The sequence below is a fragment of the Pristiophorus japonicus genome, chromosome 6 (genome assembly GCF_044704955.1).
Source record: "Pristiophorus japonicus isolate sPriJap1 chromosome 6, sPriJap1.hap1, whole genome shotgun sequence".
Classification (NCBI taxonomy): domain Eukaryota; kingdom Metazoa; phylum Chordata; class Chondrichthyes; family Pristiophoridae; genus Pristiophorus; species Pristiophorus japonicus.
Window position 1 is genome coordinate 249,578,972 of NC_091982.1, and position 72,089 is coordinate 249,651,060.

Sequence of the window (72,089 nt, forward strand, 5' to 3'; positions counted from 1 at the left end):
AGAGGAGACTTACGAGGATGTTACCAGGACCAGAAAATTTTAGATTTGAGGAGGGATTAGATAGGCTAATGTTTTTTCTTTGAAACAGATTAGGCTGCGGTGAGATTTAATTGAGGTGTATAAAATTAGGAGGGGCCGAGGTAGAGTGGGTAGGATGGACCTATTTGCCTAAGCGGATTGGTCAATAACCAGGGGGCATAGATCTAAAGTATTCGATAGAAGGATTAAAGGGGAGATGAGGAAAAATGTTTTCATCCAGAGGGAGTTCGGAGTCTGGAACTCAATACTGGAAAGAGTGCTAGATGCAGAAGCTCTCATCACATTTGGAAAGTAATTGGAAGTACACTTAAAGAGCCGTGACTTGCAGTGCTACGGAACTAGTGCTGGAAAGTGGGATTATGCTGGGTAGCTCATTTCAATCGACGCTGACACGATGGGCCGAATGGCCTCCATCTGTGTCGTCATTTTCTATGATTCTATATATCTAGGAGCCATGTCACGAACATCAATTACATCCTGGAAAGACTACAGCAGGCTCTCGCGCTTTGAACGCCTGCTAGATTTAAAATCTGAGCCTCAAAGATCAGAATCTATTTCGCTGGCGATTGCTCGTAGCTGGTGGAAGTGCCTCCAATTGTAACATTGCAGTGCTTCGACTGCAAGGCAGATGTAACTACCAAGTTAGAAGTTTATCGAGGCAGATTCTACTACAAAGAATAATAATAGTGGACAAAATAACATGACCTGTATGCGGGAAAAATAATTCAAGTTATTATAGAAATTTGAGATTATAATACTCAATTTACCAACATGAACGCTCTCCGTCCATTGCTGTAATGGAAACGGAAACTGTATTTCTTTTGTCCTCCACAGGATGGCGCGGCAACCTCCCAAAAAGCTAGTATATCAAGGGTACCTGTTACAGGAGATTACTCCAAGAAATTGGCTGCTGCTGATTGGCTTGGAAAAAAATAATAATTTTGTCTAACATTTTACTGCTCCTGCGAAGGCCCGTGCACCGCCTCTCTCCTGAGAGCCCGAGCACACGACCCTTAACGATTCTTTCACCTGTGTTCCCTCTACCGAGCTTCACACAGTAGATTGCAGGGCCAAACAGTTGGCAGCAGGTCCAGTATTTAATAGCATCAAAGCATCGCTAATATTGCAGAGGCGATATTTCCTTTCTTTTCATCTAATTTGCATATGCTGACCCATATATGGCCGACGCATTTTAGGCTGAAAACCCAGCTCACTGTGAAACTGATGCAAACCGGTGTGCAGTGAAATGTGTAATCGGTTCCATCATACTTCTCCCATATACTTGGAAAACGTCGGCGGGTCCAGTTTGTCCAACAATTTTTATTGATTACCCAGGTGCAACTTCACATCAGGTGCTCCCGTCCATTAAAACCAGCTCTCTGCACAACAATTGTATGGTGTGTGAGTGTGGCCACTCCCCATACTCGGCAACTGGGTCCCACATATTTCCCTGGCTACCTGCAGGAAAGTACTTGGTCGAGCGTTTGATCCCATTGACAAAATATCTACTTGTGATGTTTGGTTGTTTCAATGCTTCGCAGGACCATCTGTGTGCATCATTAGTAACTAAAGTTTGTGTGTGTGTTTAAAGGTTCTTGGTTTGGTTCAATATTTTGATGAACAGAACATGAGTTTCTCGCATAGGAAAGTGATTGAACTCGGGGCAGGCACTGGAATATTGGGCATTCTAACAGTCCTTCCAGGTGAGTGATCTGGACTCTGTGTACTAAGTGGAAAAAGGAAAGCATGAAGTAAAATTATAAATGAAAGAAACACTCAGCAAGTCAAATAACATCTTTGGAGAGAGCGGCAGATGGCTGGAATTTGCAGTGGGTAATAATGGCGAACTAACAGCATATTGCAATAGTACCATGTTGAAACTGACCGCAACTTCAGGATGTAACGCATGCACATCTTAACCTGGGAATCCTGAAGCTGCGGTCAATCATCCACTGCTGTGGCCCCGCCCCAAAGCCGGCAGTCAGTGTAATCAGGAAAATCTATGAAACTGACGAAAACCGAGTTCCCGAGCGAGCATTGCTTTTAAATACCACATAAAATGTTAGGCCTTGTTGGGATAGGTGTAACTGCGGGTTTTAACACCTGATTATACTTGCATTGGAGACTGTTCAGTGAAGGTTCACTAGGGTGATTCCGGAGATGAGGCGGTTGATTATGAGGATAGGTTCAGTAGATTGGACCTATACACATTGGTGTTCAGAACAATGAAAGGTAATCTTATTGAAACTTATAAGATAATGAGGGGGCTCGACAAAGTGGATGCAGAACGGATATTTCCAGTCATAGGGGAAACTAAAACTAGGGGACATAGTCTTAAAATAAGGGGCCGCCCATTTAAAACTGAGATGAGGAGAAATTTCTTCTCTCAGAGGGTTGTAAATCTATGGAATTCTTTGACCCAGAGAGCTGTGGAGGCTGGGTCATTGAATATATTTAAGGTGGAGATAGACAGATTTTTGAGCGACAAGGGAATAAAGGTTATGGGGAGCGGGCAGGGAAATGGAGCTGAGTCCATGATCAGATCAGCTCGAGGGTCCTGCTCCTATTTATTATGTTTTTGTTCTTATTTATTGAGTGCTAAAAATAAGGTTATGGCCCAGAAAATGTAAGTTCAATTTTGAAGATTGCCTAATTTCTTCATTATGATTAACACAACAATTTCTAAGAAATTAAAAAAATATTTGTTATTTTAAAGTTTTTTCTTCATATTTCAGGGTCTACAATATTCGCATGTGAGTGCTCCAGGCTTTACTTTGCTCACAGTAAAATTTTAAAAATTCGGAACAAAAGCAGGTTCTCATTTCCTAGTTCCCTTTCTGTGGGAATTCTGCAATTATTTGGCTACTGAGATGGACTGTTAACATCACAGCAGAACTCACGAGAGAAATCCCACGCTGTTGCGCTGAAATCATTTACACGTCGAAAAAGTCAAACTTTTCACCACAGAGATTATGGGCAGATTTCTTTTAGTTCAGCGCTGGTCCCAACTCCTGGGCCAATGTTCCAGGTCGATGAACTTTCAGAACTGGATAAAGTTAGATATCCAGCAATCTTAAAGGAAGTGTAGAGCCAGGGTAAATGCCAAGCCTGGTGGGGGGTGGGGTGGGGGGGGGGAGGTTGCTGCGGGATTTGTGCTGGTTTAGAGCAAAGAACTAAGGGTGAAGGAGAAGAGGACAGGATTATGTGATAGAGAAGAAGGAGGATTGCTAAATGGCAAAAGGGATGATGGTGCACGACAAGAGGGGATGCTAATGCGACACGTAATGTCACAAAAAATGGGTCCAGAGGAGATATAAATGGCAAGAACAGATCCATTACTAACATCTGAGAACATAGGAGCAGTGGTTATCATCTAAAGATGTTGAACTCATCTTTAAGGCTAAAAGGCTGTAAAGTACCGAATCAAAAGACGAGAGCTGCACCTCGAACTTACGTTGAGCTTCATTGGAACAGCGTAGAATACCGAGGGCAGAGAAGTAAGAGTAGGAGTGGGCTGCAGCAAGGCCTAAATTTCAGAAGCAGCAAAGTAACTTGGAACTAATGAATCATTAATTTGCGCCCGTGTTGGGTGTATTAATGACCCGTATTTGATTATCAACCTCAAGAACGATGAAAAGTTCTAATAATGCAACTGACGAATTTTGCTAGTAGCCCTCCCGTTCCACAACATCTCGCCCCCCATCCCCACGCCCAACGCCACACACACACACATCAGCGTTCGGCAGGAACCTTTCACTGGAAATGCCTTTGCCCTTGCCCAACCGTAGGTTCAGCGAGTGCTCCCGGGCAGATAATGTACCAAAAACGAAGTGTTCTTCTGGAGGCAAGAGGGCATGACTCACAACTCACTCATCGTGAGTGACCATCTAACCGGCGTGTTATCGGCGCTACATCGCCCTTCACTTCCAGACAACACAAAACCTTGTGCTTCCTTGCACCAGAGTTTAGGGTGTGACCGCTTTCCCCGGATTCCGGTAGTAGAGACTGGTCGTTCTTTATCTTGTTTCAGGTAGATACGTCACCATTACAGACAAACCGCTGGTTCTGAAGCAAATAGAATGGAACATCTCTGTCAATGTCCCTTCTTCCTGCAGACCTCGCATCAAAGTCGGTGCCCTCTCCTGGGGTTATGACCACACTCTCTTTCCTTCAGACTACGACTTCATAGAAAGGTAAAAAGCAATAGTGGGAGGCCGAGTAAACAAAGGCAAGAAACAAAAAGGGCCAGACTACATCATAATTCTAAAAGGACAAAGGGTGTTAAAAAAACAAGCCTGAAGGCTTTGTGTCTTAATGCAAGGAGGATCAGTAATAAGGTGGATGAATTAACTGTGCAAATAGTTGTTAACAGATATGATGTGATTGGGATTACAGAGACGTGGCTCCAGGATGATCAGGGCTGGGAACTCAACATCCAAGAGTATTCAACATTCAGGAAGGATAGAATAAAAGGAAAAGGAGGTAGGGTAGCATTGCTGGTTAAAGAGGAGATTAATGCAATAGTTAGGAAGGACATTAGCTTGGATTATGTGGAATCTATATGGGTAGAGCTACAGAACACCAAAGGGCAAAAAACGTCAGTGGGAGTTGTGTACAAACCTCCAAACAGTAGTAGTGATGTTGTGGAGGGCATCAAACAGGAAATTAGGGGTGCATGCAATAAACGTGCAGTAGTTATCATGCATGACTTTAATATGCATATAGATTGGGCTAACCAAACTGGAAGCAATACGGTGGAGGAGGATTTCCTGCAGTGCATAAGGGATGGTTTTCTAGACCAATATGTCGAGGAACCAACGAGGGGAGAGGCCATCTTAGACTGGGTGTTGTGCAATGAGAGAGAATTAATTAGCAATCTCGTTGTGCGAGGCCCCTTGGGGAAGAGTGACCATAATATGGTAGAATTCTACATTAGGATGGAGAATGAAGCAGTTAATTCAGAGACCATGGTCCAGAACTTAAAGAAGGGTAACTTTGAAGGTATGAGGTGTGAATTGGCTGGGATAGATTGGCGAATGATATTTAAGGGGTTGACAGTGGATGGGCAATGGCAGACATTTAGAGACTGCATGGATGAACTACAACAAGTATACATCCCTGTCTGGCATAAAAATAAAAAAGGGAAGGTGGCTCAACCGTGGCTATCAAGGGAAATCAGGGATAGTATTAAAGCCAAGGACGTGGCATACAAATTGGCCAGAAATAGCAGCGATCCCGGGGACTGGGAGAAATTTAGAACTCAGCAGAGGAGGACAAAGTGTTTGATTAGGGCAGGGAAAATAGAGTACGAGAGGAAGCTTGCAGGGAACATTAAGACGAACTGCAAAAGCTTCTATAGATATATAAAGAGAAAAAGGTTAGTAAAGACAAACATAAGTCCCTTGCAGTCAGAATCAGGGGAAGTCATAACGGGGAACAAAGAAATGACAGACCAATTGAACAAGTACTTTGGTTCGGTATTCACTAAGGAGGACACAAACAACCTTCCAGATATAAAAGGGGTCAGAGGGTCTAGTAAGAAGGAGCAACTGAGGGAAATGCTTATTAGTCGGGAAATTGTGATGGGGAAATTGATGTGAATTGAAGGCCGATAAATTCCCACGGGCTGATGGACTGCATCCCAGAGTACTTAAAGATGGCCTTGGAAATAGCGGATGCAATGACAGTCGTTTTTCAACATTCCATAGATTCTGGATCAGTTCCTATGGTGGAGGGTAGCCAATGTAACCCCACTTTTTTAAAAAGGAGGGAGAGAGAAAACAGGGAATTATAGACCGGTCAGCCTGACATTGGTAGTGGGTAAAATGATGGAATCAATTATTAAGGATGTCATAGCAGCGCATTTGGAAAGAGGTGACATGATAGGTCCAAGTCAGCATGGATTTGTGAAAGGGAAATCATGCTTGACAAAACTTCTGGGATTTTTTGAGGATGTTTCCAGCAGAGTGGACAAGGGAGAACCAGTTGGTGTGGTGTATTTGGAATTTCAGAAGGCTTTCGACAAGGTCCCACACAAGAGATTAATGTGCAAAGTTAAAGCACATGGGATTGGGTAGTAGTGTACTGACGTGGATTGAGAACTGGTTGGCAGACAGGAAGCAAAGAGTAGGAGTAAATGGATACTTTTCAGAATGGCAGGCAGTGACTAGTGGGGTACCGCTAGGTTCTGTGCAGGGGCCCCAGCTGTTTACATTGTACATTAATGATTTAGACGAGGGGATTAATTGTAGTATCTCCAAATTTGCGGATGACACTAAGTTGGGTGGCAGTGTGAACTGCGTGGAGGATGCAATGAGGCTGCAGAGTAACTTGGATAGGTTAGGTGAGTGGGCAAATGCATGGCAGATGAAGTATCAAGTGAATAAATGTGAGGTTATCCACCTTGGTTGTAAAAACAGAGAGACAGACTATTATCTGAATGGTGACAGATTAGGAAAAGGGGAGGTGCAACGAGACCTGGGTGTCATGGTACATCAGTCATTGAAGGTTGGTATGCAGGTACAACAGACGGTTAAGAAATCAAATGGCATGTTGGCCTTCATAGCGAGGGGATTTGAGTACAGGGGCAGGGTGGTGTTACTACAGTTGTACAGGGCCTTGGTGAGGCCACACCTGGAGTATTGTGTACAGGTTTGGTCTCCTAACTTGAGGAAGGACATTCTTGATATTGAGGGAGTGCAGCGAAGGTTCACCAGACTGATTCCCGGGATGGCAGGACTGACATATCAAGAAAGACTGCATCAACTGGGCTTGAATTCACTGGAGTTCAGAAGAATGAGAGCGGATCACATAGAAACGTTTAAAATTCTGACGGGTTTCGAAATGTTAGATGCACGAAGAATGGTCTCAATGTTGGGGAAGTCCAGAACCAGGGGTCACAGTCTAAGGATAAGGGGTAAGCCATTTAGGACCGAGATGAGGAGAAACTGCTTCACCCAGAGAGTGGTGAGCCTATGGAATTCTCCACCACAGGACGTTGTTAAGGGCAATTCACTAAATATATTCAAAAAGGAGTTAGACAAGGGGGATCGAGGGGGATCAAGGGGTATGGCGAGAAAGCAGGAATGGGGTACTGAAGTTGCATATTCAGCCATGAACTCATTGAATGGCGGTGCAGGCTCGAAGGGCCAAATGGCATACTCCTGCACCTATTTTCTATGTTTCTATGTTTCATCCTGGGTGCAGATATCATGTATTCTCATGGTCGCGTTCCTTTAATTGTAATGACACTTCAACACCTCAGCAACGAAAAGACGATCATTTATTTCGCCTCCACAATGTCGCTGTATAACAGTTTGACCAGTTCCGGTTACCAGATTCTGTCTCAGTATTTTAACTCTCATCTTATTTACAGAAATGAAGAAAACAATGACTAAAATGACCGCAGGTGCTGTAGATCAGCTCTAGCCGTAGAGTGAGAAGTCGATCGGTCCTTCAGTGTATATATGGGGCTGGAAATAGGATTTTCGCCTACAGTTTGGTCTTAAAAATGTAACTTTCACAAACATCGGCTTCTCCCTTTTCTACCCTCTATCTACAAGCCCGAAAAGGAATATTCAATACGTCCGAATGAGGTTTCAAATCAGTACAAAACCGGATTGTATCAAACTGGATCAGGGATTGAAAGATAAATTTCAAACCAGAGAAAATTGTTAATTTCAGAGCGATAAAGCACAAACGGAAAAATGTCGTGTTTTATTCTGTTACCCACGACAGGATTTCTTTGCATTTCAGTTTACTGTCTCTTTAACTTGAAGCTTGCCGAAATCTGGGTGTATCTGCGCATGCTCAGCCTGCAGCGCGTTCCACTTTCTAGGCCTTAGATTAATTGGCATTTAGATTGTGACAAATATTTTTATATTTATTCTTACCAGATGTATATCTTTTAATCAGCTATATTCAGTGGATTTATAGTTTATCTGCACTTCCTAAGAAAGAAGATCATTTGTAATCTAGCATATAATCGTTATATATCAGTGTTATTTTGAGATATTGATTCACCTTCTCTTTGGGTTTGTACTGATTTAGAGTAATTGATGATAAATAAATATACCTTACAATCCGAGGTCTGATCAAATTTATTACATTATGAATACTGCCTCTCTGTGTTTCTCTACTGAACCCAATTAGTTCAGTAAACGTGGTTTGTCAAGTGAGTTTGTGTCAGAACAATATGTACCTCTGAGTTGATGATTCTGAAGAGACAATGAATAATTTCAGAGTAAATCAGTGCTGACTTTTGAGTGGAATTTTTATGTTAATTCTCGGACAGCATGAATATAGTTAATATCACACAAAAACTAGATTAAATACAGGGTTTTAATAAAATTATGCCTTTGGAGGATTAATTTCTGCATCGTAGGGTGCCCGCCAAATCTTGGGAGGTTTAAGGTCTGCCTTTGTCTCATAGCCTTGTGTGTGCATGAGACAGGGCTAGGAAACAGTGCTTTTCATTTTGAATGAGATGAACAAACTGAAATTCTATCTTCCCCAACGGGATTGAGTTAAGAATACAGAAATGTGAAGGATGACTGTAGTATTAATGTCAACTAACGGTTTCGGCTAATTTTGAAATATTTACCTTTCCTAAGGCACAGCCTCCATTATTTCCATTTTGGAACTGATCTATTCATTTAATATTACAATGTACCTGTGCCAATTATGATTGTAATTTTAGAAATTGGGGAAATGTCTATGCGTTCACCAACAGTGCTTGGAAATTTGACCAATCGAATTTTACCTATATCCAGAGTAACCTAGATTCATTTAGCCAAAAATCATTTTGGTAAAATTCATATGCACTTGATTGTACACATCATGCCTGTGAATTTAGGGCAGTAGTATCTTTATGTCAGTTAATCTCATATAAATATAGAAACATAGAAAATAGGTAGAGGAGTAGGCCATTCGACCCTTCGAGCCTGCACCACCATTCAATATAATCATGGCTGATCATTTAATTTCATTACCCCATTCCTGCTTTCCCTGCATACCCCTTGGTCGCTTTAGACATAAGGGCCACATCTAACTCCCTTTTGAATATACCTAACGAACTGGCCTCAAAAACTTTCTGTGGTAGAGAATTCCACAGGTTCACAATTATCTGAGTGAAGAAGTTTCTGCTCATCTCGGTCCTAAATGGCTTTCCCCTGATCCTTAGACTGTGACCCTTGGTTCTGGACTTCCCCCAACATCGGGAACATTCTTCCTGCATCGAACCTGTCCAATCCCGTCAGAATTTTATATGTTTCTATGAGATTCCCTCTCATTCTTCTAAATTCCAGTGAATATAAGCCTAGTCGATCCAGTCTTTACTCATGTGTCAGTCCACCATCCCGGCAATCAGTTTGGTGAACCTTCGCTGCACTCCCTCAAAAGCAAGAATGTCCTTCCTCAGATTAGGAGACCAAAACGGTACACAATATTCAAGGTGTGGCCTCACCAAGACCCTGTACAACTGTAGTAAAACCTCCCTGCTCCTTTACTCAAATCCTCTCGCTATGAAGGCCAACATGCCATTTGTCTTCTTCACCGCCTACTGTAATGCATGCCAACTTTCAACGACTGATGTACCATGACAACAAGGTCTCGTTGCACCTCCCCTTTTCCGAATCTGTCTCCATTCAGATAATATTCTGCCTTCCTGTTTTTGCTACCAAAGTGGATAACCTCACATTTATCTACATTATACTCCATCTGCCATACATTTTCCCACTCACCTAACCTGCAACCTCTTCGCATCCTCCTCACAGCTCACACTTTCATTCAGCTTAGTGTCATCAGCAAACTTGGAGATATTGCATTCAATTCCTTCGTCTCAATCATTAATGTATATGGTAAATAGCTGGGGTCCCAGCACTGAAACTTGCGGTACCCCTCAAGTCACTGCCTGCTCTTCTGAAAAGGACCCATTTATTCCTACTCTTTGCAACCTGTCTGCCAACCAGTTCTCTATCCATGTCAATACATTGCCTCCAATACCATGTGCTTTAATTTTCCACACTAATCTTTTGTGTGGGACCTTGCCATAAGCCTTTTGGAAGTCCAAATACATCACATCCACTGGTTCTCCCTTATCCATTCTACTAGTTACAAAGTGGAGGGCGGAGAAAAGAAAGGCAAAAATCAAAAGGGACCACATTACAACATATTCTGAAAGCAAAAAAGTTTAAAAAAACAAGCCTGAAGTCTCTGCATCTCAATGCGAGGAGCATTCGTAATAATGTGGATGAATTAACTGCACAGATAGCTGTTAACGGATATGAGGTAATAGGTCCGTGCAGCAGAGCTTGGTCTCCGGTCGTCCTGGTTAACCCTTGCCACTGGATCAAGATCTAGCTCTGTCAAGCCCGTGGGGTGGCTGGTGTGCAACGGCCATCCCACGTTAAAAGAATCCATGCACAGGCATCTTCCAGCCTTTATTATATAGTTCGGGACCTGGATTGTCAGGTCCCTTATTGAAACAACTGTGAACTCATTTATTTTTGGTGTGGAAGCAGGTCATCCTCGATATGAGGGACTGCCTAATACTATGGATACTTATTAGGATTACGGAGACATGGCTCCAAGGTGACCAAGGCTGGGAACTCAGCATCCTGGGGTATTTAATATTCAGCTAGGATGGACAGAAAGGAAAAGGAGGTGGGGTAGCGTTGCTGGTTAAAGAGGAGATTAACACAATATAAGGAAGGGCATTAACTTGGATGATGCGGAATCTGTATGGGTAGAGCTGCGGAACACCAAAGGGCAGAAAGCGCTCGTGGGAGTTGTGTACAGACCACCAACAGTAGTACTGAGGTTGGGGCTGGCATCAAACAGGATATTAGTGATGCGTGCAATAAAGGTACAGCAGTTATCATGGGTGATTTTAATCTACATATAGATTGGGCTAAGCAAAGTGGTATAAATACGGTGGAGGAGGATTTCCTGGAGTGTATAAAGGATGGTTTTCTAGACCAATATGTCGAGGAACCAACTAGAGAGCTGGCCATCTTAGACTGGGTGTTGTGTACTGAGAGAGGATTAATTAGCAATCTTGTTGTGAGAGGCACCTTGGGGAAGAGTGAGCATAATATGGTAGAATTCTTCAGTAACATGGAGAGTGACACAGTTATTTCAGAGACTAGGGTCCTGAGCATAAAGAAAGGTAACTTCGATGGTATGAGACGAATTGGCTAGGATAGACTGGCGAATGATACTTAAAGGGTTCATGGTGGATAGGCAATGGCAGACATTTAAAGATCACATGGATGCGCATTGACAATTTGACAATTGTGCATCCATGTCTGGTGTAAAAATAAAACCAGGAAGGTGGCTCAACCGTGGATAAGAAGGCAAATTAGGGATAATATTAAACCCAAGGATGTGGCATATAAATTGACCAGAAAAAGTAGCAAATCTGAGGACTGAGAGAACTTTAGAAATCAGCAGAGGAGGGCAAAGGTTTTAAGTAGGAGGGCGAAAACAGAGTATGAGAACAAGCTTGCAGGGGACATAAAAACTGACTGCAAAAGCTTCTATAGATATGTGAAGAGTAAAAGATTAATGACGACAAATGTAGGCCCCTTTCAGTCAGAATCAGGTGAATTTATAATGGGGAACAAAGAAATGGCAGACCAATTGAACAAATAGTTTGGTTCTATCTTCATTAACGAAGACACAAATAACTCTCGGAAATACTAGGGAACTGAGGGTCTAGCGAGAAGGAGGAACTGCAGGAAATCTTTATTACTCAGGCAATTGTATTAGGAGAATTGATGAGATTGAAGGCCAATAAATCCCCAGGGCCTGAGAGTCTGCATCCCAGAGTATTAAGAAAGTGGCCCTAGAAATAGTGGATGCATTGGTGGTCATTTTCCCTATATACTCTGGATCAGCTCCTATGGATTGGATGGTAGCTAATTTAACCCCACTTTTTAAAAAAGGAGGGAGAGAGAAAACAGGGAATTATAGACCAGTTAGCCTGACATCAGTAGTGGGGAAAATGTTGGAAACAATTATTAAAGATGTAATTGCAGCACATTTGGAAAGCAGCGTCAGGATCGGTCCAAGTCAGCAAGGATTTATGAAAGGGAAATCATGCTTGATCAATTTTCTAGAATTTATTGAGGATGTAACGAGTAGAGTGGACAAGGGAAAACCAGTGGGTGTGATGTATTTGGACTTTCAAAAGGGATTTGACAAGATCCCACACAAGTGATTAGTGTGCAAAGTTAAAGCACATGGTATTGGGGGTAATGTATTAACGTGGATAGAGATCTGGTTGGCAGACAGGAAGCAAAAAGTATGAATAAACAGGTCCTTTTCAGAGTGGCAACCAGTGACTAGTGAGGTACCGCAAGTTTAAGTGCTGGGACCACAGATATTTACAATGTACATTAATGATTTAGACAAAGGAATTGAATGTAGTATCGCCAAGTTTGCAGATGACACAAAGCTGGGTGGCATTGTGAGCTGTCAGGAGGATTCTAAGAGGCTGCAGGTTGATTTGGACATGTTAGGTTAAAGTTCAAATGCATGGCAGTTGCAGTATATTCAAAAGGAGTTAAAGGTGGCCCTTATGGCTAAAGGGATCAAGGGTTATGAAGCGAAAGCAGGAATGGAGTACTGAAGTTGCATGATCAGCCACGATCATATTGAATGGTGGTGCAGGCTCGAAGGACCAAATTGTCTACTCCTGCACCTATTTTCTATGTTTCTATGTTTCTATCCCCAAAATATTCTAGAAGATTTGTCAAGCATGATTTCCCTTTCATAAATCCATGCTGACTTGGACCGATCCTGTCATTCCATTCCAAATGTGCTGCTACTAAACCTTTAATAATTGATTCCAACATTTTCCCCACTACCGTTGTCAGGCTAACTGGTCTATTATTCCCTGTTTTCTCTATCCCTCTTTTTTTTTTAAAGTGGAATTACATTAGCTACCCTCCAATCCATAGGAACTGGTCCAGAATCTTTAGAATTTTGGAAAATGACCAATAATGCATCCACTATTTCTAGGGCCACTTTCTTAAGTACTCTGGCATACAGACTATCAGGCCCTGGGGTTTTATCGGTGTTGAATCCCAGAAATTTCCCGAACACAATTTCCAGGCCAATAAGGATTTCCTTCAGTTCCTCCTTCTTCCTCGACCCTCGGTCCGCTGGTATTTCCAGAAGGTTATTTGTAACTTCCTTAGTGAAGACAGAAACATAGCATTTGCTCAATTGGTCTGCCATTTCTTTGTTCCCCATTATAAAATCACCTGATTCTGACTGAAAGGGACCTACATTTGTCGTCACTAATCTTTTACTCTTCACATATCTATAGAAGCTTTTGCGGTCAGTTTTTATGTTCCCTGCAAGCTTACCCTCATACTCCATTTTCTCCCTTCTAATTAAACCCTTTGTCCTCCTCTGCTGAATTCTAAATATCTCCCAATCCTCAGGTTTGCATCTTTTTCTGGCCAATTTCTAAGCATCTTCCTTGGATTTAGCACTAACCCTAATTTCCCTTTTTAGCCACGGTTGAGCCACCTATCCCGTTTTATTTTTATGCCAGAGAGGGATGTACAATTGTTGAAGTTCATCCATGTGATCGTTAAATATCTGCAATTGCCTATCCACCGTCAACCCTTTAAGTATCATTCACCAGTCTATCCTAGCCAATTCACGTCTCAGACCATCAATGTTACCTTTCTTTAAGTTCAGGACCTTAGTCTCTGAATTAACTGTGTCACTCTCCATGTTAATGAAGAATTGTACCATATTATGGTCACTCTTCCCCAAGGGGCCTCGCACAACAAAATTGCTAATTAATTCTCTCTCTTTACACAACACCCAGTCTAGAATGGCCAGCTCTCTAGTAGATTCCTCGACATATTAGTTTAGAGAACCAAACTTTCTACACTACAGGAAATCATCCTCCACCCTATTTATACTAGTTTGGCTAGCCCAATCTATATATAGATTAAATTCATCCATGATAACTACTGCACCTTTATTGCACGTATCCCTAGTTTGCTGTTTGATGCCATCCCCAACATTACTGCTACTGTTTGATGGTCTGTACATAAATCCCACTAGCGTTTTCTGCTCTTTGGTGTTCCGCAGCTCTACCCATACAGATTCCACATCATCTAGACTAATGTCCTTCCGTACTATTGCGCTAATCTCCTCTTTAACCAGCAATGCTACCCCATCTCCTTTTCCTTTCTGTCTATCCTTCTTGAATATTGAATACCCCTGGATGTTGAGTTCCCAGTCCTGGTCACCCTGTCTCCTTAATCCCAATTACATCATATCCGTTAACAGCTGTCTGCAGAGTTAACAGCTGTCTGCACAGATAATTCATCCACCTTATTAGGAATGGCAAATTAGTTGCATTCCCAGATGATAATCCCGCTGACTATTCTGCTATAATCCCAGAAATTGGGCATAATGTTAATCAGAGAAATGCAGTTTGAAAATTAAATTAATTATGGCCTCCAGTTTTTAATGCAAAATGATCGAAGAGATATTTTGGAGAATTGCAGATTGGAACTCAGTAATTATTGAATCGTTATGAAGGCATGGTGGGGCAATGCCTAAAAAGCTGAAAGGCCTGCTGAAATTTTAAACATTCAAACTGCAAACCTGCTCTGTGAAAGATGCAATAAGTCACATCAGTAATGGAAATAGTAGATGCCATGCAAAAGCTAAAATGATAAAATCAGTGAGCTGCTTAATCTGGCTGATAAAATGTAATGCAAAGTGTGAAGTGATGCATTTTGCGAGGAAGAATGAAGAGAAGACACAAATTTAAGGTGATTGGCAAAATAAACAGAGGCGACATGAGGAAAAATAATTTGCACAGTGAGTTGTTACGATCTGGAATGCACTGCCTGAAAGGATGGTGGAAGCAGTTTCAACAGCAAGTTTCAAAAGAGAATTGGATAAATACTTGATGGTTGAACATTTGCAGGGGTATGGGGAAAGAGCAGGGGAGTGAGACAAATTGGATACTCTTTCAGACAGCTGGCACAGACAAGATAGGCCGAATGCCCTCCATCTGTGCTGTATGATTCTATAACAAGATACGAGTTAGGCACTATGGCAAATGTATCAGGTTTTTTCTGAGGGTTGAAACGCACGACAGGCTCCATTCCTGAACTATCGGTAGCTCCTGGCTGCTCTATACTGTTACTCCAGCCCAAATATGCAACTCGTTATATGGCCCAGTGTTAATTTGGTTTCAAAGTGCTCCTGCCAAATGACTTGGTACGTTTTATTACATTTAAGGCGCTAAAGAAATGTGACTTATTGTTTTTGTTGCATAAATGAGGCCATCGTTTAATTCACGATCAGAGACACAAGTAGTTAGTTTCTAAGTTTTAAAACAATTTCCACCTGTAAAATGAGACTGTTTGCGGTTTTGCTGAGCAGAATTTAAGTTCTTGTTTTTACGTTGCACTGTTATTGAAAGCCCAGCTACAAATCAGATAAGAATCTGCGCTGTAACTCAACACATCGCTCTGCACCCAGCTCCTGCTTAAAGCATCTTGTCCTGTTGCTGCAAGCGTCGCTTCAGAAAGAGATCAGCGATATACTGTGCTTCAGGCCACAACCAAAAATGTTCAGATAACCAGTTGCCCATGGCAACGGCTCCACAATTAGTTCATATAATTAGTTAAAGGTAGGTAACACCACTCATAAACAAGGGGGGAATTCCAGACTCACAGCTGGGTTTGTAACCACAGCTGTGAAATAGAACGAGATTAAATCTCAAATCTTTAAATATATAAATAATCAAGCAAGCAATTATATCGAAAAATTTAAACAAAATGATGGAACAACTGTCTGTTGTTGCCTGCAATTCCTGTGTTATGTGGGAACTCCATTATGCATTTTGTGTCCTGGATAACCACTTGCCAGGATGTGCCTCAACTTGCTTCAACTCAGAATTTCTGTGTTTGAGGAGCGGGTGAAGTCACTATAGGTCATAAAGGAAGCTATGCATTTCCTTCAGTGCACGTTAAAGCAGTTTGTCACCCAGCAGCTACAGAGAGTTCAGGAGGATATTTAGGGGCTGTAGGAAGAGGTAGGCAGCGCAGGACTCCTGCGGGAACGTGACACTCTCAAACCTGTTTCCAGAGCTGAATACCAGTGAGGGTGATGAGACCCTATGGGAGAACAATGTGGAGCATATCCACGGCACTGTGGGGAAAATCATCGCACAATGGGACAGAGCAAAATTTAGAAACACTGTGATAATAGGGGTTCAGTATGCAATATTGCCTCTCTTGAGCCATTTTAAAGGATATCACTGAGAGGGTGCAGAATATTTTAAGGGGGAAGGGGATCAGCATGAAATCGTGGCTCATGTGCAAATCAATGACATAGGAGGGAAAATGGTTGAAGTACTGCAGGAAGAGTTTCAGGAGTTAGGGAGGAAGTTAAAAATCAGGAACTCAAAAGTATCAATCTCTGAGTTACTCCAGGTACCAGGCGCCAGTGAGCAAAGGTATATTAGGATAAACAGTGCTTCCTGGAGGGCTTCAGATTTCTGGGTACAGTTGTGGGACAGGAGGGACCTGTTCCAGGTGGATGGGTTGCAGATAAACAGAAATTGCACCAATGTCAATGCTGGAAGGTAAACTAACATTATTGGGACGTTTTCAATCTAATTTGATAGTGGGGTTGGCACCTGAATTAAACATTTGAGACAGGAACATGGTGTAGATGCAAATAGCTGTAGATTAAAGAATATTTCAGAAATAGAAATGATTAGCAAGGTGCAAAAGCGAAGCAGTCCAAAATGGGTTTGGAGTGCATGTAAATAAATGCATAAGGCTTGGTAAATTGAGCTGGGTGAGCTTCAGGCATAAGTCGCCACATTGAATTATGATATAGTGGTAATAACAGAAACATGGTTCAGAGAAGGAAAGGAGGTGGTATCTTAATATTTATGGCTACAAGGTATTCAGGAAAGATAGCATAGGAAAAAAAGAGGACGGGTCGCAATATTGAACAAATACACCATTATATCACAGTGGAGGGATCATGTCGTTGAGGATCAAGCAGCAGAGTCCACGTTTAGAATTAAGGAACTATAGAGGACCTCTACGGTACTGGATATGTACTATCAGCCACCAAATAGTGGGCAGCAGATAAAGGAGAAAATGTGGCGCCAAATGGAAGGCACTTGCAGTAACTACAGAGCAGAGATATTGAATGACGTCAATTATAAAAACATAATAACATAAGAAATAGGAACAGGAGTTGGCCTTACGGCCCCTCGAGCCTGCTCCACCATTCAATAAGATCATAGCTGATCTGATCATGGACTCAGCTCCATTTCCCTGCCCGCTCTCCATAAGCACTTATCCCCTTATCATTTAAGAAACTGTCTATTTCTGTCTTAAATTTATTCAATGTCCCAGCTTCTACAACTGTCTGAGGCAGCGAATTCGACAGATTTACAAACCTCTGAGAGAAGAAATTTCTCCTCATCTCTGTTTTAAATTGGCGGCCCCTTATTCTAAGTTCGTGCCCTCTAGTTCTAGTCTCTCCCATCAGTGGAAACATCTTCTCTGCATCCACCTTGTCAAGTCTCCTCATAATCGTACACGTTTCGATAAGATCACCTCTCATTCTTCTGAATTCCAATGGGTAGAGGCCCAACCTACTCAACCTTTCCTCAGAAGTCAACCCGCTCATCCCCATAATCAACCTAGTGAACCTTCTCTGCACTGCCTCCAAAGAAAATATATCATTTCATAAATATGAAAATCAAAACTGCCCACAATATTCCAGGTGTGGCTTCACCAATAACTTATATAGTTGTAATAAGACTGCCCTGCTTTTATACTCCATCCCCTTTGCAATAAAGGCCAAGATACCATTGGCCTTCCTGATCACTTGCTACACCTGTATCCTATCCTATTGTGTTTCATTCACAAGTACCCTCAAGGTCCCGCTGTACTGCGGCACTTTGCAATCTTTCTCCATTTAAATAATAATTTGCTCTTTGATTTTTTTCTGCCAAAGTGCATGACCTCACACTTTCCAACATTATACTCCATCTGCCAAATGTTTGCCCACTCACTTAGCCTGGCTATGTCCTTTTGCAGATTTACCCTAATATAGACTGCGATTGTAACAGAGTAAAATTCAACGAGGGAGAGGAATTCGTGAAATGTGTACAAGAGAACTTTCTGGTTCAGTTTGTTTCCAGCCTACACAAATGAAGCAGTGCTGTATCAATTCTGAGGAATGAATTGGGGCTAGTGGAGCATTTTTAAGTGGGAGAGCACTGGGGAACAATGATCATAATATTATTAGATTTAGAATAGTTATAGAAAAGGACAAGGAACAATCAAATAAAAATACTTAACTGTTGGAGGGCGACCTTCAGTTTGTTGAAAAGGAATCTGGCCCTCCTGGATTGGAATGAAACGTTGGTAGGCAAAACAATAATTGATCAACGGGAGGTCTTCAAATGCGAGATGGTTCAGGTACAGAATAGACATATTCCCATGAGGAAAATGGAAGGACACCACAGCTACAACTCTCTGGATGACTAAAGATATAGGGACAAAACGAGACAGAAAAATAAGAGCTATAACAATTTTATGGTTCAGAATACAGCAGACAACCAAGCCGAATATAGAAAGTAGGCAGGAGATCTATAAAAGTGAATTCGAGTACCAAAAAGAGTATAGCTTAGCGGCTAACATAAAAGGGAACCCAGAAGTATGTTATAAACACATACATACTAAAAGGGTAGTCAAAGGGACGCGATTAGAGATCAAAAAAGGAGATAGAATCATAGAATCATAGAAATTTACGGCATAAGAGGAACCCATTCGGCCCATCGTGTCTTTTGGCCAAAAAAGTGTTACCCAGCCTAATCACACTTTCCAGCTTTTGGTCTGTAGCCTTATAGGTTACGGCCCTTCACATGCACAACCAATGACGATTTAAATACGATTAGGGGATTTTGTTGCGTCCTTACACATTACAGCAAATCAACACGAGGCACATACTGGAGACAAGGTCACTCTGTGACCTGTACTTTTATTCACAGGACCAAGAAGTGATGACCCTGCATGGGACCTCCATTTATACACCTGGATGACCAGGTGAGGAGTGTCTACCACAAATTCACCCCTGTAGTCAAGGTGTGCATTTCTCAGGTGTATACAGTGTGCAGTGTTGTTACATAAATGTTACAGTTATGTAAGGTTAAATACATGACATCACCTCCCACCTACGTCTTTGGGTCAAAGGTTGAGTCTTTCAGGCGGTCGATGCTCTCTCGTGGAGCGCCGCAGTTGGGGCTCTGTTGTTGAGCCTTGGCATGCGTCTTTGTCACTTGTGGTGATTCCGGCTCGTCCAGGCTGACCACAGGGACTGTGCATGCTGCTGATAGTTCTTAGAAACATAGAAACATAGAAAATAGGTGCAGGAGTAGGCCATTCGGCCCTTCTAGCCTGCACCGCCATTCAATGAGTTCATGGCTGAACATTCAACTTCAGTACCCCATTCCTGCTTTCTCGCCATACCCCTTGATCCCCCTAGTAGTAAGGACCTCATCTAACTCCTTTTTGAATATATTTAGTGAATTGGCCTCAACAACTTTCTGTGGTAGAGAATTCCACAGGTTCACCACTCTCTGGGTGAAGAAGTTCCTCCGCATCTCGGCCCTAAATGGCTTACCCCTTATCCTTAGACTGTGACCTCTGGTTCTGGACTTCCCCAACATTGGGAACATTCTTCCTGCATCTAACCTGTCTAACCCCGTCAGAATTTTAAATGTTTCTATGAGGTCCCCTCTCATTCTTCTGAACTCCAGTGAATACAAGCCCAGTTAATCCAGTCTTTCTTGATAGGTCAGTCCCGCCATCCCGGGAATCAGTCTGGTGAACCTTCGCTGCACTCCCTCAATAGCAAGAATGTCCTTCCTCAGGTTAGGAGACCAAAACTGTACACAATACTCCAGGTGTGGCCTCACCAATGCCCTGTACAACTGTAGCAACACCTCCCTGCCCCTGTACTCAAATCCCCTCGCTATGAAGGCCAACATGCCATTTGCTTTCTTAACCGCCTGCTGCACCTGCATGCCAACCTTCAATGACTGATGTACCATGACACCCAGGTCTCTTTGCACCTCCCCTTTTCCTAATCTGTCACCATTCAGATAATAGTCTGTCTCTCTGTTTTTACCACCAAAGTGGATAACCTCACATTTATCCACATTAGACTTCATCTGCCATGCATTTGCCCACTCACCTAACCTATCCAAGTCGCTCTGCAGCCTCACAGCATCCTCCTCGAAGCTCACACTGCCACCCAACTTAGTGTCATCCGCAAATTTGGAGATACTACATTTAATCCCCTCATCTAAATCATTAATGTACAGTGTAAACAGCTGGGGCCCTAGCACAGAACCTTGCGGTACCCCACTAGTCACTGCCTGCCATTCTGAAAAGTAACCATTTACTCCTACTCTTTGCTTCCTGTCTGATACCAGTTCTCAATCCATGTCAGTACACTACCCCCAATCCCATGTGCTCTAACTTTGCACATCAATCTCTTGTGTGGGACCTTGTCGAACGCCTTCTGAAAGTCCAAATATACCACATCAACTGGTTCTCCCTTATCCACTCTACTGGAAACATCCTCAAAAAATTCCAGAAGATTTGTCAAGCATGATTTCCCTTTCACAAATCCATGCTGACTTGGACCTATCATGTCACCTCTTTCCAAATGCACTGCTATGGCATCCTTAATAATTGATTCCATCATTTTACCCACTACCAATGTCAGGCTGACCGGTCTATAATCCCCTGTTTTCTCTCTCCCTCCTTTTTTAAAAAGTGGGGTTACATTGGCTACCCTCCACTCCATAGGAACTGATCCAGAGTCAATGGAATGTTGGAAAATGACTGTCAACGCATCCACTATTTCCAAGGCCACCTCCTTAAGTACTCTGGGATGCAGTCCATCAGGCCCTGGGGATTTATCGGCCTTCAATCCCATCAATTTCCCCAACACAATTTCCTGGCTAATAAGGATTTCCCTCAGTTCCTCCTCCTTACTAGACCCCCTGACACCTTTTATAACCGGAAGGTTGTTCGTGTCCTCCTTCGTGAATACCGAACCAAAGTACTTGTTCAATTGGTCCGCCATTTCTTTGTTCCCTGTTATGACTTCCCCTGATTCTGACTGCAGGGGACCTACGTTTGTCTTTACTAACCTTTTTCTCTTTACATATCTATAGAAACTTTTGCAATCCGTCTTAATGTTCCCTGCAAGCTTCTTCTCATACTCCATTTTCCCTGCCCTAATCAAACCCTTTGTCCTCCTCTGCTGAGTTCTAAATTTCTCCCAGTCCCCAGGTTCGCTGCTATTTCTGGCCAATTTGTATGCCACTTCCTTGGCTTTAATACTATCCCTGATTTCCCTTGATAGCCACGGTTGAGCCACCTTCCCTTTTTTATTTTTATTCCAGACAGGAATGTACAATTGTTGTAGTTCATCCATGCGGTCTCTAAATGTCTGCCATTGCCCATCCACAGTCAACCCCTTAAGTATCATTTGCCAATCCATCCCAGCCAATTCACGCCTCATACCTTCAAAGTTAGCCTTCTTTAAGTTCTGGACCATGGTCTCTGAATTAACTGTTTCATTCTCCATCCCAATGCAGAATTCCACCATATTATGGTCACTCTTCCCCAAGGGGCCTCGCACAACGAGATTGCTAATTAGTCCTCTCTCATTACATAACACCCAGTCTAAGATGGCCTCCCCCCTAGTTGGTTCCTCGACATATTGGTCTAAAAAACCATCCCTTATGCACTCCAGGAAATCCTCCTCCACCGTATTGCTTCCAGTTTGGTTAACCCAATCTATGTGCATATTAAAGTCACCCATTATAACTGCTGCACCTTTATTGCATGCACCCCTAATTTCCTGTTTGATGCCCTCCCGAACATCACTACTATTGTTTAGAGGTCTGTACACAACTCCCACTAACGTTTTTTGCCCTTTGGTGTTCTGTAGCTCTACCCATATAGATTCCACATCATCCAAGCTAATGTCCTTCCTAACTATTGCCTTAATCTCCTCCTTAACCAGCAATGCTACCCCACCTCCTTTTCCTTTTATTCTATCCTTCCTGAATGTTGAATACCCCTGGATGTTGAGTTCCCAGCCTTGATCATCCTGGAGCCACGTCTCCGTAATCCCAATCACATCATATTTGTTAACATCTATTTGCACAGTTAATTCATCCACCTTATTGCGGATACTCCTTGCATTAAGACACAAAGCCTTTTGGCTTGTTTTTTTAACACCCTCTGTCCTTTTAGAATTTTGCTGTACAATGGCCCTTTTTGTTCTTTGCCTTGGGTTTCTCTGCCCTCCACTTTTCCTCATCTCCTTTCTGTCTTTTGCTTTTGCCTCCTTTTTGTTTCCCTCTATCTCCCTGCATTGGTTCCCATCCCCCTGCCATATTAGTTTAACTCCTCCCCAACAGCACTAGCAAACACTCCCCCGAGGATATTGGTTCCGATTCTGCCCAGGTGCAGACCGTCCGGATTGTACTGTTCCCACCTCCCCCAGAACCGGTTCCAATGCCCCAGGAATTGTTGCTCATTCACTGGCAGTGCTTTGCGCAGTATCTCATGATTTTCCTTGGGTTCCTTAGTGTCCATGCTGAACCATTTTTTTACTTGGTCCAGATGCTTGCGGCATACCTGCCCATTGTTGAGTCTGACCGCTATGACCCTATTCCCCTCTTTACCAATTACAGTACCCTCGAGCCACTTGGGCCCCACAGCGTTATTAAGAACAAATACAGGGTCATTGATTTCTATCCATCTCCCCTTTGAGTTACGATCGTGGCACTCATTTTGGGACTGGCGCTTGCCCTCAACAATGTCTGACAAGAATGGATGAATGAGGGACAGCCGAGTTTTTAGTGTACACTTCATGAGTAGTTCCACTGGCGGGACTCCCGTGAGCAAATGCAGTCGGGACCTGTAGGCTAGCAGGAGGCACAATAGACGGTATTGAAGGGAGGGTCCTTTAATCCGGAGCATGCCTTACTTTATGATTTGGACTGCACGTTCCACCTGCGCATTGGAAGCCGGCTTGAACGGCGCTGTCCTGACATGTTTGATGCCATTACCCGACATGAACTCCCAGAATTCATAGCTAGTGAAACACGGGCCGTTGTCGCTAAATAGGCTGTCCAGAAAGCCGTGAGTCGCAAAGACCGCATGCAGACTCTCCATTGTGGTGGATGCCGTGCACGAATTCAATATGATGCACTCGATCCATTTCGAGTATGCATCAACAACAATGAGGAACATTTTTCCTATGAACGGGCCCATGTAGTCTATGTGAATATGTGACCATGGCTTGGTGGGCCAGAGCCACGGGCTGAGTGGGGCTTTCCTGGGGGCATTACCCAGCTGGGCACACGTCGTGCACCTGCGAACACAGTTTTCTAGGTCTGCATCAATTCTTGACCACCATACATGTGACCGGGCAATGGCCTTCATAAGCACGATGCTTCAATGCTCGCTGTGGAGTTTCCTGATGAATGCTTCCCTACTCCTCTGGGGCATGACTACCCGGCTGCCCATAGTAGGCAGTAGGCTTGGATGGAGAGTTCATCCATCCGTCTGTGAAATGGTCTGACCTCTTCAGGGCATGCTCCGTACGCGGGCGCCCAATCCCCAGTCAGGACACATTTCTTAATCAGAGATAGGAGGGGATCTCTGTTTGTCCAAGTTTTAATCTGGTGGGCTGTGATGGGGGAGCCTGCGCTGTCAAAGGCATCGACAACCATGACCATCTCCGCATTTTGCTCTGCTGCCCCCTCAGTGGTGGCCAGTGGAAGCTTGCTGAATGCGTCATCGCAATTTTCGGTGCCTGGCCGAAATAGTGTAGTCAGACGCAGCCAGCGTGAGAGGCCATCACTGTATGCGAGCTGATGCATTGGCATTGACATTAACGGCTTGTGGTCCGTTTCTAACTCGAACCTTCTGCCAAAAAGGTACTTTTTCACCCCGTAGACACATGCGAGTGCTTCCTTTTCAACCAACCCATATCCCTTTCTGCTTGGGAGAGCGACCTGGAGGCATAAGCCACAGGTTGGAGTTGGCCCTCATCATTACTCTGCTGCAACACGCACCCAACCCCATAGGATGATGTATCACATGTCAAAATCTATGTCTTACAGGGGTCGTACAGGTTCAATAACTTATTAGAACAAAGCAGGTTCCATGCCCGGTTGAAAGCCCGTTCCTGACAGTCCCCCCAAAACCATTCACAACCCTTACGCAGGAGCACATGTAGCAGCAATAGCAATGTACTTAAGTTTGGTAGAAAGTTCCCGAAATAGTTCAATAGTCCCAGAAATAAACGCAACTCTAATGTGTTGCTGGGCCTGGGTGCGCGATGGATCGCCTCCGTTTTGGATTCGGTGGGCCGGATCCCGTCTGCAGCAACCCTCCTGCCCAAAACCTCGACCTCTGGGGCCAAAAACACACACTTGGACTTCTTTAGTCGCAGGTCTACCCGGTCGAGTTGGCGTAGCACCTCCTCCAGGTTGTGGAGGTGTTCCTCAGTGTCTCGACCCATGATAAGGATGCTGTCCTGAAATACGATTGTTCTGGGGATGGATTTTAGCAGGCTTTCCATGTTCCTCTGAAAGATAGCGGCTGCTGAACGAATGCCAAACGATCACCTGTTGTCGACAAACAGCCCCATGTGCGTGGTGATGGTGGTCAGTAGCATGGATTCGTCGGCCAGTTCCTGGGTCATGTAGGCCGAAGTGAGGTCCAACTTGGTGAGCAGCTTGCCGCCTGCCAGCGTGGCAAAAAGATCCTCCACTCTCGAAGGCGGGTATTGGTCCTGAAGGGATACTCGGTTGATGGTGGCCTTGTAGTCACCACAGATCCTGACCGAGCCATACGTTTTTAGAACAGGGATGATGGGGCTTGCCCAGTCGCTGAATTCAATGAGCGAAATTATGCCCTCTCTGAGCAACCTGTCCAACTCGCTCTCAATTTTCTCCCGCATCACATACGGCACAGCTGTGGCTTTGTAGTGCACTGGTGTGGCATCCGGGGTGATGCGTATCCTTACTTTGGTGCCTTTGAAAATCCCGACACCATGTTGAAATAATGACTCGAACTTTAGTCGAACCTGTGAGCATGAATTTCGCTCCACAGATGAAATGGCGTGCACATACCCCCATTTATAGTTCATCTCAGCTAGCCAGCTCCTCCCCAAAAGCGCGGGATCATTTCTCGGGACAATCCAGAGTGGCAGCCAGTTCTGAGATCCATTATGTGTGACCACCTACATTGCACTGCCGAGCACTGGGATGATCTCTTTGGTGTACATCCGTAATTGCGTGTCAATGCGTTCTACTTTGGGTCTGCTAGCTCTGAGTGGCCACAGTTTCTCGAATTGTTGGACACTCATAAGAGACTGGCTGGCTCCTGTGTCCAGCTCCATGCATACCGGGATGCCGTTTAACAGTACTCTCATCATCATAGGTGGCGTTTTTGTGTATGAGCTGTGGTTGTTTGCCACCTGGACCCGCTGAACTTCAGCGTCCATTGCTGTATCCCAGGCATACCCCTGCCTTGCAGACCCCAGTGTGGTTCATCCAATTCATAAACCAGTCTCGCTACGGGCTTCCTGCACATCCTGGCTAAATGCCCACTCAAGTTACAATTTCTGCAAATGAATTGTTGAAACCAGCAGGTCTTCGCAGCATGTTTGCCCATGCACCTCCAGCATGAGCTGAGATTGTTGTGAACAAAAGAGCAGTTACCAGGCATTCCTCTCTGATTGTCTCTTTGATTACTCTTGAGCACTCTGTTTGTGGGTGTCAATGGTCCCATCCCGGGACGTATTGTCCCTTGTGATGTTGTAAATGTCCATTCAACCTATCATTGTCTCGGTTGCGGGCCTACCCTAGAGCCTGTTACTGCAAGGTTGGTGTCGAATTGCCCTTGCCTGCCTGCAGGGTTCTGAGTCGCCTTCACCATGTTAACTCTCTGCTTCATCGCCAAGTTGGGAGCAAAGTTGCGCACATATATGATCTTGGTTTCCTCCTCCCCCACTATGAAGGTTTGAGCCATCGACGCTGCTGCTTCCAAGTTCAAGTCCTTGGTCTGTATTAGCTTCCAAAAAATCCCACCATGACCAATGCCCTCAATGAAGAAATCCCATAACATCTCCCTCCTGCAGGCATCTGTGAACTTACAGAGGCTGGCCAAGCGCCAAAGGTCCACAACGAAGTCCGGTATACTCTGCCCTTCCCGACGTCGGTGCGTATAGAATCGGGGTCGGGCCATGTGTATACTACTCGCTGGTTTGAGGTGCTCACCGATCAGTTTGCTGAGCTTCTCGAATGTCTTGTCCGCCAGCTTCTCGGGTGTGAGCAGGTCTTTCATCAGTGGGTAAGTCTTAGGTCCACAGCTGGTCAGTTGGTGCGCCCTTCGCTTGTCAGCCGCTGATGCTCCCAGCCAGTCCTTCGTGATCAAACTCTGCTGAAGCCTCTCAATGAAATCGTCCCAGTCCTCACCAACACAGTATCGTTCTTCCATGCTACCGGTGGCCATCCTCTTGAGTCGTTGATTCCCGTTTCTCGTCGCCAAATGTTGTGTCCTTACATACTACAGCAAATCAACACGAGGCACATACTGGAGTCAAGGTAACTCTGTGACATGTACCTTTATTCACAGGACCAAGAAGTGAGGATCCTGCGTGGGACCTCCCTTTATATACCTGGATGACCAGGTGAGGAGTGTCTCCCACAAGTTCACCCCCTGTGGTCAAGGTGTGCATTTCTCAGGCGTATACTGTGTTCAGTGTTGTTACATAAAGGTTACAGTTATGTGAGGTTAAAACATGACAGATTCTACCACTACCACCTTTTCAGACAGTGGATTCCAGGCCCCACCAAGCTTTGATTGAAAATGTTCTCCTCAACGCCCCGCTAATCTTTCTACCAATTACTTTAAATCTTTGCCTGCTGGTTACTGACTACTCTGCTAAGGGAAATAGGTCCTTCCTATCCACTCTATATAGGCTCCTCATACTTCTATACATAAAAACTTAGAAACATAGAAAATAGATGGCGGAGTAGGCCATTTGGCCCGTCGAGCCTGCACCACCATTTAATATGATCATGGCTGATTATGCACTTCAGTACCCCATTCCTGCTTTCTCTCCATGCGCCTTGATCTCTTTAGCCATAAGGGCTACATCTCACTCCCTTTTAAATATATCTAACGAACTGGCCTCAACAAATTTCTGTGGTAGAGAATTCTACATGCTTACAACTGTCTGAGTGAAGAAGTTTCTCCTCATCCCGGTCCTAAATGTCTTATCCCTTATCGTTAGACTGTGACGCCTGGTTCTGGACTTTCCTAACATCGGGAACATTCTTCCTGCATCTAACCTGTCCAATCCCGTCAGAATTTTATATGTTTCTATGAGTTCCCTTCTCATTCTTCTAAATTCCATTGAATATGAGCCCAGTCGATCCAGTCTTTCTTCATATGTCAGTCCTGCCATCCCTGGAATCAGTCTGCTGAACCTTTGCTGCACTCCCTCAATAGCAAGAATGTCCTTGCTCAGGTTAGGAAACCAAAACTGTACACCATATTGAAGGTGTGGCCTCACCAAGGCCCTGTACAACTGCAGTAAGACCTCCCTGCTCCTATACTCAAATCCTCTCGTTATGAAGGCCAACATGCCAGTTGCCTTCTTCACCGCCTGCTGTACCTGTATACCAATTTTCAATGACTGATGTACCATGACACCCAGGTCTCGTTGAAGCTCGCCTTTTCTAATCTGTCACCATTCAGATAATAATCTGCCTTCCTGTTTTTACCACCAAAGTGGATAACCTCACATTTATCTACATTACACCGCAGCTGCCATGTATTTTCCCACTCACCTGACCTGTCCAATTCATCCTGCAGCCTCTTCGCATCCTCCTCACAGCTCACACTGTCACCCAGCTTAGTGTCATCTGCAAACGTGGAGATATTACAATCAATTCCTTCGTCTTAGTCATTAATGTATTTTGTAAATAGCTGGGGCCCCAGCACTGAACCTTGCGGTACCCCACCAGTGGCTGCCTGCCATCTGAAAAGCACCCGTTTATTCCGACTCTTTGCTTACTGTCTGCCAACCAGTCCTCTATCTTGTCGGTACATTACCCCCAATACCATGTGCTTTAATTTTGCACCATATTCTTTTGGGTAGGACCTTGTCAAAAGCCTTTTGAATGTCCAAATACACCACATCCACTGGCTCCCCCTTGTCCACTCTACTAGTTACATCCTCAACATATTCTGGAAGGTGTGTCATGCATGATTTCCCTTACATAAATCCATGCTGGCTTGGACCGATCCTGTCACTGCTTTCCAAATGCGCTGGTATTAAATCTTTAATAATTGATACCAACATTTTTCCTTCCACCGATGTCAGGCTGACTGCTCTATAATTCCGTGTTTTCTCTCTCCTTCCTTTTTTAACAAGTGGGGTTACATTAGCTACCCTCCAGTCCATAGGAACTGATCCAGAGTCTATAGAATGTTGGAAAATGACCACCAATGATTTTAGATATTCTTATGAAGGCAGAGGTCCTGGCTGAGGAACTAAATAAATACTTTACATCTGTCTTCACTATCTTTATCAGTAAGTAACATTTAGCATTGTTGTTGCCAACTTAAGTGTATATAAGGGTTAAGTCATGGCAGGAGAGCTCAGATATGTGTTATTCTCCTCCTGTACTATGTGGCAAGTCAGGGACGCTTCCGGTGTCGGGGAAGTGTATCCACGTCCAGCTCCTGATGGACCGCATTGTGGCACTGGAGCTGTGGGTGTATTCACTCTGGAGCATCCACGATGCTGAGAATGACTTGAATAACACGTTTAGCGAGTTGGACACACCGCAGGTAAAGGGTACTCAGCCAAATAGTAAATGGGTGACCAGCAGGAAGAGCAGTCTAAGGAAGGTAGTGCAGGGGTCCTCTGCGGTCATCCCCCTGCAAAACAGATACACAGCTTTGGGTACTGTTGAGGGGGATGGCTCATCAGGGGAGGGCAGTAGCAGCCAAGTCCATGGCACCATGGGTGGCTCTGCTGCACAGGAGGGCAGGAAAAAGAGTGAGAGAGCTATAGTGATAGGGGATTCGATTGTAATGGGAATAGATAGGCGTTTCTGCGGCCGCAACCAAGACTTCAGGATGGTATGTTGCCTCTCTGGTGCAAGGGTCAAGGGTGTCTCGGAGCGGGTGCAGGACATTCTGAAAAAGGAGGGTGAACAGCCAATTGTTGTGGTACACATAGGTACCAACGATATAGGTAAAAAACGGTATGAGGTCCTACGAGACGAAGTTAGGGAGCTGGAAGCTAAATTAAAAAGTAAGACCTCAAAAGCAGTAATCTCAGGATTGCTACCAGTGTCACGTGCTAGTCAAAGTAGGAATCGCAGGATAGCTCAGATGAATACGTGGCTTGAGGAGTGGTGCAGAAGGGAGCGATTCATATTCCTGGGCCATTGGAACTGGTTCAGGGGGAGGTGGGACCAGTACAAACCGGACGGTCAACACCTGGGCAGGACCGGAACCAATGTCCCAGGTGGAGTGTTTGCTAATACAGTTGGGGAGGAGTTAAACGAATATGGCAGGGGGATGGGAACCTATGCAGGGAGGCAGAGGGAAATAAAAGGGAGACAGAGGCAAAAGATAGAAAGGAGAATAGTTAAAGTGGAGGGCAAAGAATCCCGAGGAAAAAACAAAAACGGCCACATTACAGCAAAATTCTAAAGGGGCAAGGTGTGTTAACAAGACAAGCCTGAAGGCTCTGTGCCTCAATGCGAGGAGTATTCAGAATAAGGTGGACGAATTAACTGCGCAGATAGCAGTTAATGGATACGATGTAATTGGCATCACAGAGACATGGCTCCAGGGTGACCAAAGCTGGGAACTCAACATCCAGGGCTATTCAACATTCAGGAAGGATAGACAGAAAGGAAAAGGAGGTGGGGTGGCGTTGCTGGTCAAAGAAGAAATTAATGCAATAGTAAGCAAGGACATTGGCTTGGATGATGTGGAATCGGTATGGGTGGAGCTGCAGAACACCAAAGGGCAAAAAACGCTGGAGGGAGTTGCTTACAGGCCACCAAACAGTAGTAGTGAGGTTGGGGAAAGCAGAAAACTAGAAATAAGGGACGTGTGCAATAAAGGTACAGCAGTTATCATGGGCGACTTTAATTTACACATAGATTGGGTTCACCTAACTGGTAGCAATGCGGTAGAGGAGGATTTCCTGGAATGCATTAGGCATGGTGTTCTTGACCAATATGTGGAGGAACCGACTAGAGAGCTGGCCATCCTATGCTGGGTGATGTGTAATGAGAAGGGACTATTTAGCAATCTTGTTATGCGAGGCCTCTTGGGGAAGAGTGACCATAATATGCTAGAATTCTTTATTAAGGTTGAGAGTGACACAGTTAATTCAGAAACTAGGGACCTAAACTTAAGGAAAGATAACTTCGATGGCATGAGGCGTGAATTGGCTAGAATAGACTGGCAAATGATACTTAAAGGGTTGACGGTGGATAGGCAATGGCAAACATTTATAGATCACATAGATGAACTTCAACAGTTGTACATCCCTGTCTGGAGTAAAAATAAAACAGGGAAGGTGGCTCAACCGTGGCTAACGAGGAAAATTAAGGATAATGTTAGATCCAAGAAAGTGGCATATAAATTGGCCAGAAAAAGTAGCAACCTGAGGACTGGGAGAAATTTAGAATTCAGCATAGGAGGACAAAGGGTTCAATTAGGAGGGGGATAATAGAGAATGAGAGGAAGCTTGCCGGGAACATAAAAACTGACTGCTAAAGCTTCTATAGATATGTGAAGAGAAAAAGATTGGTGAAAACAAACATATATCCCTTGCAGTCGGACTCAGGTGAATTAATAATGGGGAACAAAGAAATGGCAGACCAATTGAACAAATACTTTGGTTCTGTCTTCACAAAAGAAGACACAAATGACCTTCCGGATGTACTAGGGGACTAAGGGTCTAGTGAGAAGGAGGAACTGAAGGATATCCTTATTAGGAGGGAAATAGTGTTGGGGAAATTGATGGGATTGAAGGCCGGTAAATCCCCAGAACATGATTGTCTGCATCCCAGCGTACTTAAGGAGGTGGCCCTAGAAATAGTGGATGCATTGGTAATCACTTCCCAACAGTCTATCGACTCTGGATCAGTTCCTATGGACTGGAGGGTAGCAAATGTAACACCACTGTTTAAAAAAAGAGGGAGAGAGAAAACGAGTAATTATAGACCGGTTAGCCCAACATCAGTAGTGGGGAAAATGTTGAAATCTATTATTAAGGATGAAATAGCAGCGCATTTGGAAAGCAGTGACCGGATCGGTCCAAGTCAGCATGGATTTATGAAAGGGAAATCATGCTTGACCAATCGTATGGAATTTTTTGAGCATGTAACTAGTAGAGTGGACAAGGGAGAACCAGTTGATGTGGTGTATTTGGAATTTCAAAGGCCTTTGACAAGGTACCACATAAGAGATTGATGTACAAGAACAAGGCACATGGTATTGGGGGTAATGTACTAGCGTTGGTAGAGAATTGGTTGGCCGGCAGGAAACAGAGAATCAGGATAAACGGATCCTTTTCAGAATGGGAGGCAGTATTTAGTGGAGTACCGCAGGGCTCAGTGCTGGGACCCCAGCTCTTCACAATATATATTAATGATTTGGATGAAGGAATTGAGGGTAATATCTCCACGTTTGCAGACGACACTAAACTGGGTGGCGGTGTGAGCTGTGAGGGGGATGCTCAGAGGCTGCGGGTGATTTGGACAGGTTAGGAGAGTGGGCAAATGCATGGCAGATGCAGTATAATGTGGATAAATGTGAGGTTATCCACTTTGGTGGCAAAAACACGAAGGCGGAATATTATCTGTATGGCGGCAGATTAGGAAAAGGGGAGGTGCAATGAGACCTGGGTGTCATGGTTCACCAGTGATTGAAAGTTAGCATGCAGGTATAGCAGGCGGTGAAGAAGGCAAATGGCATGTTGGCCTTCATAGCTAAGGGATTTGAGCATAGGAGCAGGGAGGTTTTACTGCAATTGTACAGGGCCTTGGTGAGGCCTCACCTGGAATATTGTGTTCAGTTTTGGTCACCTAATCTGAGGAAGAACGTTCTTGTTATTGAGGGAGTGCAGCGAAGGTTCACCAGACTGATTCCAGGGATGGTGGACTGACATATGAGGAGAGATTGGATCAACTGGGCCTTTATACACTGGAGTTTAGAAGGATGAGAGGGGAGCTCATAGAAACGTATAAGATCCTGACGGAACGGGACAGGTTAGATGCAGGAAGAATGTTCCCGATGTTGGGGAAGTCCAGAAACAGGGGACACAATCTTAGGATAAAGGGTAGGCCATTTAGGACTGAGTTGAGGAGAAACTTCTTCACTCAGAGAGTTGTTAACCTGTGAAATTCCCTGCCGCAGAGAGTGGTTGATGCCAGTTCATTGGATATATTCAAGAGGGCGTTAGATGTGGCCCTTACGGCTAAAGGGATCAAGGGGTATGGAGAGAAAGCGGGAAAGGGGTACTGAGGTGAATAATCAGACATGATCATATAGAACGGTGGTGCAGGCTCGAAGGGCCGAATGGCCTACTCCTGCACCTATTTTCTATGTTTCTATGTTTCACTAGAGATAGAGGATGTTGCCAATGTAGCAGTAAAGGAGTCAGCAGCAGTGATATTGGATATAATAAAATGAGATAAAAAGGATGTACCTAAAACGTTGGTAGTCCTCAAAATAGTAAACGCCACCTGGTCTGGGTGGGATGTATGTCTATTTGCTGAGGGAAGTAAGGATGAAATTTACTGACACTACGGCAAAATCTTCCAATTCTCCTAGGATACGGGAGAGGTGCCAAAGGATTGGAGAATTACAACTGCAAAACCTCTGTTCAAATCGGGCGAGAGGGCTAACAGTGTCAATTACAGGCCAGTCATCTATCATCTGTTGTGGTGATACGTAATTGGCATTTGGAAAGCTATCGGCTAATAAGTGAATGTCAGCACGGAACTTTTAAAGGTCAATCATGTCTGACTAACTTGATCGATTTAACTGATGAAGTAACTGATGAGGCTGGTGCGGTTGAGGCTGTGTATTTGATCTTTCAAAAGGTGTTTGACAAATTACCACGTGATTAAATTGTTAGCAAAATTAAAGCCCACTCGATTAAAGGCACAGTGGCAGCATGGAAACAAAATTGGCTAAGCGGCATCAAACAGAGAGAGAAGACGGTTGTAAAGAAGTGCAAAAGTATCTAAAATGGCGTGCTTTGTGTGCGCGCCCATTTTGAGCCAGACACTGGGCACCCAACAAATTGGTAAAGCTTCAAAAGATGTGTCCAGGGCCCACACATGAATCAGCCTTAATGAAGTTGCAGTTGCATATCGCTTTGGTGCAGTGATCGTTCCGTGTGCTAAATTTGTGTCGGCACCACTTTCCAGGCTGCTTTTTTTATAACTAATTCGCATGATATGGGCCTCACTGACAATACCGGCATTTAGTTGCCCTGGATTGAGTGGGCGGCCAGACGACTTCAGAGGGAAGTTAGGAAATAACCGGGTTTGTGTGTGTCTGGAATCATATAAAAAATGAATTCAAATTCTGAAACTGCCATGGAGGCATTTGATTTCACGTTTTCAACAGTATTAATCCTGGTATCTGAATTTCTTGACAAGTAAGGTAAGTTCGGCAATCCTGAATGAGGGGGCCATTAAACCTTGTCAGTGACAGAAAGAGAAACACAGACACACACTGAGACAGAAACAGAGGCAAATAACTAAACCGGATGAGATACAGATACAAAATCAGTCAGCTCTGAGGATGCGAAAGACGTAATGCAAGCGTAAATTTATTATTTGTGCATGCTTGTAACTATCTCCCGAACTCCGTCTCTCTCCCCTACACTCTCTCACCATTTTTCCAAAATTATTTTTGCCTTGTGTATCGTTCATTCCCTCTATCTACTGTCTACCTATCTATCTTTTTATCTTATCTCTCTTTTTGCTCTGTCCGTCTGTCTCTCGGTGGAGGAAGAATTCCTGGAGTGTATTAGGGATAGTTTTATTCACCAATATGTCGAGGAACCAACTAGAGAGCTGGCCATCCTAGACTGGGTGATCTGTAATGAGAAGGGACGAATTATCAATGTTGTTGTGCGAGGCCCCTTGGGGAAGAGTGACCATAATATGCTAGAATTCTTTATTAAGATGGAGAGTGACACAGTTAATTCAGAAACTAGGGTCCTAAACTTAAGGAAAGCTAACTTCGAAGGCATGAGGCGTGAATTAGATAGAATAGACTGGCAAATGATACTTAAAGGGTTGACGGTGGAAAGGCAATGGCAAACATTTATAGATCACGTGGATGAACTTCAACAGTTGTACATCCTAGTCTGGAGTAAAAGTAAAACAGGGAAGTTGGCTCAAAAGTGGCTAACAAGGGAAATTAAGGATAGTGTTAGATCCAAGAAAGAGGCATATAAATTGGCCAGAAAAAGCAGCAAACCTGAGGACTGGGAGAAATTTAGAATTCAGCAGAGGAGGACAAAGGGTTTAACTAGGAGGGGGAAGATAGAGTACAAGAGGAAGCTTGCCAGAAACATAAAAACTGATTGCAAAAGCTTCTATAGATATGTGAAATGAAAAACGTTAGTGAAGACAAACGTAGGTCCCTTGCAGTAGGACTCAGGTGAATTAATAATGGGGAACAAAGAAATGGCAGACCAATTGAACAAATACTTTGGTTCTGTCTTCACGAAAGAACACACAAATGACCTTCCGGATGTACTAGGGGACTGAGGGCTAGTGAGAAGGAGGAACTGAAGGATATCCTTATTAGGAGGGAAATAGTGTTGGAGAAATTGATGGGATTGAAGGCCGATAAATCCTCGGGGCCTGATTGTCTGCATCCCAGAGTACTTAAGGAGGTGGCCATAGAAATAGTGGATGCATTGGTGATCATTTTCCAACAGTCTATCGACTCTGGATAAGTTCCTATGGACTGGAGGGTAGCAAATGTAACACCACTTTTTTAAAAAGGAGGGAGAGAGAAAACGGGTAATTATAGACTGGTTAATCTGACATCAATAGTGGGGAAAATGTTGGAATCAATTATAAAGGGTGAAATCGCTGCACATTTGGAAAGCAGTGACAGGATCGGTCCAAGTCAGCATGGATTTGTGAAAAGGAAATCAAGCTTGACAAATCTTCTGGAATTTTTGGAGGATGTAGCTAGTAGAGTGGACAAGGGAGAACCAGTGGATGTGGTGTATTTGGACTTGCAAAAGGCCTTTGACAAGGTCCCACATAAGAGATTGGTGTGCAAAATCAAAGCACATGGTATTGGGGGTAATATACTGGCGTGGATAAAGAATTGGTTGGCAGACAGGAACCAGAGAGTCAGGATAAACAGGCCCTTTTCGGAATGGGAGGCAGTGACTAGTGTAGTGCCGCAGGGCTCAGTGCTGGGACCTCAGCTCTTTACATTATACGTTAATAATTTGGAAGAAGGAATTGAGTGTAATATCTCCAAATTTGGAGATGACACTAAACTGGGTGGTGGTGTGAGCTGTGAGGAGGATGCTAAGAGGGTGCATGGTGATTTGGACAGGTTAGCTGAGTAGGCAAATGCATCGCAATTGCAACATAATGTGGATAAATGTGAGGTTATCCACTTTGGTGGCAAAAACACGAAGGCAGAATATTATCTGTATGGTGGCAGATTAGGAAAAGGGGAGGTGCAACGAGACCTGGATGTCATGGTTTATCAGTCGTTGAAAGTTGGCATGCAGGTACAGCACGTGGTGAAGAAGGCAAATGGCATGTTGGCCTTCATAGCTAGGGGATTTGAGTATAGGAGCAGGGAGGTCTTACTGCAGTTCTAAGGTGCCTTGGTGAGGCCTCACCTGGAATATTGTGTTCAGTTTTGGTCTCCTAATCTGAGGAAGTTCTTGCAATTGAGGGAGTGCAGCGAAGGTTCACCAGACTGATTCCAGGGATGGCTGGACTGACATATAAGGAGAGACTGGAACAACTGGGCCTTTATACATTGGAGTTTAGAAGGATGAGAGGGGATCTCCTAGAAACGTATAAAATTCTGACTGGAAGAGACAGGTTAGATGCGGGAAGAATGTTCCCGATGTTGGGGAAGTCCAGAACCTGGGGACACAGTCTTAGGATAAGGGGTACGCCATTTAGGACTGAAATGAGGAGGAACTTCTTCACTCAGAGAGTTTTTAACCTGTGGAATTCCCTGCCACAGAGAGTTGTTGATGCCAGTTCATTGGATATATTCAAGAGCGAGTTAGATATGGCCCTTACTGCTAAGGGGATGAAGGAGTATGGAGAAAAAGCGGGAAAGGGGTACTGAGGTGAATGATCAGCCATGATCATATTGAATGGTAGTGCAGGCTCGAAGGGCTGAATGGCCTATTCCTGCACCTATTTTCTATGTTTCTATCTATCTATATATCTATCTATCTATCTATCGACCACAAACAGTTGTTTTTTTTTCAAAGCAAGAGTAAGGCTGATTGCGAACCCTCTGGTGTGACATTCCTCTCCCCCCGCTATCTAGCAGCGACTGATTCAATGCTTCGTGAAATTCTGTAACTATTGTGCAGTTATCTCCAGTTGTAACTGTATGAACAGAAGAATATTATAGTAGCCGTTAATAAAATTGACGAATGTTGCATCCAAATCCCAGCTCTCTTCCAAATTTTAACCCTAATCTCAAACGTGTCGGACAATCTCAAGGTGCTATAACCCCTCCTCCGACCCCATTACTGAAGTTTTACCTTAAATGGTAATAATGCCTGTCATTGGTGTATCGATTCCAGTCCTCTGTTTGCCGCAGAAACTTCAGACCTCATTGGTGGGCCTGGACTGAGAAGCCTGCTTCTGGTGAATTGTTTGAACCGTGGTCTGACGTGGCCCTGGTGTCTTTCTCACCGATCTGAGCTATAGTTTCTCCGCAGAACTATCGATCAGCTTCTCCTTTCTGTCTCTGTGATATACTGACCGGGAAATGCAGGGGCAATGGATACTCGTGTTGGTTGTACAAGTTTCAAGCTGTAAGTATTCCACTTTCCCTGAAATGTACATATTTCAGAAATCTACATTCTGGAAACGGTGTCTTTCTCCTAGAGTTTCGATGTATTACAATGAATCACACAGAACCCATCGGCATTTATTGAATTATTTTCCTTTTGTTATTTTCTTCATCCTTTTGTGAGTCTCCCGTTGTAAGTGGTGACCTCATTTCAAATTCGCAGCTCCGCACTGTTCTGATAGACTGGGATAGGGGAAAGTCAATCCCAACCCAGCAAGAAATGTTTCTGCAGTGAGAGTATTTGACCGTTTCTTATTCTGTGCAGTGATCAGGAACAAAGTTTTCAGACAGCGGTCAGTTGAGATGGCTATAGGTATCTGGTTAAAATGTATTACAGTCCGTGTATTTTTCAAACGTAGAATCGAATCAGGGAGATATTGCCACGTGTTGATATTCGGCTGTTTTGGCAGGTGGATAGTTAACTAATTACATTTATTGATTATATCATATTATAGATTCGTTACAATGTATTGAACTAAATTGCTGCTAAGTAATAGAATTTGGATTCCAGTTAATGTTCCGTGATACACAGAATGAATTTGCATTCAAAGCTATAACTTAAACGGATTCAGTATCTTTCTGAGTATGGTTTCTTGATTTTAGAGTTTGGTCTTGATTTGAATATTGTAAGTCGCTAAAAATAACAGAGATAAATATTAGTGAAATGATTTCATCGAAGGAGTTCAGCAGGTTTTTAGTTTCAATTTCTTGGCAGTAAAGTAAATCCACATTTGAAAACATAATTTAATTCAACTCTACGGTACTTTGACCACAACAGAGAGGAAACTTGCAATTCTTGTAAATTAGAAGCTAGTTGAAAGTTACAGTGTCAGGATTAGAGATTTAGTTATTGATCCTTGTTCTTCTCATGATGTAAATTCGTTGTATGGAGCTTATAGTGAGATAATTTCAGCAACTTGAATCAATAATTTGACCGGTTCATTTCAGTATAATTGATGGTTTCAGCTGCTTCAAGTTTGTTTCTGACTGTAACATTCTGGGGCCAGGGTTTAGTGTTGATGCTGGCCTACACAACTTGACAATTGCCAAAGATTAATATTCCGGGATCTCATCGCTACCACTCATGTTCCTGAAACATGTTCATCCAATGGGAGCAATATCTCGTGTCTTGTGCAACAGCTTCCGCAACACAATTTCAGCAATGTCAACAGTAGCCAAGCTGAAGGCGCTTCAACATCCAACAACGAACTGCAGGATATTATACACAGGGCCTTTTAATAACTCCTCTCCCAGTTTGTGCCAGATTTAAGTTGAAAAATTCTGGGGTTAGTTCCGGTAAAAGTGTCCATACGCTGGAGGGTGGACGGGGGGGACGGGACGGGGGGGAGCGGCGTGGGCCATCTAATTTTCCGTTAAACGAAATGTAGGAAACAGACCAGACCCAGCTGGATCCTCCCGTCACACGGGCCTATTTACTGATATGTTATTGATGTTCTATTTTGACCTGCTGCTGCTGTTATATTTTGGCGAGTTGTAACGTTTTTGGTCTGAAGTTCGATTTGCTGCCCAAGTGTTACTGAATTTGCGCGAAGTGAAAATTGGACGCTTCTGATGACGCGCGGTCCACCGCAATGCCAGTTTTATACCAGGGCAGCAAAACGGAAGTATGTTCAACTTTTGGAATAGGGTAAGACATGTTATTATTGTCCCATTATAAAACTCTTTTAATTGACATGAACATCGGAATGAGTGTAAACGGGCTGCAGATGCGCTATGCCCGGTTTGGGCTGTGGCACAGGACCAATTACAGTCCTTGTAAACACCAGTGATCTAATCTGTTTCAAGTTGTCAGGGAGCGTTTTACTCACAACGTGAGTAATCCAAACTCGTGGTAAAATTCAAATTCGGTCCGGACGGAAAAGTGGTAGCCGATCAGTCAAATGCGGGGTGCAAAGGAGCGCCTAACCGCTGCCGCCTGTTTTGGAGCACCCACCCTAAGTTAAATGTTATCCTCAATGGAATAGATTTTCAACTTGTCGAGGGGCTAATACCTAAACATATTCACCTTTCTCTCCTCCTTGAAGAAATTCCTAAAAACCTATTTAACCAAGATTTTCTTAGCCTGTCATAAAATATCTCCTGATGTGGCTCCGAGATGCGAATTTTGACATTTTACTATGCTAACTGCAAGTTGTTGTTGCCCATAGCCCGCCTGTTACAGAACCGCCGATATTAATTAACGTAACTGCCAGAGAATTCGCAATGGCATAGGTGCCAAGTTTAAAATATTCCTCACACCAAAGGTAGTCCACCTAACTGAGTGACATAACAGCTCCCCCAACAGCGCTTCACCCCAGGCAGGTCAAACACTGGGCAGCTCAGCCGCATCGATAGCAGCATTTCCCGGCTGCAGGCTCGACCGGCTTGATTGTTTCATCCTGTTTGTTCATGCATTGGCTTGTGAGAAAGGTTTAAACAAGATGGAATAAAAAAATAGACCAACCGCTAGACCTCAGAAATAATTAGGCTTTCAGATAAATGATGTTTCGCAATTGGCTCGGTATCACGGACCTAGTTGAAGGCTGTTTCCCAATGAGCTTCGAATCAAGGTTTCATGCGGGTTCACAGCCGGCCCTACGATAAGCTTCACTCACCGATCCAAGGAGAGACACGGTAAAAATGAAACAAGAATTATTTATTAGCGTTCGTGCTGTATACTATACTTCTTGAGTAATATAAATCTCTTAAATTAACTAAAATTAAACAAGTTGTTGTTGATAATTAAATATGAACATTAGGAAAAGTTGCAGCTGGAGGGTTCGCAGAATATTTAACTGTTCCAAATTATTTATGTTCTGAACTAAAGAGAAAGCAATTCATATCGTGGGCCGTTCAAATATAAAATTTCACTTTGATTTTTCTCTGAGATGAAAAAAATGCCAGATGTCAGACTTTTTCTTCCTAATTCTTTTATTAGGATCTGTAATGCAACGCTTGATAGAGTGGTGGATGCAGGTTCAATCGTGGCTTTCGAAACGGAATTGGATAAATAATTGGAGAAAAAAATTCAATTATATGGGACAGAGCGGGGTGGGCACTACATGGATTGTTCTTCAAAGCAGCTGGCTCAAGTCCTTTGGGGCCAATTTGTGCCGCACTCTCATATGATTTTGTGAATAACTGTTGAAATGTTAAACTAGGAATCAGTTCAAGAAACCAAAATAACCGAGCTTGTAAACTCTCCAAGTAAGGAAGAGAAGGAGACTGTTCTGCCTGTGAGGTAATTGGAGACATGAATCTAAGGGAATGGTTCCACTCTTCGTAACACAACCAATAACGGGATCAGAATTAACAATTTTGTGTCATTCATGTAAATTCACAACCCAGAAATAGAGGCAAACTGACAGAACAGTTTGGAGATTATTTTTAATCAGTCGGATTCAAGTGCAAAATAAATATATTTCAACTTCAGTTCGTAAATTAGAGTAACCTCAGTCAGCCGATACAGATTGTTGCAAACAGTTCCTCGCTGGACCCCATCCAGTACACAAAGCCACACTCTGCTGGACCTGACAGAACCGGGTGACGTAATGAAAGTCACCCCACTCAAACAGACAGACGAGACCTGTGAAAATGAATGGCTGTGTGGACAATAGAACATGCAGGAGAGAAGCAAGGGACATCGAAACCGTGAGAGAGAATGAGGGAGAGATTATCTCGGTGCAATGAGTGTGTGAGAGAGATAAACTACAAAATATGACTGTGAAAGGAGAGGTAGACTGTGTGAAATGGAGACATATACTACACAGCGGGACGCAGAACTGGCGTTACTGGATCGGCTGTTGAGATAATGTTTACTTTTGTTGCTGGACGAAATAGGGGCGATAGCGAATAGTCCGACCGCTTTGGAACTCTCCAGATGTTTATTTCTTTTGGTTTGGATGGACAAAGAAATCACGAGTTTTAAAATGGGCTACCGATTCACGATAACTCGTTTCTCGCCCGACCATAATACTTAAAATTACCCCTAAATGCCTTCAATGAAGGAGAAAGTCTGGCACGGAAGTTCGGAAGTTGAATATCATGCCACAGACGGCAAGTCCAAAATTAACTTATTCTCAACAGTCTAACGATCTGGGTAAATCCCATCTGGGGTACTGTGTACAGCCCTGGTGATGTAATTACGGGGTTGATATTATTGCCTATTTAGAGGGTAGAGAAAGGACAAGAAAAATGTTCGATGTCATCAATCCAATTCTTGAGCAAAGATTATGAAGTTAATTTTGACGTCAGTTGAAGCAAAAATTGGGGAGCGATGTAAAATTTGCTATCTCCTGTCTTGCACTATCGCAAAAAGTCAAGATATAGCCCAAGGAATTTTGCCTTATTTTCTCAGGAAACCTTCCTTGGGTTTTTACTTGATTTAATTGCAATGATTAAAGCAATGTGACGCTTCGGCAAATTATTCATCAGTGTCAAGTTGAAAAACCAGGGTCACGAGATTAGAAATGAGTAAGTCGGGAAGTCAGAGAGAATTTATTCACGCAGTAAATTATCAGGGACTGTTATTGTGAGCAACAGGGTAACTGTTTCTCCGACTTGGTATAATGCGGTGATGGGTGTTCTGCAGGGAATGTGTTGGGCTCGCTGTTATATACGATGGCTCTGAAATTCTGTGGGCTCCCAATCCCCACAGGCTGCAATTCCGCTGACTGGCGAAACCACCAAAGGATACGATTTAAAAATCATTTTCAGCCATCTTTACTCTGTCTCTTGGGTTCCGCGGACATTCTGGCGGGAGATTAGGAGATCCACAGCGTAAGTGCAGATGACGTGGATGCAGGCAGTAACTGAACAGGATGAGGATATCACATTGCGGGGCGGGTTGGATATTGTTGTGCTCGCTTATTTCACTTATTTCATACCCCCAAGCAGTTTCTATAGATTTTCACAATTTGTACCACCCCCATTTTGTATTTCAGTCTCAGCAATTCGATCATCTGTGCCACCTCCCAGTCAAAGTGCTGAAGTTCAGGCAGTGAATAACAGAGGTAAACGTTTTCTACATTTTGAGGTAACTGTATCATAAACTATTAAATAAGATAAGAAACTAATCCTTTGTATTGAATTAACAAAACTTTCTCAGAAGAAATACACCATTCATCTTGTTTAATGAACAATCACAATGTTGATTTTCTGAGATTTGATCGCAGTGCTCTGCTCTCAGTTACCAGCTCTAGACATTTATATACACTAAAGCATGCTCTTGAACTGCGCTTAAGTTGTTTTTGTTTTAATATGTAAATTGTTCTACTGACAATGGTTTGAACCGTGTTTACCTGTAAGAGTGCATCTTTCGCCTCCCGAGACCGTTCATCCCACTCCTTTTCACTGAGCTCTAATGCAGTTACTCTGATAGATTATGAAATTAAACTAGCACAACATATTTTTTTAAAGATACTAAGGGTTTGAACAGGTATATGAAAAGGAAAAGAGTGGCTAAAGTGAATATTGGTCCCCAAGAGGATGAGATGGGGGATTAATAATGGAGCACAGGGAAATGGCAGAGACGTTGAACAAATATTTTGTATCGATCTTCGTGGTAGAAGATACTAAAAACAACCCAATAGTGGCTATAGGGAAGGAGGAAATTAATACAATCACTATCACTAATGAAGTAGTACTCTGTAAAATAATGGGACTAAAGGTGGACAAGTCTCCTGGATCAGATGGCTTACATCCTAGGGTCTTAAAAGAAGTGACTGCAGAGATAGTGGATGCATTGGTTGTAATCTACCAAAATTCCCTGGATTCTGGGGCGGTCCCATTGGATTGGAAAACTGCAAATGTAATGCCTCTATTTAAAAAAGGAGGCAGACAAAAAGCACGAAACTAGAGACCAGTTAGCCTAACATCTGACATTGGGAAATTGATGGAGCCCATTATTAAAGAAGCAGTAGTGGGACATTTGGAAAAAATTAATTCAACCAAGCAAAGTCAGCATGGATTTATGAAAGGGAAGTCAAGTTTGAAATATTTGCTGGAGTTCTTTGAGGACATATTGAGCAGGGTGGAAATGGAGGAACCAGTGGATGTGGTGTATATGTGTTTCCAGAATGTATTTGATAAGGTGCCTAAAAGGTTACTGCACTAGATAAAATTTCACGGGGTTGGGGGTAATTTATTAGCATGGATAGAGGATTGGCTTATGGACAGAAAACAGAGAGTTGGGATAAATGTGTAATTTTCCGGTTGGCACACAGTGACTGTTGGGGTGCCTCAGGCATCGTTATTGGGTCCTCAACTATTTAAAATACATATTAATGATTTGGATTAAGGGACCGAGTGTAATGTAGACAAGTTTTCTGATGATATAAAGAAGGGTGGGAAAGCAAATTGTGAGGAGAACGCAGAAAATGTGCAATGGGATACAGACAGTCTAACCGAGTGGGGGGGGGGGGGGGGAATTGGCAGATAGAGTATAACGTGGAAAATGTGAGGTTATCCATCTGGGCAGAAAAAAATACAAATGCAAATTATAATTAAAAGGGAGAAAAATTGCAAACTGCTGCAGTACACAGAGACTTGGGGGTTCTTGTGCATGAAACACAACACGATAGTATGCAGGTATAGCAGATAACCAGGAAGGCAAATGGAATGTATTCCTTAATTGCAATGGGAATAGAGTATAAAAGCATAGATCCTTCTACAACTGTACCTGGTATTGGTAAGGTCATACCAAGGGTACTGCGTACAGTTTTGATCCACGTATGTAAGGAAGGCTATACTTGCATTGGAGGCTGCTTAAAGAATGTTCACTAGGTTGATTCTAGAGAAGAGGGGATTGACGTATGAAGATATGTTGAGCAGGTTGGGCCTATACCATTGGAGATCAGAAGATTAAGAGGTGATCTTATTGAAATATATAAGATAGTGAAAGGTCTCGACAAGGAGGATGCAGAGAGGATATTTCCACTCTTAGGGGAAACTAAAATCCGGGGACCTAGTCTCGGAATAAGGGGCCGCCCATTTAAAACTGGGATGAGGAGGAATTTCTTCTCTCAGAGGGTTGTAAATCTATTGAATTCTCTGCCCCAGAGAACTGTGGAGCCTGGGTCATTGACTATATTTAAGGCGGAGATAGATTTTTGAGCGATAAGGGAGTAAAGGGTTATGGGGAGCGTGCAGGGAAATGGGGCTAAATCCATGATCAGATCAGCCATGATGTTATTGAGTGGTGGAGCAGGCTCGAGGGGCCAAATAGTCTACTCCTGCTGCTATTTCTTATGTTCTGATGTTCTTACTCGAACCTCTCTCTTTGGCGATCTAGCGTTTCCACCATGATCCTTGTTACTTTTGCACGTTTGTACTGCAGCATAATATTTGTCGAAGATATGGAAGGGGTCCATCAGGATGTGAATCATTACTTGCTCGTCGTGAAGATCTTTGTGTCACTATATCAAAATTCGGCTTCCGTGAGACAATATTGCAGACTTATCATGAGCCAAAGAGCGCCAGACATCATTGACCACCGGAGCTAGACTTTGTCTGTGGATCATCAGTGTTTGCTGATTTGGAAGAGTAGAGAAACCTCATCATCATCATCATAGCCAGTCCATCAAAACGAGGATGACTTGCTTCCACGCCAAAAAAGGATGATTTCACAGTTGTTTCGAAGGAAGAACCCAAACTACATCCTCAAGGGTGGAAGAGGCCTGTGCGTGGATTTTTTTTAACATGCGGTGGCTGTTGCACACCAGCCACCACACGGGCTTGACACAGCTCGGTCTTGCTCCAGTGGCAAGGATTATCCAAGACAACTGGAGACCTGTTCTGCTGCACGGACCTAGTGCACACACATATCGCAGTGTGGGCTGGCCCCTGCTGCCCCTAGGCCCGAACTCACACCTCCCCTGTGCTCCGATCACATCCCTCCACAGTCTCTCACAGCTCCTTCGCCCAATCTCACCGATCCTGCTGCATCAGTCCATGCTCCAATCATCAACCTGGAGCATGCTGACATTGCTGCCGTCACTCTTCTGCACCAGCTCGCGCTGTACCTTATAGAGGCCTGACTCCATGCTGTCCAGGGGCCGCCGCTCGCCGCTCCTTTTATGGCCCCGACCTGCCGCTGTTGGCTGTAGATCATTGGCTGTGTGCGAAACCTAAAGGCATCATGAATGCAATCTAGAAGGTTGTCAAGTACCCTGTATGATGTCTACAAATAATCACTTAAAAAACTGCAAAATAATAGCACAGAAGCATTAAGGGGTTATGCAGCAGGAACTCATTTTGGGAACTCATGAACAGTATGCACAGCACGTATCATTCCCTGAGCACTTGGAACATCAACCATTCAAATGCGCAGAGGCATCTTTACTGTTGCTCTCTGAGTTACAGGGTGAACATGCCGTAATTGCTGGCTCTATGAAGCAGGTATCAATAAATTGTTTTATGCAGCTATGCAGTGACAGATACAGCTAATGTCCTCAACCCCCATAAAGGTACAGAGGTGAAAATTTAGGGTGCTGTTCACCCTCACTGGCACTGACTGCAATGTGTCTGGCCCGCAGTGCAGCAGCAGGGCCTTTAACAACAAGTCCAAAACTTTCGCACCGCCCCCATGGAAATTATGTCCTGCGAAGGCACTGGTGACTTATCTGAAATCTTGAAATTAACTACTGTCTAACCTTTAACATCTTCTTGTTGAGGAGCTATTTGCACTGGTGTCCCAAACGTGGACCGATTCTGCTAAGAGAGACAGTTACTCCAAATTATACCCTTATATGAGAGCAACATAATGATATCAAGAGCTGGTGAGGAACTTTCATAAACTTAAGTTGCGCAAATACCCCAAACTCACAAAACAAAGCTTTCCACAGCTTTTGAAAATGGCACTTAGTGAAACGGAACTTTTACCCCTCTCAGTGCCCACTTTTTATGAGAGCAAACTGCATTTGTCCTGAGATGCATAGAAACAAAGGAAACGTGGACCCAGTGTCTCAGGTCATTTGTTATGCGCTCTCCACAGTCATGTTCGTTTCAGATGCTACAAAATACACATCACACAGCGCTAGAGGGAATTGGGAATCAAAGCTTGTGGGTGCAGTCCAATGGAACAGGATGTGTGATGCAAGCAGATACAAATAAGCTCGTTTTTCGTCCCGCTCAAGTCGAATTTCTGTCTCACCAGCGCAATAGACCTGGCGTTACAAATCAGTGCTCATTTATCCTTAGTACTGTGACTTCAAATTTGTTGCACCTCAGTCGCATACCAATCGGAAATGGGCCATTCAAAGTAGATGGATTCAGACTTTTTTGTGGCAGATGCGGAAGACAAAGGAAATGCGATGTGTATTGTCCATCTCCTGCCATCGCAGTTGTCCATGCTATATTCTAAAAATTAATAACGGAGCGGGTTTCAAAATCAGACGTTGAAGACAAAATAAATTGGCACAGGCTAAAAGTTTATACATAAATAATTCCGTCTGCGACACAAAGTCAAAGGGGGATCTGCTGGAAATGGAGAGACCTTATGCCAAAATCTTAAAACAGCAAAACATAGAACAAAGTGAAAGGTTAGTACACAAAATTACTTTAATATTCCTGTTTAATCAATGTCATTTATTGTTATGTTATCAACTGGTTTGTAATAAGATGATTATTTCCGTTCAGTTTGGAATATTTACATAATAAGCTTTTCTCTTAAATTTTTTAACAGAGCTCACAGACCTAAGGTTGGTGGGCCGGGAGGCGCCATGTATTGGGGAACTGAATGTTTATTATCAAGGTCAGTGGGGCACCGTCTGTAGCAGTCTGTGGAACTCAGCTACTGGGGAAGTCGTCTGCAGGCATATTGGCTGCGTTTCGTATCACACATCAGTAATGCATCCCATCTCACGAGGAAATGGACCTGTTTTACTGAATAATGTGCAGTGCCAGGGAATGGAGGCTTCACTGTCGGAGTGTCAGTTCAATGTTTCTGGCCAGCACAACTGTGAATCTGGGGCGATTGTAAGCGTCGTCTGTAAAGGTACATGATTTATTGCTCATTGCTGTTTAATATTTTATTCCACTTGTTTTAATAATTTGCTTGAAAATTATCCCACAAAATGCATTGCATTCACTATCTTTGTCACACAATGAGTTCTCAATATCAGTCCTGCAGTCGTGGGATATCACCCAGCAGGTGTCATGCACTTCTTACAGGAAGAATGCAGATTGAAAGGTCATGTTATCTGTTTATCACTTGCTAAAATGGGTGAAAGCGCATATCCTGCCAATTCTGCTTTTTGTGGCACATTGTTTGGGGACTCTATGTCTGCAATATATTTTGTAACTTTCTATCGGATTGTTGTTAATGTTAGATTTTATTTTCTGTAAATTTTGTTCTGGCTGTTTGTCGCTGTGTATCTCTCTCCTTCTATCTCCCTGCTAATATCTTTGAAAACCCACAGATAAAGAAAACACGGATATTCTAATTACTATCAAGAAAACACAACTGGTAATTAGATTGATCCGTTTGCTTTCAAAATTCAACTTATTTGTTTTTGATGTGAGCAAAATCAAATTAAGATGAGGACCTTTCTTTGTCTTTTTTTGTCTAAGTCTTTGTTTCTCCTCTTTCCTCTGTTGTCCTCCATGTGTTTGACAGGTTTTTTTTGTCTAAATGTTAGCAACACATTACTGGTGATAAAATTATAATTAGAAGCTTAAGCTCTGTTTTTAAAATTCAGCTCATAGAAATTGACGTTAGAATGAAACAGAATACTCCCTCTGTCTAGTTTGTCTATCTTTCTCTCTCTTTTTGGGTGGAATTTTTAACTTCGGCATGAGTGACAATATGTGTCAGTGATTAGCTGCCCTGATACATGCCGCATGATGTTTCCTTCCATTTTTCCAGTTTGTTTGTAAAATTCAATTCAGTGCTGTAAATGAAAAAGAAAACTGGCAGGGTGTCGCATGGGTGGCCAATTTATTTGTCCGCCCATTACACACCCAGAGAAGTTGATAGTTATATTCCATTTCACACATGCAAACGCACCCACAGATCATTAGTAATATCTACAATTCCTAACATTGAAAATTGCATAGGTGATAAATGGACACTTTATCTTGGCTTTAAAGTTATCCTTTAAAAAAAGCTGAGTTTAAATTAGGGTGAGGATAGACACTCTGGAGTAGATTTTTTTTAATCTTTATTGCCCAGGCATCAACTAACATCTGGCTGTACTACAAGGAACAATTTGGTATGGAGGATTGCAGAACCATAACAGATCCTTCCGAATTTCATTCCATTAATTTAAGTAGCTATTAAAGACCTCTGCCTGTGCCTACCTCACATCGCTCTTAAAGGCTGGGAACTCAACATCCAAGGGTATTCAACATTCAGGAAGGATAGAATAAAAGGAAAAGGAGGTGGGGTAGCATTGCTGGTTAAAGAGGAGATTAATGTAATAGTTATGAAGGACATTACCTTGGATGATGTGGAATCTATATGGGGAGAGCTGCAGAACACTAAAGGGCAAAAAACGTTAGTGGGAGTTGTGTACAGACCTACAAACAGTAGTAGTGATGTTGGGGAGGGCATCAAACAGGAAATTAGGAGTGCGTGCAATAAATGTGCAGCAGTTATCATAGGTGACTTTAATATGAATATAGATTCGGTTAACCAAACTGGAAGCAATACGATGGAGGAGGATTTCTTGGAGTGCATAAGGGATGGTTTTCTAGACCAATATGTTGAGGAACCAACTAGGGGGGAGGCCATCTTAGACTGGGTGTTGTGTAATGGAAGAGGATTAATTAGCAATCTCGTTCTGCGAGGCCCCTTGGGGAAGAGTGACCATAATATGGTAGAATTCTTTATTAAGACTGAGAGTGACACGGTTAATTCAGAAACTAGGGTCCTAAATTTAAGAAAGCTAACTTCGATGGCATGAGGTGTGAGTTGGCTAGAATAGACTGGCAAATGATACTTAAAGAGTTGACGGTGGATAGGCAATGGCAAACATTTATAGATCACATAGATGAATTTCAACAGTTGTACATCCCTGTCTGGAGTAAAAATAAAACAGGGAAGGTGGCTCAACCGTGGCTATCAAGGGAAATCAGGGATAGTATTAAAGCCAAGGAAGTGGCATACAAATTGGCCAGAAATAGCAGCGAACCCGGGGACTGGGAAAAATTTAGAACTCAGCAGAGGAGGACAAAGGATTTGATTAGGGCAGGGAAAATAGAGTACGAGAGGAAGCTTGCAGGGAACATTAAGACGGACTGCAAAAGCTTCTATAGATATGTAAAGAGAAAAAGGTTAGTAAAGACAAATGTAGGTCCCCTGCAGTCAGGATCAGGGGAAGTCATAACGGGGAACAAGAAATGGCAGACCAATTAAACAAGAACTTTGGTTCGGTATTTACTAAGGAGGACACGAGCAACCTTCCGGATATAAAAGGGGTCAGAGGGTCTAGTAAGTAGGAGGAACTGAGGGAAATCCTTATTAGTCGGGAAATTGTGTTGGGGAAATTGATGGGATTGAAGGACGATAAATCCCCAGAGCCTGATGGACTGCATCCCAGAGTACTTAAGGAGGTGGCCTTGGAAATACCGGATGCATTGCCAGTTACTTTCCAACATTCCATAGACTCTGGATCAGTTCCTATCGAGTTGAGGGTAGCCAATGTAACCCCATTTTTTAAAAAAGGAGGGAGAGGGAAAACAGGGAATTAAAGACCGGTCAGCCTGACATCGGTAGTGGGTAAAATGATGGAATCAATTATTAAGGATGTCATAGCAGCTCATTTGGAAAGAGGTGACATGATAGGTCCAAGTCAGCATGGATTTGTGAAAGGGAAATCATGCTTGACAAATCTTCTGGAATTTTTTGAGGATGTTTCCAGTAGAGTGGACAAGGGAGAACCAGTTGATGTGGTGTATTTGGACTTTCGGAAGGCTATCGGCAAGGTCCCACACAAGAGATTAATGTGCAAAGTTAAAGCACATGGGATTGGGGGTAGTGTGCTGACATAGATTGAGCATTGGTTGGCAGACAGGATGCAAAGAGTAGGAGTAAATGGGTACTTTTCAGAATGGCAAGCAGTGACTAGTGGGGTACCGCAAGGTTCTGTGCTGGGGCCCCAGCTGTTTACATTGTACATTAATGATTTAGACGAGGGGATTAAATGCAGTATCTCCAAATTTGCAGATGACACTAAGTTGGGTGGCAGTGTGAGCTGCGAGGAGGATGCTATGAGGCTGCAGAGTGACTTGGATAGGTTAGGTGAGTGGGCAAATGCATGGCAGATGAAGTATAATGTGGATAAATGTGAGGTTATCTACTTTGGTGGTAAAAACAGAGAGACAGACTATTATCTGAATGGTGACAGATTAGGAAAAGGGGAGGTGCAACGAGACCTAGGTGTCATCGTACATCAGTCATTGAAGGTTGGCATGCAGGTACAGCAGGTGGTTAAGAAATCAAATGGCATGTTGGCCTTCATAGCGAGGGGATTTGAGTACAGGGGCAGCGAGGTGTTACTACAGTTGTACAGGGCCTTGGTGAGGCCACACCTGGAGTATTGTGTACAGTTTTGGTCTCCTAACTTGAGGAAGGACATTCTTGTTATTGAAGGAGTGCAGCGAAGCTTCACCAGACTGATTCCTGGCATGGCGGGACTGAAATATCAAGAAAGACTGGATCAACTGGGCTTGTATTCACTGGAGTTCAGAAGAATGAGAGAGAATCTCATAGAAACGTGTAAAATTCTGACAGGACTGGACATGTTAGATGCAGGAAGAATGTTCCCAATGTTGGGGAAGTCCAGAACCAGGGGTCACAGTCTAAGGATAAGGGGTAAGCCATTTAGGACCGAGATGAGTAGAAACGTCTTCACCCAGAGAGTGGTGAACCTGTGGGATTCTCTAACACATAAAGTTGTTGAGGCCAATTCACTAAATATATTAAAAAAGGTGTTAGATGTAGTTCTTACTACTAGGGGTCTCAAGGGGTATGGCGAGAAAGCAAGAATGAGGTACTGAAGTTGCATGTTCAGCCATGAACTCATTGAATGGCGGTGCAGGCTCGAAGGGCCGAATGGCCTACTCCTGCACCTATTTCCTATATTTCTATGTTTCTTCAAAAAGGCAGGCAACGTCTTGCAACTAGACTGCAAAGCCAGAAGTCGACAAAAGCAAAATACTGTTGATGATATAAGTCTGAAATAAAAACAGAAAGTGTTGCAAATACCCAGGTCTGGCAGCAGCTGTCGAGAAAGAGAAACAGAGTTAACCTTTCAGACCTTTGGTCAGAACTGGAAAAAGTTAGAGATACAACAGACTTTAAGCAAGTGCAGAGGCAGGGAAAGGGGGATGGGAGGAAAGAACAAAGGGGAAAGTTTGTGAGAGATTGGAAGATAGGGGAGATTGAATGAAAAAGTGATGTTGCTGAAAGAATAAGGATATGTTAAGAGAACAAATAAATAATCGAAAGATTGGTTTAGATTAGGTGTTTTTCAACATGAGAAGGGGAAGAGAAAGCAATGACAATTAAGAGGGTAAAAGAGACAAACGGAAATCCCGTCGGAGAGAAGAGCATAACTTCTTCAAGGTGGGCATTCCTGGAAAAGAAGTGGCGGTGAATTAAATACTATTACAAAAGCAAAATATTGCGGCTGGTGGAAAGCTCTAGTCTGGCCTTCGATTTTCAGTAACTGAATACACGTTCTGAAGTTTATGAAACACACAACAGCTATTTCATCACAACTGCCTATATTTTTCTGATTTTATCTGCCCCCCCCCCCACCCCACAGAAGCCCTCCCTGTTTTTAAAAAGATTTAAAATTTGCCAGAAGAAAATTTTTGACAATTAAAACAATAGAACCTGATGCTGTGTGCTGGGATGATGACGCCAAGGGGCAACATGGAGGTGAGAAATCATAGAATCATATAAATTTACAGCATGGAAGGAAGTGTTTTGGCCCATCGTGTTCGTGCCGACTGACAAAGATTTACGGAGCCTAATCTTACTGTCCAGCACTTGGTCCATAGTGCATATCCAATTAATAATTAAATGCTGTATGGCTTTCTCCCTCTACCACTCTTTCTGGTAGGGAGTTCCAGACCACCACCACCCTCTGGGTGAAAGGAATTCTTCTCACATCCCCTCCAAACCTCCTGCTAATTTCTTGAAATCAATGCCCATTGTTATTGATCCCCCTGCTAAGGGAAATACGCCCGTCCTATACACGCTACCAAGACCCTTCATAAATGTATACACCTCAAGTAGGTCTCCCTCAGCCTCCTCTGTTCTCAAAAGATAACATCCGAACTTTCCTCATAACTAAAATTCTACTGTCCAGACAACATCCTCGTAAAACCCCTCTCGTGCAATCAAATGTTTCCTGTAATGTGTTGACCAGAACTGCACACAGTACTCTAGCAATGGGCTAATTAGTTTTTTATACAGTAACCTCCCTGCTGTCATATCATATGCCTCGTTAATAAACGCATGTTTCGCATATGCCTTCATAACCACCTTATCTATTCTGCGACCTTCAGGGATCTGTGGATATGCACTGCACGGTCCCTCTTTTCCTCACATTTCTCAGTGGGCAGATGCCTCCATCCTGAAAAATTTCTATGAACTTACGTAGTGATCCGAGAATTTCAGAGACTTGCAGTCCTGGGCCTCTATCTAATTGACTGGGTAGAGGCTCACATATCCCAGGGATGTAGGTGCTTTGCATCTCTGGGGTCAAGTGGGCCGGCCCAACCAATCAAAGTTGGGGTATTCCTATTCATACTTATAGTGACACAAAAGCAAAATACAGTGGATGCTGGATTCTGAAATAAAAACCGAAAATGCTGGAAATCTCAGCAGGTCAAGCAGCATCTGTAGAGAGAAACAGAGTTAACGTTGAACTCTGTTTCTCTGACATACATATGGTGAGTTCCATACATACTGAATCACCAGAAGCATGAATGGGAATAACTCATAAAATACACAAACACATAAGTAAATAAAAAAGTCACATATTTAAAATTAATCAAAAGGGAAGTTAATTCATTATTTAAAACAAACATTTACTTTTAAATCATTACATATTATAAAGGATTCCAAATAAACACATTATATCTCAGGATTTCAAATGTTTAAATTATTGAATAAAAATACTTTTCTGCTCTTTAAAATTCTTACGCCTGCTTTTATCAGTGGTTAGATTTTCAAGGGTATTCACTGCGCAAATAACCCAACTTTCCACCCATGGAGGGCCCTTACTTTAGGATACATACGATCTGTCACTGCAAGTTCCTGGTTTTAGCACATGCACAATGTATGCCAAAACCCGGAACTTTCGGGGCCCTTACAAACGATTGCGAATTCAAGGCAATTGCATATACACGGAGCTCAAACTGGGGCATAACTCCGTTGGTTTCATGTTCAATTTTCTCGCTACAAAGGATTTTGTCTGCCTTTATTTAGCTTTTTCTACCTGGGCTGCCCCTGTGCTCTTCCACTCCATTTGAAATCACATAATTTCCCTAATCGTACTTCTAAAATGTATTTCTCTGTGCCTGTGCAGTATCTGTGCTGTAGTTATAGTGCTAACTTCTCGGTACTAATTGCCTGCGCTCTGTTTGCTGCGCTTATATTAATCAATACCTGTGCTCTTTATGCTATATTTGAAGAGCTAACTGCTTGTGCTGCAAGTGTAAAAAAAACATTATTTAGTGCAATTTGCAGCAGGCTAGACATGAGATGTTTTGTGCAGATGACTTTGAACTTGCCGCTCTATGTCTCCCATTCAAATCACTGTAATATATTTAAGCTGATAATGTAAAACTGCGTTTCTTTCATAGTGACCAAGATAATGGTGATGCTGGTGGATGGAGGAAGCCCTTGTGCTGGAAGAGTTGAGAGCGGTAACATCTATCAGGGCATGCGCATTATCTGCGGTCGAATGTGGGATATGAACGAAGCTCGCGTTCTGTGTAAATATCTGGGCTGTGGAAAGGCTATATCTGCATCAGGGAATTCCCAATTTGGGGTGGGATATTGGCCTGTGTTCGACACTGAAGTTCAATGCAACGGCACCGAGGACGACCCCTTTAAATGTCAGTTGAAACCGTTGGCTCACAATAACTGTTCTAAGGAAGAGGAAGCAGCGGGTATCATTTGTTCAGGTAATTCTCCTGTCTGTAATATCTTAGAAAACGGCTGAAGGTATCGTCTCTCCATTCAGCAGCACTGAACCACACAAATTGGAGAATAACGTGCCATTTTAAAGTATTGAAATTTATTGAATTCACTTTGAATGTTGACAGCGTCAGAGGCACAATGTAAGGATGGCTAATATTATATAGATTTATAAATGATTCATTTAGTTATTCATATAACCAAAATAAGAAGTCTCTTCTACAATGTGCTATTGTTTGATAAGGCATATAAAGAACAGAGGGAAGTCTTTCTCTGGTTGGAATAAAAATGGAGTGAATATTAACAATGCTGTGCCAGGCAATGAGTTGGAGGCAGGACAGGACTAGTGAGTTTAGTTTAATCATAAACTGCAGCAAACAGAGTCTCCAGAGTACAGCAAGGTTATTTCTGCAGCAAAATGCAGTCAGTGGAGGATAGCAACTTAATAAAAATTGATTATTTCTCAATCGTCAACAAATTTTAGTGAGTGGACAACAGTTCACTCAACATCTTCTAGAATGTTGGGGGGAATGTAACGAGTAGAATGGACAAGGGAGAACAAATGGATGTGGTGTATTTGGACTTTCAAAAGGCTTTTGACAATGTCCCACACAAGAGATCGGTGAGCAAAATTAAAGCACATGGTATTGGGGGTATTGTATTGACGTGCATAGAGAACTGGTTGGCAGACAGGAAGCAGAGAGTCGGGATGAATGATTCCTTTTCAGAATGGCAAGCAGTGACTAGTGGTGTGCCGCAGGGCTCAGTACTGAGGCCCCAGCTATTTACAATATACATTAATGATTTAGATGAAGGAATTGAGTGTAATATCTCCAAGTTTGCAGAAAACACTAAGCTGGGTGGCGGTGTGAGCTGTGTGAAGGACGCTAAGAGGCTGCAGGGTGACTTGGGCAGGTTAGGTGAGTGGGCAAATGCATGGCAGATGCAGTATAATGTGGATAAATGTGCGGTTATCCACTTTGGGGGCAAAAGCACGAAGGCAGAATATTATCTGAATGGCAGCAGATTAGGAAAAAGGGAGGTGCAACGAGACCTGCGTGTCATAGTACATCAGTAATTGAAAGTTGGCATGCAGGTACAGCAGGAGTTGAGGAAGGCAAATGGTATGTTGGCCTTCATAGCAAGGCTATTTGAGTATAAGAGCAGGTAGATCTTACTGCAGTTGTACACGGCCTTGGTGAGGCCTCACCTGGAATATTGTGTTCAGTTTTGAGGAAAGACGTTCTTGCTATTGAGGGAGTGCAGCAAATGTTCAGCAGACTGATTCCCGGGATGGAAGGACTGCTATATGAGGAGAGACTGGATCGACTGGGCCTGTATTCACTGGAGTTTCGAAGGATGAGAGGGGATCTCATGGAAATATATAACATTCTGACGGAGCTGGACATGTTAGATGCAGGAAGAATGTTCCCGATGTTGGGGAAGTCCAGAACCAGAGGACACAGTCTAAGGATAAGGGGTAAGCCATTTAGTGAGGAGGAGAAACGTCTTCACTTAGAGAGTTGTTAACCTGTGGAATTCCCTACTGCAGAGAGTTGTTGATGCCAGTTCGATGGATATATTCAAGATGGAGTTAGATATGGCCCTTACAGCTAAAGTGACCAAGGGTTATGGAGAGAAAGCATGAAAGGGGTACTGAGGTGAATGATCTTATTGAATGGTGGTGCAGGCTCGAAGGGCTGAATGGCCTACTCCTGCACCTATTATCTATGTTTCTATGTTTCTAAGTTACATAATAAAAACATTATTTCGCCAGCAAAATGCAGTCAGAAGAGGATTGTTACATAATACAAATTATGTACATTAATTCAATTCCAGTTACTTAGAGCAGTGTGGCCTTCAGGCGTGATTGGCCAGGGACTTACAAATCATTCCGCTCGTGAATTGTGGTTTTGCTATAAGTAGCCAAATAAAAATAGAAAAGGAATATTTCATAACAATCTCTAAGAAACGTGCATAAAACCTGCGGAAGACAGGACTTTTCTAACAGCCGATTGAAGGAAATGGAACTTTATTTATGATATTCCAATCAGCGTACTGCTGCAACAACACATTTTTTTCATGGTTTGGATTCGCATACATAACCCATGAAAAAATGCGAGACTCCAGTGCAAGGAAGGTTGAAAAAAAGATCTAATAGCAACATGGAGCCCCTTTACGCTGAGCTAATTGTTGAGGGCGTGGAACATAGTGTTATAGAGAGCAGCAGGCAGATATGTTGTGTGGTTGAGAAGGTCAGCCTAATGTTGTATTGAGAGATAGAGTCTAATGGTTTTGGACATCAAATAAGCTCGTTCATAGTAACAATGTAGTGAGTAGTGAGTACAGAAATAGGAGGATAGAGAAGATGAATGCATGTCTCGAAAGATGGTGCAGGAGGGAGTCACAGTGCGGATTTCGTCCCCGACGGGGCACAACGGACATGCTGCAGGAAAAATGCAGGGAGCAGCGCCAGCCCTTATACATGGCCTTTTTCGGCCTCAAAAAGTCCTTTGACACTGTCAACTGCGAGGATCTATTGAATGTCCTCCTCTGTTTCGAATGCCCCCAAAAGTCTGTCAACATCCTTTGCCTGCTCCACGACCCAATCCACGTGTAGACTGGGGTTAAACAGGGCTGTGTCATCGCTCCAACCATCGACTCAATCTTCCCCGCTGCCATGCTCCACCTCAAAGTCAACAAGCTCCCCGCTAGAGTTGAACTAAACTACAGAACCATGGGAAGCTGTTTAAGCTTCGCTGCCTCCAGGCCAGCTCCAAGATCACCCCATCCCTGTCGTTCAGCTACAGTATGGGGATGACGCCTGCGTCTTGCACATTCTGAGACTGAACTCCAGGATTTGGTCGATATATTTACTGAGACATACGAAAGCATGGGCCTTACGTTAAACATCCGTAAGACAAAGGTCCTCCACCAACCTATCCCCACTGCATAGTACTGCCTCTCAGTCATCAAGATCCATGGCACGGCCCTCGACCACGTGGACCATTTCCCATACCTCTGGAGCCTCTTATCAAGAAAAGCAGACATTGATGAGGAGATTCAACACTGCCTCCAGTGTGCCAGTGCAGTCTTCAGCCGCCTGAGAAAAAGAGTGTTCAAAGAGCAGGCCCTCAAATCTACCACAAAGTTCATGGTCTACAGAGCTGTAGTAATACCCGCCCTCCTGTATGGCTCAGAGGCATGGACCATGTATAGTAGACAGCGCAAGTTGCTGTGATATGGCTCCAAAGATGTCTCCGCAAGTTCCTACAAATCCCCTGGGAGGACAGGCGTACTAACATCAGCGTCCTCATCCAGGCTAACATCCTCAGCATTGAAGCACTGACCACACTCGATCAGCTCCGCTGGGCAAGCCACATAGTTCGCATGCTAGAAACGAGACTCCCAAAGCAAGTGCTCAATGCAGAGCTCATTCACAGAAAACGAACCAAAGGTGGGCAGTGGAAACGTTACAAGCTTCCCTCGACAAATCTTTTCGAATTTTTTGAGGATGTAACTGGTAGAGTGGGCAAGGAAGAACCAGTGGATGTGGTCTATTTGGACTTTCAAACGGCTTTTGACAAGGTTCCACACAAGGGATTAATGTGCAAAGTTAAAGCACATGGGATTGGGGTTAGTGTACTGACGTGGATTGAGAACTGTTTGGCAGACAGGAAGCAGAGAGTCGGGATAAACGGGTCCTTTTCAGAATGGCAGGCAGTGACTAGTGGGGTGCCGCAGTGCTCAGTGCTGGGAGCCCAGCTATTTACAATATATATTAATGATTTGGATGAGGGAATTGCGTGTAATATCTCCAAGTTTGCAGATGACACTAAGCTGCGTGGCGGTGTGAGCTGTGAGGAGGACGCTAAGAGGCTGCAGTGGACAATTTAGGTGAGTGGGCAAATGCGTGGCAGATGCAGTATAATGTGGATAAATGTGAGGTTATCCACTTTGGTGGCAAAAACACGAAAGCAGATTATTATTTGAATGGTGGCAGATTAGGAAAAGGGGAGATGTAACGAGACCTGGGTGTCATGGTACCTCAGTCATTGAAAATTGGCATGCAGGTACAGCAGGCAGTGAAGAAGGCAAATGGTATGTTGGCCTTCATAGCTAGGGGATTTGAGTATAATAGCAGTTAGGTCTTACTGCTTTTGTACAGGCCTTGGTGAGGCCTCACCTGGAATACTAATACTGTGTTCAGTTTTGGTCTCGTAATCTGAGGAAGGACTTTCTTGCTATTGAGGGAGTGCAGCAAATGTTCAGCAGAATGATTCCTGGGATAGCAAGAGTGACATATGAGGGGAGACTGGATCGACTGGGCCTGTATTCACTGGAGTTTAGAAGGATGAGAGAGAATCTCATAGAAACGTGTAAAATTCTGACAGGACTGGACATGTTAGATGCAGGAAGAATGTTCCCGATGTTGGGGAAGTCCAGAACCAGAGGTCACAGTCTAAGGATAAGGGGTAAGCCATTTAGGACTGAGATGAGGAGAAACTTCTTCACTCAGAGAGTTGTTAACCTGTGGAACTCCCTACCTCAGAGAGTTGTTGATGCCAGTTCATTGAATATATTCAAGAGGGAGTTAGAAATGGCCCTTATGGCTAAAGGAATCAAGGGGTATGGAGAGAAAGCAGCAAAGGGACACTGAGGTGAATAATCAGCCATGATCTTATTGCATGGTGGTGCAGGCTCGAAGGTCAGAATGGCACTGCTGCACCTATTTTCCATGTTTTTATGTTTCTATGCAGTGCGACATCCCTACTGACATCTGGGAGTCCCTGGCCAAAGATCGCCCTAAGTGGAGAAAGTGCATCTGGGAGGGCACTGAGCACTTCAAGTATCAACGCCAGAGTGTGCAGAAATCAAGCGCAGGCAGCGGAAAGAGCGTGCAGCAAACCAGTCCCATCCACCGCTTCCCTCAATGACTATCTGCCCCATCTGTGACAGAGTTTGTGGCTCTCGTATTGGACTGTTCAGCCACCAAAGAATTCACTTCAGAAGTGGAAGCAAGTCTTCCTTGATTCCGAGGGACTGCCTATGATGATGCAGGCGGGATGGCTTTAGATTCCTGATCCATTAGGAACGTTTCTGGGGGAGAGCCAGATGGATTGCACCTCAGCAGAGTCGGGACCATTGTCCTCGCAGGAGGGTTTCCTAGTGCTGTTGGGAAGGGTTTAAAGTAGCTTGGCAGGGGGATGTGAACCGGAGAATAGATTCATTTGGGAGAGAAGCAAAGCTGCAATTCCGTAGCAGAAATGTAGAAGTGAATTTGGAAGACAGAGCAAACAAGGGCTGTAAAATAGACAACAATTGAAATTTATAGCACTAAATGGTAGATACTTCAATGCAAGGAGTATAGGGCATAAGGCAGATGAGCTTACAACACAGATAGACATTTGGGAGTACTATGTTATGGCGATTACTGAGAAAATGATGAAAGAAGGGCAGTTAAGGCAGCTCAACATTCCTGGTTAAAGTGTTTTCAGATGGGATAGAGAGCGGTGGGGCAAGTAGGGAGGTCGCACCATTTAAAGAAACAATTACAGCGATGAGAAGGGAGGATATGTCAGAGGGCCATCAAGCGAGGCCATATGTGTTGAATTGAAGTTCAAAATATGGGCAATCAAACTACTGGGAGTGTACTGAGAGACCCCCACACAATCAGAAGGTGATGGAAAGACAAATATGTGTGCAAATTGCAAAAACTATAGGGCTATAAATGGGGGATTTCAACTACCCTAATATTAATTGGGGAAAAAAGTAGTGTAAATGGTACAAAGGATATGGAATTCCTAAAATGAATTCAGGAGAACATGCTTCGTCCATATGTAACACGCCCAGCAAGGGAGTGGGGGAGGTTCTGGATTTGGTTTTGGTGAATAAAGAGGGGCAGGTGGAAGTGGTATCAGTGAGTGAGTATTTTGGTGCTAGTGATCATAATTCACTACGAACTAGGGTAGTTATGGAAAAGGTCAAAGGTGGACCAGGAAAAAAGTTTTCAATTGGGGTAAAGCCGATTTTGTTGAGTTGAGATGCGATTTAGTTGATGTGGACTGAAAACGGCTACGTGATAGTAAATCAATGTCAGAACAGTAGGAGGCATTCAAGGAGGAGATCCTGAGGGTACAGAGCACTTATGTTTCTTTAAAGAAAAATGGTGGGGCTAACAAATCTAGAGCCCCTTGGATGTCAAAGGACATACAGGGTAAGATAGATAATGAGTACTCAATACAGCAGAAACTCTAGAGGAGTATAAGAAGAACAGGGCGTCAATTAAAAAATGATATCAGGAAAGCAAAGAGAGAGCATGAGGAAATGTTGGTAAGTAAAATCAGGGAACCCCCAAAGATGTTTTATAAATACATTAAGAGCAAGAGGATAACTAGAGTAAGAGTGGGTCCTATTAGAGACCATAAAGGAAATCTGTGTGTGGAGGCAGAAGATGTGGGTATGATTCTTAATGAATACTTTGCATTTGTTTTCACAAAAGAGAGGGCCGATGCAGGCTTTGCAACGAGGGAGGATGAGTGTGAAATATTAGACCGGATAAACATAATGAGAAAGTAACTATTAAGGGGCTTAGCAGCTTTGAAAGTTGATAAACCCCAGGTCCGGATCAAATGTATCCATGTCTGTTAAGAGAACAAAAGAGGAAAGAGCAGAGGCTCTGATCATCGTTTTCGAGTCCTCTCTGACTACAGGTGTAGTGCCAGAAGGCTTGAGGACTGCTAATGTTGTACTAGTGTTTAAAAAGGGAGAAAGGGATAGAGAGAGTAATTACAGGCCAATCAGCCTAACCACAGTGGTCGGAAAATTATTGGAAAAAATCTTGAGGAACAGGATAAATCTTCATTTGTAAAGACATGGATTCATCATGAACTGTCAGCATGGAATTGTTAAGGAAAGATCATGTCTGACTAACTTGACTGAATTTTGATAGGGGGTAACTAGGAGGGTCGATGAGGCCAGTGCTTATGATGTAGTGTATATGGACTTTAGCAATGCTTATGCTAAGGTCCCACACGGCAGTCTGGTCATGAGAGTAAGCGCCCATGCGATCCAGGGAAAAGTGCCTAGTTCGATATAAAATTGGCTCGGGGTAGGAAGGAAAGTGTTATTGTTGAAGTATTTTTGTGACTGGAAGGCTGTATCCAGTGGGGTCCCATAGGGCTCAGTGCTGGGCCCCTTGTATATATCAAATACTTGGATTGAATGTTCGGGGTATGAAGAAGAAGTTTGCAGATGACATTAAAAATAGAATGTATGATTGATAATGAAGAAGATAATGAAGACTGCAGATATCAACATACTGGTCAGCTGGACAGAATAGTGACAAATTCAATCTGGATAAATGTGCGATAATGCATTCGGGGAGGTCCAATAAGGCAAGGGAATATACATTAAATGGTATGACACTGAAAAGTGTAGAGGAACAAAGGGACCTTGAAGTGCAGGTCCATAGATCCCTGAAGCTAGCAGGCCAGGTAGATAAGGTGGTTAAGAAGGCATATGGAATATTTGTCTTTTTTAGTCGAGGCTTAGAATACAAGAGCAAGGTCGTTATGATTGAACTGTATAAAACACTGGTTAGATCACAGCTGGAGTACTCTTTGCAGTTCTGCTCACCACATTACAGGAAGCATGTGATTGCACTGAAGAGGGCTCAGCGGAGATTTACAAGAATGTTGCCAGGACTGGGTAATTTTGGCTATGAGGAAGAGATGTATAAAGTTATGAGGGGCCTAGATAGAGTGGATAGTAAGGACATGTTTCCCTTGGAAGAGGGGTCAATAACCAGGGAGCATAGATTTAAAGTAATTGAGGGGAGGTTTAGAGAAGATATGAGGGGAAATTTCTTCATGCAGCGGGTGCTGGGGATGTGGAACTCACTGCCTGAAAGGGTGATAAAGGAAGGAACCCTCATCACATTCAAACAATGTTTGGATATGCAATTAAAGTAGCGTAACCTACAGGGCTATGGACCGAGAGTTGGAAAGTGGGATTAGACTGCATAGCTCTTGGTAGGCCGGCACGGACACGATGGGCCAAAATGGCCTCCTTCCATGCTGTAAATTTCTATGATTCTTTGATTCTAAGAACAGCATTGCCAATATACAGATCGCGTACGTGTACCCAAACCTGGGAATGCAATGGGCGGCGGCTTCGTGCTAATTCTGTTCGAATAGAAAAGAGATATGCTACCTGTATTTATGCCAACTTTTTTCCAAAAGTTGCTGAATTTATTTTGGTTTTAACATCGCTGTTCTTTTGCTTATTATTTGTCAAATGTTCAGTAACATAAATAGTTAATTACACACTTGATGGCCTATGAATTAATTTAGTTAATTTAGAGAGGTACTGAAGAGAATAATGGGCATGCAGATGAAATGCTATTTTTTCTGTGATAATTAATTATTCTAACATTTAATTGCAACAGATTACAAAAACTGATTAACAATTAAAATAGCCTTATTTTTAGCGATTACAGAAATACGTTATTAATTACAACTACGTTAGCCCAACAGATATTTTTAAGCTTCAAATAGTGACAATAGCATTCTGGTGTATTCTCCGGTGTTAACTGATTAAATTATGATCGCGTATCACGGAGATATCGGACGCCTGAGATATTATTCTTGTCACTGGAATTTCAGAAATAACCGGAAAGGCAAAAATACAGAGCCAATTATCAAATGACATCGCAAATCAGCGATTACAAGAGATAAATGCGTGCAACGGAACCTGTGCTTCCTGAAAAAAATGTGTAACAAAAACTATAAATTATTTAGAAGAATTGTGTAACAGACAATGAAAGGTGCATTAGAGTAAATCGTGAACTACGGGTTTGAAAACAAGGCAGATAATTCCAGTATAAACAAAATATTCTTTGTTCTTGTTTTAAGCTGTTTATTCAAACACGTTGTTTTGAAGATATTTCACCATCTGTTTAAAACACCAGGACACAGACAGCCGAGGCTGGTTGGCGGAGCTGACGGATGCTCTGGAAGATTGGAGATACAGTACGGAGTGACCTGGGGCACTGTGTGTGATTCGCACTGGGATTCGCAGGACGCGCGTGTGGTCTGCGCAGCGTTGAAATGTGGAGGCGTGATATCAGTACCCGGAGGGGCTCACTTTGGAGAGGGCAGTGGTCCTATATGGCAGGATAACTATGAATGTCAGGGTAACGAATTTATTCTCTGGGACTGCGCCACTACACCAAGAAACCAGCACAACTGCACGCACAGAAATGATGTCAGTGTGATTTGTTCCGGTAGGTGCTACATTCGTTCGTAAATCTGGATTAGATAGAGATGCAGGCAGCCAATGGATAGCTAAATCTCTATGCAATTTCTCTAATAGACTCCATACTTTTTAACTCTATGACTCTATCATTTATTTAAGAAACATCGTTGAATATCAGTACCAGTCCCACCCTCCACCTGCTTTTTAATATCGGAGATTGGTATAATGCGTTGACATCTCAAAGCCTCTTCATATCTAATTCCTTTATTCACCGTTTTACTAGATATTTGCAGTTTTGAAAAAAGCTATTACATCCCAAAGCACCCGGAGTCAATAAAATATTACGGGACCGAGGCTCAAATTTCAAAAAAAAATGCTTCCTGACAATGCTTACATTGAAACCTACGGATTCTGATGGACTTGTTCTTCTCCGCTTCGTACAACTTCCTTCACTGGCGCCACTTGTGCACTGGGTTTCAAAGGAAGACCCATCGCACCCTTTCCCTGTCGTACGCCTCCTACCCTAATGTTCCCTTTAGTTCTACTGTATTCATGCTAATAAAAGCCCAAAGCTTTCCATCACCTTATAATTCCTTCTACGGCTAATTTTTCCATTCTACAGAATATTTGTATCATCTTCCACTGTGGGGCCTCCTCTTTCACCTTGGCTCTCAGCGAGTGTTTAGCTGTTGCATTCTCCAGTCATTCCTTCCCTTATACTGTGGTGCTGCAGTGCAGTGTTAATTTTAACAATCATGTCAAGTATACCTTGACAAACTCTTTGTGTGGGTCACGATGACCAGGTGTAGAGGACGCAATTCAGAGTTTCTCCCTCAATCTTAGGGCAAATATAAAGCTTTTCCTTTTCAAACAATTCTACTTGTGTATATTCATAGGTTAAATGAGACAAGGGCGTTCCTAAGTAACATAAGTCCGATCAATAATCCTCATTGTTTGTACACAAAGGGCAAAAAGGACCGCGATTAGTTGGTGGTGAGGACACCTGCTCCGGGAGAGTGGAGATATTACTTGGTGATACCTGGGGCACGGTATGTGATACTTACTGGGATTTACAGGATGCGGCTGTAGTCTGCAATCAGCTTGGTTGTGGGACCGCAGTATCAACGCCAGGGGGAGCAGTCTTTGGCGAGGGAAAGGGTCCGATATGGAAGGATATCAACGAATGTAACGGCAATGAGATGCGTTTGAGCGACTGCTCAGTTGCAGCATGGGGGCACCATCCATGCACACACAGAAATGATGCTGGAGTCGTCTGTTCCGGTAGGTACATCATTGTCAGGTATCAATGATTCATAATTATTTTAAAATTCACATCATTGTCTTCAATTGCTTCCACGGCAGAGCTCCTCTCTATGTTGGTAAGCTCCTCCAGCTACACCTTCCTCCGAGATCTCTGCGCTCCTCTAATTCTGGGCTCTTGAGGATCGCTGATTTTAATCGCTACATTATTGGCGACTGTGCCTTCAGCTGCCTAGATCCTAAGCTCTGTAATTCGTTCCCTAAGCTCCTCTGCCTCACTACCTCCCTCTACTCCTTTAAGATGCTCCTTAAACTCTACATATTTGGTCATGGGCCCTAATTCATCTTTATGTGTCTAGATTTCAAATTTTGTTTCATAATACTCATGCGAAACTCCTTGGGAAGTTTTACGACGTTAAATGTGCTATATGAAGGTGCTGCTGTCGTTATTTATATGTATGTTATAATTCTGGACTACATGCGATGTCACATCCTGTTTCCATTGGGTTAAATTAGGAGAAAGCTGGGCGAGAGGGTGGGGTGTTCTTGGGATCATAATGACAGGGTTATTTGCTGCTCTTCGGTTTTTCTTCATTGGGCAGCAAGAAATTAGCATGAGTCTAGTTTAGCACATCCTGCGAGAATACTGCCTCTAAATTTGTGAGGTCCCTACGGGTGCGCTGCATGCAACATTAGTCAAAATTCAAGCCCCGAATGGCTGTTGCCACCTCAGTCGAAGCGGGTGTTATACCTGAGTCCCAAGCAGGGTACGCTCTCCCTAACAGCACTGTGTGGGCACATTCACCTCGCGCAGGGCAGAGGTTCAAGCAGGCGGCTGACCGCCAGCTTCTCAAGGCATAGTAGGGATGGGCAAAAAATGCTGGCCTTGCCAGCGACGCCCACATCCACAAATTAACTTAAATAAAATATCTGAGTTGGTGTGTCATATATTCATTATAATTATTCGAGAATTAGAGAGCCATATACCCAGACAGAACTATTGGTGGCATAGTAAGTAGAGTAGTAGGGTCGCATACAATTGCAAATAGGTTAACTTAGTAGGCGAAATTGTGGCAGATTGATTTCAACAAATTGTAAGTTTAAGGTGATTCATGTTGGACCTAAAAAGGATGTACCGGGGGGGGTTTGTAAATGATGTAAGCTTGTTACAGTGGATGACCAGTGAGGTTTAGGGATTCATGTACACAGATCACTAAAGTGTAGTTGTCAAGCAAAAAATATTATCAAAAAGGCGAATGGAATGTTAGGCTTTTTAACTGCAAATCTATAATATAAAGGGAAGGAAATTTTGCAGCAGCTATACAAAGCCCTGCTTAGACCACATCTGCGGTACCGTGTAGATTTCCGGCTACCACACCTTATAAATGATACATTGGCCTTGCAAGGAGTGCAGCGCCGATTCACCAGAATGTTAGCATGGCTCCAAGAGTTATATTAGTGGATATATTACATAACATAGGATTGCATTCCCTTCTATGTGTTTTTAGGATTTTGAAAGGAATTGATAGGGTAGACAGAGATTAACGTTTTCCACTGGTGGGGGAATCTAGGACATGCGGATATAAAATTAATTTCAGAGCCAGGCCATTCAGAAGAGAAGTTAGTAAACACTTGGTAGAAGTGTGGATCTTTCTCCCAGAAAAAGCAAAAGATTCTTGTTCAATTAATTGTTTTAAATCCAAGTTCGATAGATTTTTGCTACCCAAGGGTATTAGAATATATAGAGCTAAGCCTAGTGGGTCGAGGTACGACACAGATCAGCATTGAACTGCGGAGCTGGCTCGAGGAGCTGAATGGTTTGTATGTTCATATTAATCTCAGTTTTTCTGCTTCTTCACTGAGCTACACTCCATTTATAATTTTTTTAAATTTTATTTGTATTTCTATAAACTTGTAAATGATGTAAGCTGGTTACAGTGGAGGACCAGAGAGATTTGGGGTTTCATGTACACAGATCTCTAAAGTGCAGTTGTCAAGCAAAAAAATTATCAAACAGACGAATGGAATGTTAGGCGCTATGAAAAAGTCCGGTTGTACTGAATTTCCCTCCATGCCCTGAGAAGGTGGCTATTGGCCTTCTCCTTGAACCGCTGAAGTTCTTGATATTGAGACAATTAACAGATTAGTTGCATTCAGTTTAATTCCCAGTTACAGGTCATTACAAACATTCCACTTCTATTGGGTAGGTTATTAACACTTTTGGAAAGGTAGTGCTTAAATTGTCGCCTCACCTTTCACCAGGCGATAAAGCTGCCTTCCTTCCTCTATAAAGGACATCCTCCTGACCACAACATTATTGACCGAGGCTTCCCCAAAAACAGCAACCTGGCTCTACCTCTTTCAGATAGCGACTATTTTGTTGCATATTTACAAAGGCTTTTCTTTTTATTAACTAAGGCAAAATGAAACCACATATTATTATGAACGTGTGTAATTTATGTTCAAAATATCAGCGTGTGAAACATTGAATGGACATTGATTTACATGTTGTATTCTTACAGCTGAACATTGGCAGCTGCGATTGGCCACTGGAAAGACTGGTTGTGATGGCACAGTGGAGGTTTATTACGGCGGTGTTTGGGGGAGAGTGACGGACAGTCTGTGGAATTTCAATGATGCAGAAGTAGTGTGCAGACAGCTGAAATGTGGCTCCGCAAGGAGTATTTATACCCACTCAAATTATGGACCCAGTAAGGATCTGGTGTGGATGAGCAATGTCAGATGCAATGGAAGTGAACTCTACCTGTGGAATTGTAGTTTTACACAAGCGGATCCTATTTCTAGCGCTGATAACGTGGGCGTGGTTTGTTCTGGTAAGAATTTCTTTAATTATCTAAATAAAACTATATATCCAGAATATCGTGTTTTAATGATATACTCCTGAATATCCCCTGGCTTTGCACACAGTAAGTAGGAAAATGCATCAAACATATAAGCTAATCAATAATAAATCCAATAGGCAATTCAGGAGGAACTTCTTTATCAAGGGAATGGTTAAAATCTGGATCTCGCTACCACATGACGATATTCAGGCGAATAGCATAGATGCATTCAAGGGGAATCTAGAAAAGCACATGAAGGAGATCTTCCCTCAACACTGATTGCACAAATTTCAGATCATAATCTCTGCCCCCATTTTTTCAGACGGCAGCTATGGCTGTTGATTCTGATATTCCCATTTACACCTCCTCTAGACCCATCTTTTTTTGTTTAATTGTTCCATTACCATCTCCTTTCACCTTGCAGCATCACCCCTTTAATCATTTCGTTTTTGCTGCCTTCAACCCTATCACAGACATTCCCGTTTGTTCTTTCCTCCCGTACCCATTTCCCTGCATCAGTATTTGTTTAACACCTGTTATAAGTCTAATTTATTTCTAGTTCGATGAAAGGTCATCGACATGAAACGTTAACTCTGATTCTCTCTCCACACATGCTGCCTGACCTGTTGAGTATTTCCAGCATTTTCAGTTTTCATTTCAGATTTCCAGCACTAGCAGTATTTTGCTTTGGATATATTGATGGGCGTGGGGGTTAGATGAAGAAGGGTGGGAGGAGGTTCTAATGGAACATAACAGGCCAAATGGCCTGATTCTGAGCTGTGACTATTTGTAATACTTTGTAATACTTGTAAAGATGAAGAGAAAGCATTAAAAGGAAGTTAAGTGTGACACCCTAAATGAAAAGCATCGGTACACAAGTCATTTCAGCCTCTTTAGGCGGTCGCTCATATCGAGGATGACTTGCAAAAAGGAATGAGTTCACAGGTGTTTCAATGAAGGACCTGACATTCCAGGTTCCTGAACAACATCTTGAAGGGTGGAAGATGCCTGTGCGTGGATTTTTTTTAACGTGTGTTGGCCGTTGCACACCAGCCACTACACGGGCTTGGCAGAGCTATGTCTTGCTCCAGTGGCAAGGATTAACCAAGACGACTGGAGAACAGCTCTGCTGCACGGACCTAGTGTGCAACATATCGCAGTGTGAGCTGGCCGTGCTGCCCCTGGGCCCTCATCTCTTCTGGGCCCGGAACTCATGCCTCTCCTGGGCTCTGACCATGTGGCTCTACAGTCTCTCACCACTCCTTCGTCCTGATCTCGCCACTCTTACAGTTCCATAGCCTACCCCACATGGCAATCAGGCCTCGGCTTTTGCTGTTTTGTAATTAGCTACTAAAGGGTGCACACGAACTATCAGGGCAAACCACAATGTAACTTTACTACATTACTGTAGGAAACACTTAATCTTTGCTCAGCACTGCTTCCCAAAGACATGGCTCTGATCATAAACTCATTTCATATAATGCAAGTCGATGTCCCTTGATGTTGCACTGGTGGACGGAAGCTCAAGTGTAGTTTTCCATTTAAGGAGTGTGAGTTGTCCGTGTTCAGGTGAACCCGAGCTGACAGGCATTATTCGGTCTGTATTTTCATAGAATCATAGAACTGTACAGCACAAAGCAGGCAATTTCGGCCCAGTATGTCCACGCAGGCCGACAATGTGCTATCCAGCCTAATCCCACTTTCGAGCTCTTGGTCCACAGCTCTGTAGGTTACGGCACTTTAAGTGCACATCCAAGTATTTTTTAAATGTGGTGAGGATTACTGCCTCGACTACCCTTCCAGGCTGTGAGTTCCAGACCGCCACTAGCTACTGGGTGAAGAAATGTCCCCTCACGTCTCGTCTAAACCTCCCCCCAATTATTTTAGATCTATGTCCCCTGGTTGTTAACCCCTCTGCCCAGGGAAACAGTTCCTTTCTATCCACCCTATCCTGGCCCCTCTTAATTTTATACACCTCAATCAGGTCTCCCCTCAGCCTCCTCTGTCCAATGTAAAGCTAACTCAGCATCTCCAATCTTTCCTCATGGCCAAAATTCTCCTCTGTACCCTTTCCCGTGCAAACACATCTTTCCTGTAATGTGGTGACCAGAACTGCACACAGTACTCCAGCTGTGGCCCAACCAGTGTTTTAGACAGTTCATACATAACCTCCATGCTTCGACTAATAAATGCAAGTATTGCATAAGCCTTCTTAAACACTTGATCTATCTGGCATGATACTTTTAGGGATCTGTGGACTCCAAGGTCTTTTTGTTCCTCTACACTTTTCAGTGTCGTAACATTTAATATGTTTTGCCTTGTATTGTTAGATCTCCCCAAATGCACTACCTTACACTTATATGGATTAAATTCCATTGACCTTTGTTCCGCCCACCTAACCAGTACATTGATATCTTCCTGCAATCCGCAGCTTTCTTCTTCATTATCAATCATACAGCCTATTTTAGTTTCAATTGCAAACTTCTTAATCGTACCCCCAACATTCAACTCTAAGTCACTGATATATACCACAAAAAGCAAGGGTCCCAGCACTAAGCTCTGTGGAACCCCACGGGATACAGTCTTCCAGTCACAAAAACACCCATCAACCTCTACCCTTTGCTTCTTGTCTCTGAGCCAATTTTGGATCCAACTTGCCACTTTGCCCTCGATCCAATAGGCTTTTAAATGTTGTGACCAGCCCGCGAAGTGGGCCCTTATCAAAAGCTTTGCTAAAATCCATATACATGACATCATACACACCGCCCTCATCGACCCTCCTGGTTAGCTCCTCGAAAAATGCAATCAAGTTAGTCAGATGCGACCTTTCCTCAGGAAACCCATGCTGACTGCTCTTGATTAATCCATGTATTTCCAAATGAAGATTTATTCTGTCCCTCAGGACTTTTTCCAATAATTTTCCTATCACTGAGGTTAGGCTGACTGGCCTGCAATTATTTGCTCTAACCCTTTCTCCGTTTTTAAACAAAGATACAACATTTGCAGTCCTCCAGTCGTCTGGCAGAACAGCTGTAGCCAGAGAGAATTGGAAAATGATGGTCAGAGCTTCTGCTTTTCCTCTTTTGTTTCTCTTTTCAGCCTGGGACACATTTCATCCGGGCCTGGGGATTTATCCACTTTCAAAACTGCTAAGCCCCATAATACTTCCTCTCTCTCGGTTAATGTTTCACATTCCTCCTCCGTCGTTGCAAAGTCTGCATCATCCCTCTCTTTTGTGAAAACAGATGCAAAGTATTCATTAAGAATCATACCCACATCCTCTTCCTCCACAGACAGATTTCCTTTGGCGTCTCTAATAGGCGCCACTCTTTCTCTTGTTATCCTCTTGCTCTTAATGTATTTATAAAACATTTTTGGGTTTTCCCTGATTTTACATGCTAACATTGTTTCATGCTCTCTCTTTATTTCCTTATCTATGTTTCAATTCAGTTCTCGGAATCTGTCATAAGTTTCACTTTTTTCTTTATCTTATCCTGTAAGTCCCTTGACATCCAGGGGGCTCTAGATTTGTTAGCCCCAGCCTTTTTTTTCAGGGAACATACTTGCCCTCCGACATCTTCCCAACCACAGATGTTAGGCTAACTGGTCTATAGTTTCCTGTTTTTTGTCTGCCTTCTTTTATTAAATAGGGGCGTTACATTTGCAGTTTTCTAATCTGTTGGGGCCTCCTCAGAATCCAGGGAATTTTGTTAAATTACAACCAATGCATCCACTATCCCTGCCTCTACTTCTCTTAAGATCCTAGGATGCAAGCCATCAGGTCCAGTGGGCTCTAGATTTTTTAGCCCCAGTGTTTTTTTTCAGGGAACATCCTTGCATTTTACCCTCAGGATCTCCTCCTTGAATGCCTCCCACTGCTCTGACACTGATTTACCATCAAGTAGCCGTTTCCAGTCCACTTTGGCCATATCCCATCTCAGCTCAGCAAAATTGGCTTTATCCCAATTGAGAACATTTTTCCTAGTCCAGCTTTGTCCTTTTCCATATCTTACCGAATTATGATCACTAGCACCAAAATTCACCCCACTGATACCACTGACACCTGCCCCTCTTCTGTCCCCAAAACCAAGTCTCCCTTGTTGGTTTTGTTACATACGGCCTAAAGAATTTCTCCAGAATGCATTTTAGAAATTCTGTACCCTCTGTACCATTCACACTGCTTTTTTTCTCAGTTAATATTAGAGTAGTTGAAATCCCCACTATTACAGCTCTATAGATTTTGCACTTCGCAGCAATTTTCCCACATAT